This window comes from Arachis hypogaea, chromosome 19 (genome assembly GCF_003086295.3).
Source record: "Arachis hypogaea cultivar Tifrunner chromosome 19, arahy.Tifrunner.gnm2.J5K5, whole genome shotgun sequence".
NCBI lineage: Eukaryota > Viridiplantae > Streptophyta > Magnoliopsida > Fabales > Fabaceae > Arachis > Arachis hypogaea.
Genome location: NC_092054.1, coordinates 928,046 through 999,679, shown reverse-complemented (window position 1 = coordinate 999,679; position 71,634 = coordinate 928,046). Strand labels below are relative to the sequence as shown.

The 71,634-nt window shown below is 32.1% G+C and overlaps 6 protein-coding genes across 12 annotated transcripts in view; 2 read left to right on the top strand and 4 right to left on the bottom strand.

Moving 5' to 3' along the window:
• Positions 1-26,669: 26,669 nt before the first annotated feature.
• On the top strand, positions 26,670-33,709 carry LOC112777128 (uncharacterized). Of its 4 annotated transcripts, none has more exons than XM_025821419.2 (8): positions 26,670-27,582; positions 28,527-29,080; positions 30,422-30,514; positions 30,607-30,694; positions 30,822-30,886; positions 33,082-33,150; positions 33,234-33,283; positions 33,392-33,709. In XM_025821419.2, exons 3-8 carry the CDS (start codon positions 30,437-30,439, stop codon positions 33,519-33,521), a joined length of 480 nt encoding a protein of 159 aa, XP_025677204.1. In that variant the 5' UTR covers positions 26,670-27,582; positions 28,527-29,080; positions 30,422-30,436; the 3' UTR covers positions 33,522-33,709. The 4 variants fall into 4 exon arrangements, with proteins under 4 accessions (XP_025677204.1, XP_025677205.1, XP_025677203.1 ...); XM_072227503.1 differs by having other exon boundaries at positions 27,344-27,582; positions 30,607-30,685; XM_025821420.3 differs by lacking the exon at positions 28,527-29,080 and having other exon boundaries at positions 27,341-27,582; positions 30,607-30,685.
• A 1,062-nt stretch (positions 33,710-34,771) lies between these two features.
• On the bottom strand, positions 34,772-37,222 carry LOC112775847 (triacylglycerol lipase 2-like). Its single transcript, XM_025819743.3, has 9 exons — positions 37,004-37,222; positions 36,790-36,897; positions 36,509-36,649; positions 36,062-36,172; positions 35,826-35,969; positions 35,677-35,717; positions 35,510-35,592; positions 35,310-35,405; positions 34,772-35,091 (listed from the first exon to the last, which is right to left on the bottom strand). The coding sequence occupies exons 1-9, from the start codon at positions 37,181-37,183 to the stop codon at positions 34,772-34,774; spliced, it is 1,224 nt and encodes a 407-aa protein (XP_025675528.1). The 5' UTR covers positions 37,184-37,222.
• Positions 37,223-37,949: 727 nt separating this feature from the next.
• Positions 37,950-42,986, top strand: LOC112776511 (BTB/POZ domain-containing protein At2g04740-like). Its single transcript, XM_025820699.2, has 5 exons — positions 37,950-38,481; positions 38,883-39,642; positions 40,143-40,179; positions 40,256-40,389; positions 42,243-42,986. The coding sequence occupies exons 1-5, from the start codon at positions 38,037-38,039 to the stop codon at positions 42,661-42,663; spliced, it is 1,797 nt and encodes a 598-aa protein (XP_025676484.1). The 5' UTR covers positions 37,950-38,036; the 3' UTR covers positions 42,664-42,986.
• Positions 42,987-45,127: 2,141 nt separating this feature from the next.
• LOC112777549 (uncharacterized) lies at positions 45,128-54,198 on the bottom strand. 3 transcript variants are annotated; one of them, XM_025821956.3, is made up of 6 exons: positions 52,407-54,198; positions 48,892-49,296; positions 48,668-48,800; positions 46,798-47,042; positions 45,936-46,107; positions 45,128-45,534 (listed from the first exon to the last, which is right to left on the bottom strand). In XM_025821956.3, exons 2-6 carry the CDS (start codon positions 49,011-49,013, stop codon positions 45,346-45,348), a joined length of 861 nt encoding a protein of 286 aa, XP_025677741.1. In that variant the 5' UTR covers positions 49,014-49,296; positions 52,407-54,198; the 3' UTR covers positions 45,128-45,345. The 3 variants fall into 3 exon arrangements, with proteins under 3 accessions (XP_025677741.1, XP_025677738.1, XP_025677736.1); XM_025821953.3 differs by having other exon boundaries at positions 48,892-49,177; positions 52,407-54,119; XM_025821951.3 differs by having other exon boundaries at positions 48,892-49,301; positions 52,407-53,336.
• A 459-nt stretch (positions 54,199-54,657) lies between these two features.
• Positions 54,658-61,133, bottom strand: LOC112775677 (threonine--tRNA ligase, chloroplastic/mitochondrial 2-like). 2 transcript variants are annotated; one of them, XM_025819481.3, is made up of 8 exons: positions 60,724-61,133; positions 59,771-59,917; positions 59,495-59,642; positions 57,180-57,433; positions 56,650-57,027; positions 56,016-56,324; positions 55,260-55,460; positions 54,658-55,098 (listed from the first exon to the last, which is right to left on the bottom strand). In XM_025819481.3, the coding sequence occupies exons 1-8, from the start codon at positions 61,054-61,056 to the stop codon at positions 54,817-54,819; spliced, it is 2,052 nt and encodes a 683-aa protein (XP_025675266.1). In that variant the 5' UTR covers positions 61,057-61,133; the 3' UTR covers positions 54,658-54,816. The 2 variants fall into 2 exon arrangements, with proteins under 2 accessions (XP_025675266.1, XP_072083578.1); XM_072227477.1 differs by having other exon boundaries at positions 59,771-59,925; positions 60,724-61,079.
• Positions 61,134-69,576: 8,443 nt separating this feature from the next.
• Positions 69,577-71,634, bottom strand: part of LOC112776169 (GCN5-related N-acetyltransferase 9-like) — a 3,853-nt gene continuing 1,795 nt past the window's right edge. The window contains exons 4-6 of the mRNA XM_025820207.3: positions 70,403-70,535; positions 70,265-70,303; positions 69,577-69,871 (exon numbers count right to left, since the gene is read on the bottom strand). Coding sequence (XP_025675992.1) covers positions 69,791-69,871; positions 70,265-70,303; positions 70,403-70,535 — 253 coding nt within the window. The 3' untranslated portion in view covers positions 69,577-69,790. The remainder of the gene's footprint in view (positions 69,872-70,264; positions 70,304-70,402; positions 70,536-71,634) is intronic.

The following is a 71,634-nucleotide window of genomic DNA, read 5'->3' as shown; positions in this document are numbered from 1 at the left end:
ATTTTTTTTTTCTTTTTTTTCATGTATTTTCTTTTGTTTGTTCTTCTCTTGTTCTTGTTTTTTTTTTTTAGAGAGAGAGAAAAAAAGAAAAAATAATAAAGAAGAAAAAAAAAGAGAAAAAGATGTAGAAAAAGGGAGAGAAGAAAGAAAAAGAAGATATGATGATAATAAAAGAGGATAAAGAGAAGGAAGAAAAACGTAAAGAAAAAATGTGTGTATGAGATTTGACTTAGTTGGACTTAATTAAAAAAAATTGATTTTCTAGTATTTTTTTTCCAATACCGAATTAGTACATATATTCCAAGAGATAACAGATCAACCAAGTAACACCTGTTATGTTAGATAAGAGTTATTTAAACTAATTAATTTAAATATATTTTGATGAGTTTTATAAAAATAAAATTTAATTCTTTTTTAGATGTAATAGGATTTTTAATTAAAAAATCTAAATTTTTATACTAGAACTTAATGAGTTATAGTGAGTTAAAATAATTGTGAAAATATTTTGAGTTTTGATATCTAGAAGTTATGTTGTTTTAATTGTTTTAACATTTTTTTCAAAAATTAAAAATTAAAAATTAAAAATTAAAAATATATAACTAAAATTAAAAATTAATATATTCAAAAATATATAACTAAAGATTTGAAAGATATTTTATTTTTGCTTATTACAATTTGTTACTAAAATAACTAATATATTTTTCACATAGTGATAAATAATTTAAAAGATATTTTAATTTAAACTAACTTTTAGCACCTCATGATCGTACTAAAAGTTAAAGCGTCACTTACCTCTAAATCTTTATATTTTATATTATCTTTATTTAATATTGAGCTTTCGCAAATACGAACCGAAATTTTAAACAAGAAATCGAAATAAAACTTTATTTTAATTCACTTAACCACAGAAGTATAAATATTCACATAGCTATAAGGTTTATATATATAGACATATTCAAAGATTGTCAAATACAAGTCCTACCCCTCTAAAATTCAAAACAACTAACGGCGAGGGAAAAATAAAATCTATGACTAAACTAAATACAGAAAGTAGGAATACATGTATATGTTAAGCTTCATAGTTTGGTCGCGGCCTCGCGCCGAGAATTCCTAAACCTGTCACTGAACAAAAGAAATCTGTAGGAGGGTGAGAACTTCATCCTCGCAGGTTCTCAGTAGGGATAGAGAATGGCATGAGAGTAAAGAATTAAGTTGCAAATAATCGCTTTTCAACTTTAAAAAAAATTACCTTTAGAATTCTTTAAAACTCACTTTAAAGACTTTGATTAGTTCTCAGTAAGTTAAATCATTTAAGAAAATCCCAATCAGCAGTAGCAACCGAAACCCGTAACAAACAGACTAACTAAAGCACATAAAGAGAAACAAACACAACACATACACAATCACAGAAAAATACAACAAACAAACACAACCAAAACAAATGCGCAAACAATATGATGCATGTCTATCCCTAGCGCAAGTAATGAGCTCATTTGTCGATTTCGACCCGCACCCGACGCAATCCGACTCGCAAGTCAGATAAGGCCTTCCAGCGGCATAACCTCTGCAAGTTTTTACTTCTTGCAGGCGCTGATTCTCTAGCTGAAGCATGTTCCCCTTTCTCCTGTAAGCCATTCCATACACACGGGCGTCCCCGCACAATCATTCACATATAAAGCCCACGGCTTAACATTTTTCCATCGGTACCATAACCATTTACTTTCTGTCACCCTCTCGTGACCTTTTAAACATTTTATAATCACACGTGCCATGTTCTCTTTTCTCATTATTTCTTTTTCTTAACAAACAGAATTCATATCATAACTTTGGTTTATTTACTTTTTAATAAAGGCGACTTTTCTAAAAATAAAATCATATATATAAACATAAATAATTCATTATTTATTTTTTTAAAATTTGGAGTCTTACATGATGCATGCCTGGTCCTATGCAGACAATGAGTTCATACGTCACTTGATTACCCGCAACCCGACGTTACCTAGGAACTAGTCCTAGATACGATCTTCTGATTTGTGTCTGTCCATGCATACGTGTCGATGTGGTTAAGAATACCACTAGTCCGTGACAACAGACAATCGTCACAAGGCTTGATACCATAATATACCCACAAAGGGGAAACGGAGTTTTAGCAATCAGTGGATAATAATCGCCTCCAAACAACCTCAAGCACCTTGGGGTTTATAGTTCTTTTTCCGCAGTACATCTCAATAAAATCTATCTCTAAGGGACTTTTCTGTCCTTCTTTTTGAAAATTTGTGTCCGGTCCCTTCTTAAAATATCTCAACCTTGTCAAATATTTTACCATTTTTTCTTGGTATTTTTGTACATTTCCAATTTTACCCTCTTTATACATAACTTTGTTTTTCTAATTTGCTTTAGGCTTTTAGTGACGCTTTTACCACTCATATTTCACCATTTTACCCTCATATATTTTTCTAAAAGACTTTCTTAACCTTCATTAAGTTAATTAATAATTTTTAATTTGACTTTATGCCTAAAATTACTAATATGCCTCTAAGTACTCTACTTTTACCGTTTAACCTGATTTAGCGTCAAAATATTACCGGATTAATCCTAATCTTTTTCTACGAGCAAATTATCCATAATAATTTTAGTTAATGCTAATTCTACTTTTAGGAACCTAAAAGATCATTTTATCCTTTATTAATTTATTTACTTATTCTAGTTACTGTTTTTACCGTTTTATTTTTTTACTAATATTTTTATTTAGGTTCGAAACTTTATTGTAATTATAATTTTGACTCAATTAATTTATGTAATTACTAATTTATCCTTGATAACACTAAGTTCAAAGTTTTACTTATCTTTCAATTAAATTACATTTTTAACCCTCTTTTTATCTAAAAATGACTATAACACCCTTTTTACTTTTACACCTTTTTTTTATAGGATTAAAATAAATTTTATACATTTTTTTAACCTCTATACACGTGACTTACATGATCATTTAGTGGCTGAATTTTCAGGGGTGCAGCTTTTTATTTTTATCCACTTTTAGTGACTTTTATAGCTTAAAACTTAAACCCCAAGTGCTCCAAATAATTTAAGTGGTTTCAAACAATTTCTAGAGACAAATAAACTTTATATATCACTCAAATAATAGTTGAAAAATAGAGAAGCATCACTGAATTTTCAGAATTAAGAATCAAGTACAAAATCACCACAAAGTGATTCATCTGAACACTGAAAACAAGCACAAACACATTCTAACTAATCCTAATCCTTACCTCTTATGTAATTTACTTATTAAACCTTTCGTTTTTTGCCTAAAGTGTCGCAAAACGTCGAAATTCAATCATTTTGAGCTCAAATCTCTCTAACTCTTTAGGCGTGTTCCATGGGTATTTCAAGAGGAGTTTTCTATGTACGGAAGATAGTAAAAATTCATCATGGATACTGTTTTAAAAAAATAAAAAATGAAAGGAGAAAGAAAAAGAGTTTACCTAGCCAAAATTTTGATATAAATGCAAGAATTAGCGAAAACGGACAAGAGTTTGTACTTGTATGGTTTGAGTTCTTGAAGAACACATGAAGAACAATGGAAGAAGAGTTGAAATAGGGTTGGGACATAGAGAACAAGTGCAAGAATTTTCTCTCTTTTTCTCTCAAGAATTCTGTCCAAAGAGTGTAAAAATGTGTAAAGTGTTTTGTGAATTTTGTGGTTAATGCTTCTTTAAATAAAAAATCAAGTCTTGATGAACTTATGATGGTAAAAAAGGCTGAATTTTTCATGGTCAAGGTCTGGGCTTTAATGAATAAAGGACGTGAAAATGAGGAAGCTTGGTCAGCGCTTGCATGTCGAGCTTATCCGCAATTAACCGTAGTTAGTTACTCGAGGTTAAAAACACAGCAAAGAGGGGTGAAAGGATGAGATAGTCTCGGCCCAAAAGCTGAGAAGGAGAGACAAGTTATTTGGGTAGCAAGTAAGAAGTTTTGGGATCTTTAAGAGTCGTTTGTGGAATACTAGTCAGAAATTCGGTTCGAAGTAAATTTTACTGTGTGGTAAAATAATTAATGGTTAAAATTTATTTTTAAAGAAATAAATCATGAATGGATGACTAATATTAATCTTGGGACATAATTACCAAGGTAGAAATTATTTTTATCACTGGTTTCGAAGTTTTCGGTTACAAGATTTTTTTCGGCACATGCAAAACCGTCACTAAAGTGAATTTTCTAAAAAGTCTCGAGTGAAAAAAATAAATCAATAATAAACTAATATTTATTATTTACTAAGTCAAACTTGACTTAGAGGGATTAATTACCTTCATAAAGTCAATTTTGACCTTATTAATGATCTGTTTCTATTTAATTTTTTTATTTTTTTCTTTAATTTTTATTTTTTTACCATTGGACCAGCCTCACTATTTTTTATTGGGTCATAATTTGAAATTTTGAAAAATAAATTTTAAAATAATAAAAAAAGTCTATATACCAAAAATCAAATTCTTACATTAGCCACCGTTAAAAAGGTTTTTTTTTTTTTTTTTTTTCTCTTTGTAACACCTCCAACAGAAAACCCATCAATATCACTAAAACTATTCTCCTGGCATGGAAATCTAAATTTACTCTCAAATTTAGACTGAACTTCACCTCTCATCTTTGATTTTGCAAGCTACTGCAATTGGAATAAGAGTTAGCGTTCCTTAGAGATTAAGGTAATCAATACTCTTTGGAATTTTTTATTTTATTTCTTAAATTAGCTCATTTCCATCTAAGCCTCACTAAAAAGTCCAGTTTGTCATGGTACATAGCCAAGTAGATAATAAACTTTACGAAAATGGAGTCCTACTAACAGCGTATCACTTTTGTTCATTGTTATCAATCTTTTGTGTATACATTAGATATTTCAAATGATTGGGGTGTACATTTGTCTATCTAAAAATTTTTTCTTGTGTGTCCATTTACTTGTTACTTTTATATTATATTTATGTATTTTTTTATTGTATAAATATTTATTATTTTATTAATTAAATTTAGGGTTAAGTACGATTTTAGTTTCTAAGGTATAGATAAATTTTTTTTTCGTTTTTAACTTATTTTTGCATGCAAAATTGTCTCTAAGTTCTAAAACCAAGTTTTAAATCATCTTTTTTACTTAAATATTAAAATTTTTGAACAAATTACTCATAACTAAAAAATTATAAAATAAAAAAAAGAGAAAGGGAGTGTTTCTACTCCTTCGAAGGAGGAAGAGAAGAAGAAGAAGGGGAAAAGAAAGAAGAAGAAGAAGAAACTGTCCACGATCCACTTCTGTCTCTGTCTCCACTGTCACTTCCGTATGATTTTGGTCCCTAAGGTAAGGACGATTTTTAAACCAAGTTAAATCTTAGGGACGATTTTGTATGTAAAAAAAGGTTAAGGACGAAAAAAATTTTCGACTTATACCTTAGAAACCGAAATCGTACTTAACCCTTAAATTTACATATTTATCATTTTTTTTATATTTCTTATATCTGATTTTCTGTGTTCATGTGTCTTAATTTTTGTGTGTTCCCTTTATGCAAATTTATGTATATTTTAGAAGGAAAACATTAAAACAACTAAAAAAGACACACACAAATATAACACATACTTTCAATAGATGATTCTTATGAGTGAGTTTAACATTTGATGTTTTTATGTTTATTTTAGTCAATTTCTATGTTTTCTCGGTGGCTTTTCTATGTTAAGTTTATTAGATTAGATATTCTATTTTGTTGATTAGTAATTTTGTGTTCTTGTTAGAATGAAAACTGTAAAACTTAGAAGTAAAAATAATACTAACTTAAACCGAGGGTACTTTAGAACTTGCAAATGATTCTCCTAATTAGTAAGTTTTTTTTACCATATTATCTGCTTTTTTTTTTGTGACTCTTTCTATGTGCTTTTAAATTTTTGTGTTATATTTTTAACTGTATTTCAATAATATTGAGATTTAGTATTTTTTTCATGTTGTTGAGTTTAAAAAACAAATAATAATATTTTTAATGATAATAAACATGATTTTGGTTAGAATTAATAGTCCAAAAATATTGTGATGAATTACTTAATTTTGCAGGTCTAAATTTTATTGTGCAGTCTAAACAAAGAAAACAAGTAGCCCAATAAAAAAAAAAGTGTATATTCAAGGCTGTTGATTGAGATTAAGTCCAAAATCCAGTCACTTGCTTCTTGAAGAGGAATCCAAAGTGATGAAGGTGAAGTTTTGTGGTTTCTAGTAAAATACAAAGAAGAAAAAAGTTGTCCATGTTTTTAATCTAACATCAAAGAAAAAATGGGAAAGCAAAATCTTAAAGGCGATGTCAAATCAAGATAGAGCCAAAATAAAAGGTTTAAACCAAGCATAATCAAAAGAAAAAGATAAAAGATTTTTCATTAACATACAAGTTAATTACTCCTTAATTTCACCTTCTCTTTACACATGCAATTTGGATAATAAGAAGAGAATGGAGGCTACTTTCTTCTGAATGGTGGATATTGAAATTTGGGGATCAAAACACAAGATTAAGGGTGTGAATTTAGCAAACTTATTGAGAAAACAAAATCAACGAAACTGCGGCTCATCTCTTTTCTGCATAGTTTAACTTTAATCTCAAATTCCTGATTTTTTTGTCTGATTGATGAAAAAAAAGGAAAAACTTCAGCTGATTTAAGATTTAATGAGTTGACTTAGAAAAGCAAGCCTTAGCCTTGGCAACAGAACTCAATACAAAATGGAATACTCAACAAGAGATGACTCACGGAGAGTGAACTAAAATCAAAGTTTCATTGAGAGCTTTTTTACTGTTCTTGCTCAATACTTTGGACAGTATTTCTGAATTAAAGGAATATTTTGCCAAGATGGAGAGCGCTACATATGAAAGTGTTGAATTCAGTTCATCCTATAGTTTCAGAGCTGTTCAACATCATCTCCTTCATAATCTATCATTGAATATTCAGTTTGTATGTTTTATCTTTCTTTGTCGTTTCACTTCAATGGTAAGGCATTTATGTGAGTCATTTAGAAAAATCCATTAAAAAAAAGGCAGCGAGAGGTAACTTGGAGAGAAAAGCCAAAAGTTACTTCAAATCTCTTTTGATTGTATTTTTGTTTTATATCTTGTACCTGAGAGGTATTCATTACTAAGTTGGGTGAACACTTAATGTGTTGTAAGTCTAGAGAGTGAACCAAGTCAAGTCAAGCTTAAAAAGAAGTTTGATTTGTCCCTGATAAGATTAGGCTGAATCTTTGGGTATTGGTGTATGTAAAATTTGAAAATGTAGTGAAAATTTCATCACTGTTGTGGTAGAGATTAGATGTAAATTACATTACACTTGGTAGCTAAACTATTACACTTGGTAGCTAAACTAAGATACTTGACTGTGTCTTCTTCTCCTCTCTGATCTGTTTCTGGTTTTGTTCATTAAGAGACAAAATAAAATTGTCTCTTGCATAATCTATCTTGCAATCAGAGCAGAACTCAAGTTTCATTTTCTAGTTTGAGAATTAGTAAATCAAATTTAAAAGAAGATTATAAATCCAACATCCCCCTCTCTTTTGGCCATCAAGAACCTTCACATGTGAAAGTCACAAATTTAATGGTTAGATTTGTGTCCTTTTTTTTTAAAATATATAAATTTGAGAGTCAGATTTATTTTAAATACACAAATCTAATTTTTAGATTTGTATTTAAAATTAAAAATATTTTAAATATATAAATTGGATCCTCTGATTTATTTTACAATAAAAAAATTATCTCAACACAAGCAGACCCTCCTTAATATAAAAATTCTATTTTATTTATATATGAAATCATCTTTAATATTATAGCCAAAATATTTAGATATTTAATTCTTTTTTTGCCGGAGTTTTTTCTTCTATATATGTTCAACAAATATACAAATATAAAAATTTTGATACACAACACAAAAATTTAAGTGTACAATATAAAAAAAATTATGTATTATATTAATAAATTTTTGTGTTATGTACAAAAAAATTTTATATTACATTCATAAATTTACGTGCTATGTACAAATTTTATATGCTTTGTAAAATTTTCTGTGTCGAAGAAGTGCAAAGACACAAAACCACATAATAAACACCTATATTTTTTTATTAAATTTATACCATTTATCTTATAACATTAAATTTATTTTCCTTCTTGATAAAACACTAGTGTAATTCTTGAGAAATTAAGACACTGATAATTTAGCTTTTAAAAAATAAAAAATAATCACATTAAAGATAACAATGTTTGAAAAAGAGAATATTTTAAAATATTTTGTCAAAAATTATTCATATCTAAAAGTCTATAAATAATTATTATTTAAAAACTAAATAACATAAAATTTCAAGAATTAAATTAATAATTTACTCTCTTTTTCCAAAAAAAAAAAGATATGCTTTAATAAAAATTCTGAATTAGGAAAAATGTGTTAATATTGTGAGTGTGAAGGCCTAAAAGAAAAGTTAAAGTTGTACCATTATCCATTGGTATGCATATTGTAAAGGAACGCCCCCACAGAGGCAGCCCTACATAGTGAAGAGTGTGTGTTGTGAGAGTGAAACAAAAAAACCGTTGGACACTAGATGAGGGAGCATAAGAAAAACCGGTGGATCATAAAACCGTACCCCAATCACATATGTTGTCTTTGTCTCCCATAGGCAAAATATATCAGCTCCCAAGTGTTTGGTACAACTTTACTCCTAATAACCTAAGCGTTGGAGAATGTTATCCTAAAGTCTAACCTATAAAGGGCCTTCTGTTACGTTGCTTTAGCAGTGTACGGGTTTTGGAAGGCCCCTATATTTTGTGACACTGACCCCTACTCTTCAAAAAGTCACGTACGTACCCCTCTTCCCTCCTCACTTTCCAACTTTAATCCCTTGTTTTTCCTTCAACTCTTTTGCTTTTTCATCCCCCCCCCCCCCCTCGCTCTCTGCGTTCCACGAAAATGACAAATCTCTTCTATCAAAATGTATTTTTTAAATTAAATTTATAAAAGATGTTTATTAGGTTATGAGATAAAACGATTAATTACATGCATTGGAGAGAAACACAAAATATGTGGTGTGATGAAGGCGAAGTTACGTTTGACCAGGCAGAAGAGAAGTCGTAAATGTGCAAAGAAAGAAGAAATTGAGGTCGGTGTGTGGTATGTAAGAGGGAAAGAAGTGAATGCAGCTTTAATTTTTACTCTCGCCGAAGAAGCCATGGGACGTCATTTCACACTTATATATGTATGAAGACTACTGCTCTGATCTGCCTCTCTTGTGGCACAGATCAGACCTCGCGTGCACTCACCAGATGGCCTCATATCCCTCACATTTGAGTACACCATCAAATGATCGTATCAACATACATTATCATTATTAATTATTATGCTTCATTTAAATAAATGAAATTCAGAGAGGACGAAAAGATCATAAATATGAGAGCAGTGGATTTGGACTCCTCTCCTTGTCACATCTTAAAGCCAAGTAGTATGCATGTCTCAGCTGCTCAGCATTTTGACTCCATTTTGGACTCCTTCGAGTCCGTCTTTCACCCATTCTCTTCTAATATATAAATCAAAGAAAGTAAAAGAATGAAAAACTAATCATATATTTACTACTCCTTTTTTCTATTTTCCTTCTTATTTTATATTTTTATCAACTTATAAATAAATATTACATAATTTGAAGATGGATACTACCATAAAAATTCTATAATTTTTTTCATGTGACTAAATAAATAAGTCATATTTTTAAATAATATATATTTATAAAAAGATGTTTTTGCTATCTCTATTTAAGTAGTTACCTAATTTGAATAGAAAATACAAAAAAGTTTCATATACTAAAATTAATCATTAAAATCAGCTATCAATGTATTTGTATATAAATATATGTGTATTTGTATTCTAATATGTATTTTATATTAGTAGATGATTTTAGTAGTTAATTTTAGTGTACACATAATATAATCACAAAAAAATGAGGTAAAACTCAAAATAATCAAATTTTATGTTTCAAATAAAATTAAGAATAAAGTCATTTTACAGTTATTAACATAATATTTTTGAGATGATAACCTTAAAAAATTGCTTAAAATAATATTTTTTTAGTTATTATAAAAAAAATTTAAATAAATAAATTAAATTTTTTATTTAAAATGAAATAAGTGATATAATGTAAAAATATAAATAATTTAAAAATTTTAATGCATATATAGAATTTAATTTATTTATTTAAAAAAGAATCCTATATTTTTGTTGCAACAAAACATTAGGTATTTTTCTTTTTTGTTGCAATCGATCAGACGTGTTATAGCTTATTATAGGCAAGATTTTAGAAATCGAATTAGTTATCGTTTTAGCTATTGATTTATTAATTTAGATATTTAACCAGTTTATGATCAATAGTCATGTTTAAGCTTCGATGCAGGTATAAAAGATAATAATTTAAAGTAATTTTATTTAATTTAATATTTTATAATTTTATGTATGTAATATTAATAATTACATATTTATTACCTATCATATTACATAGTTATTTTAACAACAATTAAGAAATACAAAATAAGATCCAAAAATATTTGGGTGACAATAGATAACAGCCAAAATTACTACATTTTGTACTCATGATTAGTAAATCACTTTTAACGGTCATTTATTTTATTTTTAGAAACAATAAAAATAATCATTGATATATTTAGCAACAACTAGATATTAACCGTCTTATATTTTGTCGCTAAAAAATTTTAGCGTAAATTACACAATTGCTAGTAAATATCTTTTTAATGGTCCCAAAAAATATATAATTTCCATTATTATAACATGTAATAATAATAAAAATTATATAATTATCATAAAAATATAAGTTAAATAAAATATATAATAGTCATTATATTATTATCACTAAAAATTTGTCAATAAAAATATTTTTTTTGTAATAGCTAAAATAAATGAGTAATATTATGTGTAATAAGTATATAAGTTTAGATGATACATACATAAATTTTAGATGCAAGTTAAATAAAATAACTTTGAATTATTGTCTTCCTAACATGCAATAAAGTAAATGATGGTTAAGAGTGCAAAATAAAATTATTTTTTGCTTTTTATTGTCTTTTAAATCTTTTTACTATTGATGTGGTAAGAAAATAATAATTCAAAGTTATCTTATTTAACCTAGTATTTTTTATTTTTTATATGTAATATCTAAATTAGCAATTATTCTAGTAGTAATTAAAGAATGCAAAAAAAATAACTTTTGATTTCTTTAGACTTTGTATTTATAATTATAATTGATTACAATGTTAGCTAAAGCCTTTGGTTAAATAAATTGAGTTCTTATACCGAGAGTTAATATTAGGCAATTTTGTTTTTAGAACTATTTTAACTTTTAAATTTTTTAATTGGAAATTCTAAATTATAAACCTAACTCTAAAAATAAGTAATATTTGACCAAGAGTTGGTTCCTCTAATTAATAAGGTGATGAGCATGCATGTTATAAAAGTTCATGATGATGCAATGATATCTTAAGTAGGCAGAAGGGCAGAAGAAGAAGAATGTAAAAATGAAGAGATGAAGGTTAAGTAATAGTAGTAGTAATGTATGTAACTGGGAGATAAAAGCAATTCCAATAGGGCAGAAGAATAGAGATCAGAAGGGATTAGACGAGTCATGTTTCAATTTAAAGGGACTTGTGACTTTGCCTTTCTCTCTTTCCCTTTCATTTGTCTCCATGCTTCGTATTGGAGACAACAAAATTGGGTCCTTCCCGAGGCGGCAGCACCACAACCACACCACCCTCCTGTAATTTTATGCTATGCTATATGGAATTCCATAAGTATCATCATCCACCACCACCTTCATCCCGCCATAATCAAAACACATATTCTTTTTTATGAAGGAAAACCGAGAATAATTAAATTAAATAAGAAAGAGCGACCAAGAAGACAAGCATGCTCATATATATATAAAAAAAAAAAAAGCAAAGAAAGAGAAAACCCTATTATTTCAGCCTCTGTGACACTGTAATGACTGACTAACTAACAGTTTTCCCCATACTTAACAATTTAGAATTTAGACAACTAAAAGAAAAATATAAAAAAAAAAACAGAAAATGGGGAATTCATTAATAATGCTGAGAGATATGGATTTGGCTAGCTAGATCTTGGGGGTTCAGTAATTGGCAGCGCGAGAAGCCGAGAGAGTGTGGCCCCATTGCATGACGTTCACATCAGCAGGGTGGCTATTATTCATGCCGTTTCCTCCACCACCGCCATTCCCCACATTGAACACAGTAAGAGGGTTCTCACTCACAACTGCACCACAACCACCGTGATGATCGCCACCACCTGCATTACTGTAGTTATTATGACGATCACCATCGTCCTTATTATCACCGTCACGCCCACCAGCACTCACACCCTCGCCAACCTGGTGGAACTCAGGCCTCTTGAAGACGGAGGCCGAGACCACAACCGTGCTGGCCGCCACGAGTGTCCCAGCCACAACCCCGCCGAAGATCTGTCCCTGGGAACCGGAGAAGGAAACAGCGAAGCTGGAGCAGGTGGGGGTAGGGCTGGCTGAGGAAGCATCCGTTGAAGCGGAAGCGGAAGCTGGAGAGGCAAGAGGAAGAGGAAGAGGAAGAGGACGAGGTGAAGGAGTGAAAGGGCCAGCGATGTAGCTTCCAGAGAACGACAACAAGGTGAAGGGTCCATGGAGGGTTAATGCAGGAGCATGTGAGTAAGGGTGACGTAAGGTGACGTTCGCAATGGTTCCTGACCCACTCAACACTGACAAGCTTACCTGGCGCCGGCGGGCAAAACTCACCACCGCCTCCACCACGTCGGAGCCGGCGGCAACCTCGATCACCACCGGTTTCATCACGTGGTCGCTTTCCTGAGTGATCACCACGGGTGGCTTCGGCTTATTCTTGGACCCCGGAGGCCTGCCACGTGGCTTCTTCTGGGGCGGGGGCTCGGAGAGGTGATGGTGGTATGAATGGTTGCCGGTGGAGGACGAGGGTGGCAGCCTCCTGGAGACGACGGCAGCAGCGGTGGCAGGGGTGTTGTGGTCGGAGGAGTCGTCGTCGGAGGTGTGGGAAAGTGACATGGTGATGCCATGGTCAGCCATTGTTGTAGAGAGTGGAAGAGAGGATGATGGATGAAAGATAATGAAGGAGAATTTATAGTAGTCAGAGTCAGGAGAAAAGAAAGGAAAGGAGGTGTGAGTGAGTGTGGGTCCGTGGGGTTTCACGAAGGAAAGAAGGTTCAATGCAGAAAGAAATGAAGGTGTGGGGTCAGTACACTTAGACTAGATCTTTTACGCACTAGAAAACAAATTCAAAGGTCTAACTTCTATATGGTCAACAAAGCAGTGCAAAATAATAATATATCACATCAACTTTCTCAAATTATACTATTTCATTTGTGTCAAAAACTCATATTCATCCCATGCACCTTTTTGCCTTCTTTCTCTAACATAAACTACAAACAATTCATTATTTTTCATGCTAAATATTAATCCCTCTTTATTATACTTTTTTTAATTTCTAGAAATAGAGTTAAAAGTAGAATTGAGTTTGGAAACTAAAATTTAATATTTGAATTTAAGGTAAAAAAAAGTTCATTTTAAAAATTTATTTAATATTAACTGAAAAAGTTATTTTTTAATTAAATTTTTAATATGTGTAAATAGTTTAATTAAACTCTTTTGAAAAAATAATTTAAATAATAAATATCTATATTAAAAATAATTTATAAATAAGTTATTTTATATTTAATTTTTTAATTTTAAAAATACTTATTTTTCAATCAGACTATATATATAAACCCTATATCAATAACTTTTTTATTAACTATACATCTATCTATAAAAAAAATTCGATTTTTTTGTCCTTTAATGAGTCCATATATAAATAATAGATATATTTATGTGCATATATTTTAACGGATATTCTAATATTATATCTATATTAAAAAGTATATTCAATAATTAATAAATTTTTTTATTAACTATATATTTTTTTATTAGGTAAATCAAATTTTTTATCTTTTAATAAATAATAGATATATCTATGTGCATATATTTTAACGAAAATTATAATATTATATATATTAAAAAATATATTCTACATGTCAATCTCGTCAATATTAAAGTTTATAAAAAAAGAAAAATCTATTAACTTAAGAAATCGTGAGAATTTAAGTCATATTTCCAAAAGATTCTATGTTAGATTCGACATAAAGTTTAATTATATGTAATAATAGTATTATTGTAACAGCAGCAGGTATAATTTAGGGTTATGCTACGTGTACAACCAAAGTCAATTACCAGTATAAAATACATAATACATGTTAGAATATAAATATACATTGAAAATAAATTAAACCATATATATTTATACATAAATACATTAGTGACATTTTAGTGACTTATTTTAGTATATAAATAACATTTTTCTATAATTTAATAGTAAAAGTGCGATATACATGTTTTATGGATATTTTAATAGGCCAAATTTAACTAATTAATTAGCTATTGGTGAAAGAAAAAATCAACATCTTTTTTTCTTTTTAACTAAATAGTAATTAATATTTATATTTTATTTTTAAAATCACTTTTTCTCTTTTTATAATAATATCTCAATCTATTAATTTTTGTTTATTGAATAAGTATAAGAATCAATTTATTAGTTAATATTAATCAATTTTTTATTATAAAATTATTTTCAATTTTTTTTTAAAATTTAAAATTTAAATTTTTAGATTTAAACCTTAAATTCTAAAGAGAAAAATATTTTTTTTTTTTGCAAAATCATTTAACATTTATATACTTAAATATATGTGTGCGATAGTTTTCTTATTCTATATTTTGTAAAATTTTAAAGTTAATTCGTATTTAAAAAATGAATATATTATTACGTGTATATTAAAATAAATTATTAAAATTAGACACTAATTTAAAATAAATATTTGAATATAAAATATATTGAGAATTAATTGAATAATATATGTATTTATATATAAATATATAATAGCTGACATGAGTAATTAATTTTAGTGTATAAATATTATTTTTTTTTAAAATGACTAAAAACCGTTGCTATTTTAATGTGCTGTAATATCTTTGGTTCGTAAAATTTTATTTTTCGATTATATCCGTGGTTTGTGAAATTACAATTTATAATATGTATGTCTTGCTTTCTGGAGAACCCTTTACTTAGTAATTAATTTATTAAATATTTATTATTAAATAATTATTTTCTAATTCATTGTCATTCTTTAAGCACCCAGAGACGTCGATCTTTTTTTCTTCATTATATTAATTGTGTTAATCATTCTTGGTTGACGTATATAATTGGATATTTGATTTGTTTTATGAGAAATATTAATTAGGTTATCAATATTTTTTTATATTTATTCTATATTCCAGTCAACATTAGTTAATTCTTTACTTTTTCATTAAAAATATTATCTCCTAACATTCTCTTTTTTAAAGTCAAAGATTAAACTTAATAAAATTTTATTTAAAATCTCTTTTACTAAAGTTAATTAATTATGGGCTAAATTACATGCAATCATTGAAAATCAAATTTGTTTCAGTAAAACAAAATAAATAAAAAAATAGGATTTAGTTATTATATGTCTTTAGACACATGTTAAGATTATTATTGGTAGAATTTTTAAAATTTTTATTTTAATAAATATATAACAAATATATTAAAAACTAAACTTTGTATATTTTCTTAGAAAAATTTTTTAATTGATAATAATATTAACATATACGACTATGTTACATATATACTAAAATTAACTACCAAAGTCAGCTATCAGTAATTCAGTATAAAATATATATTAGAATATAAATATACATTAAAAATAAATTAAACTACATATATATTTATATATAAATACATTGATGACTGATTTTAATGACTAATTTTAGTGTATATGAATGATATTTTTGTCAACTTTTTGTTTTAATTTGTACATTTGGTGCTAAAGGTTTATATATTTTGGTTTTTCATTTTGTTTATAAGATCCATTTTAGTTTTCATTGAAATTTTGAAATGAGTATTTTGATATTTGAAATTGCATTTTATTGTCTGTAATTAATCTGGGTTTTACAATTTTGATAATATATCATGTTAAATAACATGGATAATTATATGGTATGTCACTTGTGCTAAAAGTAATATGTAATAGACACATGACATGCAATGTGTGCAAAAAATGCCACATTATACACCAGTACACCAAAAAACGGTAGACGACTAAAATGATTAAAATGAATTTTGTTCATGTTAAAAAATTTATAAAAAAATCAAATTTTAATTAGTTAATATTAATTTTTTTAATTTTATATTTTTTTAAAATAAGATTTAGAATGTATAATTTCGATTTTAAAATTTTAGAAAATTTATTTAAAATTAAAATTTAAAATAAATAAATAATTTTTAAAAGGTTAACTAATATTGATTAAAATATTTGCTCATTAACATTTAACATTACTCTTTCATCTTTACTTGTTCCCTGCAATGTAGTTTACAACTTTATTAACAACAAAATCAAGGTGAGGTTATGTAAAAATATTTCGTTTTTTTTTTTAACGTGTCTTAACTCTTAATGTTAGGAACTCGATAATAAAATTTTAAAATGTTAGATACCTAATTGCAAATTTAATAGAATTGAAAAGAACTCTGAATTGATTTAACCTACGTAACCTACTATCATATCTTTAAATTTGCATACTATATGATATACCAAATTCAAGTGGGTGCATAATAGTGTTCTCCGGAACAAGAGTCGTAGTTAGGAATGATTAGGATAGATGATGGAAGAACTCAACGTGTGGAGTTTGAATATTCAAACGTTATTTAATTTCATTTTGACCTATTTATTAATTTTATATGTTTGATTTTAATAACTTGTGGGTTCGTCAAAACCTATAAATTTTTCCTTTTACAACGGGTGCTATATTCCAATAGTATTAATTTCGTCAAAATTATATTTTTGTGCAAAAAAGTAAATATAAATTTTTTGACTTAAATTAATTATCTCAAAATTAAATATATAAACAATTAAATACGAATAAATCCTGCGAAATATAGTAACTAAACCAGGTATTAATTTTTGCGTGCTTTTGTGGGTAGTACGGTTCATCCTTCATGCATCTTTGATATTAAAAAATTTCAATTAGAAAGTTTTTTTTTTTAAAGTTAACATTAGTCAACTTTTTTTATTTTAAATTTTAAATTTTAAATTTATATTCTAAATTTTAATCTTAACTCTTAAATTTTTAAAAAATAAAGATTAAGAAAATATTTTTATAATAAAAAATTAATGTTGAATAATTGAAAGTTAGTTTCTTATAATTTTTTTTTTATACTTTTGTTGTTAAAAAATGATATTGGTTGATAGTGGGTTTTTTTTTTGTGTGTGACATGTGACAATGAGTTTAATCTTAAAAGCTTTTTATTAAGTAAGGAGTGATGCATATGTTTTTTATTAATTAAATAAATTTTAAATTAAAAATTTATAATTTAGAATTTAAAATTTATGATTCAAAATTTAAAAGTTTAAAATATTTTTTATTTTATTTTTAATAACAGATTAATTTTCAAACAATTATTGGGCTCTTTATTTTTCGAAACACGTTAACATCTAGCGTAATAGAATATATGTGGAATTAATGACAGTTACACCAAATTTCTTTAATCCCCCTCTTAATTTTATTAGCAAAAGACCTGTGCAAATGCAAGGGGCTCAATGTTGATCTTATTTCATAACTTATTAATCTAGAATTTTTATAAGTTGTGATTATAACAAATATAACTTAAATATATACAAAATATATTTCCTATTTTTCTTTTATAATATTATCCATAATAATAATAATAAGATAGTCTTTAATAATAAAGTTCTATCATGCATCTATCCTAAAAAAATTAATTTTGGTCTAAAGACATACTAAGCATATAAAATAATAAATAAATATGTTCCTACGTAAGAAGACGTTTTGAGGTATAACTCGTTTTCATAAAAAAATAAGTGACTTTTTTCTATTCTATGAATGAGGCATACCTAAGTCTTTCGTAAATAAAAGAATTTGTCAGAATACTTACAAAAAAGATTCTAACACTCAAATAAACAAATCATTTTAAAATAATAATAACCCTCTTCTACTAAGTGTTTTTTTTGTATGTTAGTTGTTATCTACCGTTGCGTTTGTGTGGATTGTCCTCTTATAGACTCTCTTTATTTTGTTATACTTATTTAAACTTTATCTGTTGTCGAACTTAAAAGGAATGTGATAGTGTGAATTCATAATTTAGTTAGTAATTTTATTTTATCCTTTGTTATGAACATTCTTTGAGTTATATAACTACCTCGTCGTGCTGTTATACAAATAGACATGTGACTAACGCTTGACTCAGCTAAAGTTAGTTGTGATAAAGTAGGAAAAATTGTATTATTTTCTAGTCATAGCTAACTTAGATAAAATGCCTGCTTGGTTGTTGTTTTTCCTAAATACAAGTTAAGGTAGCATGGATGAGTTCAAACTTAACCAAAAAAAAAAACGAAATAAATTGTTCAACAAGTGCTAAGTATTGTTGAAGCAAACGATCGCATACCTGATAGTTACCATTTACCTGTTCGACGACTGGTAGAGAGTCATAATGCATTATGAGGTTGGAGATATTAAAATCTTTAGTATGACGTAGCCTTGCGAGCAGTGCCTCATATTCGACCTAGTTATTACTTGCCTTAAATGCAAATTGTAATTACTGTTCTATGACAAGTTAATAATTATCTTCTAGTAAAGTGCTTGCCCCACATCTTTCAATGTTTGATGCTCCATCTACATGACTACATGAAGCAACCAGTTTCTTATGTTTGACTCCTGATGAGATGTGAACTCGACGATAAAATCAACAAGTATTTGTGATTTTAATGCTCCTCGAGTTTTATATTGCATGTTAAATTTACAGAGCTTGATTGACCACTTTATAAATCGGCCAACTAGCTCAGGTTTGGATAGAACTTGTCTTAGTGCCTGGTCTATTCGCACTATAACGGTATGGCTTTGGAGGTAGTGCTGTGGTTGTCGGCTTGTGATGACTAATGTTAAAGCCAGCTTTTCAAGCTTTGAATATCTAACCTCAGCATATGCTATAAGACTTTGCTTATGAAATACACTATGTGTTGGGAGTTTTGTAGCACCCTAATATTTTCGAACTAGAATTAAGTTTTATTTGGATTATATTGGTTGTTGATACTCAAATTTTATGAAATTTTTGAAATAAAATATTTATAAAAAATAATTTATAAAAAAAATAGTGGATAAATAGTTTTTATTTTTGAAAGCCATTTGAAAATAAATTATTAGAATCATTAATAGTTGGAAAATAGAAATATGGACCTCGTGATTCTAACATGGAAAATGGACGTACTAAACTATAAAGCTAAAAACAATGACAAACTTTACCCATATCAACTAATCATATAAAAAACAAATAGCATAGCCACAGTTGTAGTCAATAAATATAAAACAAGACACACAGAAAATTCTAATTCTCTCACTTTGCATAACTACGACTAAAAACAATCGCCTATTCTTCATTCTTAATATGAATTTGAACAAGTGCTTAACATTCTGTATCTATGTCCTTGATATCTCGCTCTTAATCATCTTATAGTGCACTGATCTTTTCAACTCAATCGAGTAGCATATTATTTTGCACTGTGTCGTTCCTGAAGATGGTAGGGGGAGAGGGGGTGAGAAACAAAAGTTTTTTAGTAGTTTATCTATATGGTATCATCGTATCCATCCACAAACACTCCAAATTTTAAAATAAAAACAGTGACGATGTAATGTTGTTCAATTATTATTTTCAAAAGTTTTTGTTAATCGGAATGGTGTGACTTTTAAAGGCTTCTTATTTACTTATGTTATGACACATGTGACTCATGACTGAATGTTTATAACATTAAATCATCCAAAATGCAAAATACATGAACTTTGACTTGATTTTTCTTAACATTCTCCTAACTTTTCTTTACATGAAAATAAAATGATCCCTTATTAGACATACACTCTTATGTAATGCATGAAATTGACTTTAACTTGTCTTACACATTCTTTTAACATTACTTTGACTTTGGAGGGTATTGAGCTCAAATTGTGTATAAAATTGATGAGAGTCCTTTTCCTTTACCAAAGGTTCAATAGTCAATTTAGGAAAGGTCTGCCATGTATTATATTGTAAGGACTAGGGCGAATAACCACTAGAAATTGTATATCTGTCGCCTTAGTGTATGGGTGTTCTTCTATGGTTGCTTTTAACTATACATAACCTAGTAAATGGACACTTTCACTAAAAAATCCTACCAGCTCTCCAGATGATGAGTGGAACAAGACATCGATATTGCTTCTTAGGTCTAACAATGCCTTTTTGACTAATTGGTTTTCAACCAGTATTGAGATAACTACTAGATATTCGAGGTTTGAGTTGGAAATTTAAAATTCGTAGGCTTGAAAGTGATGGGTGGCATATCAAGCTAACTTGATTGACAAATGTTAGCTCCTTCCATGACAAAAATCCTTTGGTAAGTGTGTTTCCTTGTCGAGCTAGTGCAACTTTCGACAGCAAAATCACTTGAAATACAATTAATTATACCTCAGGGTTGTGTTGGTGTATCAGAGATAACCCATTTGTTTTTGTCTTTATGTTTTATTCCAACTGAAACTGTGCCTCGTGTTGTTGGGTATGTGCTGTTATGAGGTGCTCAGTGTGTTTGGTTGACAATGTACTTGTTCAGGAGCCTTTGCCGAGCTAACCTTTCAAAGAGGCCCTTAGCTACTACATAGTCATAAGTAGTGTTTTCGTATTTTTTATGAAAGTTGCAATACTTTAATGTGTCCATGTACGTCTGGTCTTGATAAGTGTCTGCTTGCTCAGAGGTCTAATGAGTATTGAATGTCGGATTTCCTTAATAATCTTCTCTCTTTTGTGTTGAACTGTGTGTATGAATCATATCAAGGCGTCAATTTGAATGGCTTTCGATTATTGCAAGAACCCTGAGACTTGTTGCGCTTATCATCCTCCTGGTTGAAAGTGTGCTTCTCATTTCTCCTAGCTTGGGGAACCTCTTTTATCTCCATTTGTTCTTTGGCCTTGTCACGAAATTCTGCTAAAGTCTTTGGTTTGGCAAACAACGAGGGCTTCTTAAAATTTTTCTGGTCGGAGACTGAAGGTTCTCAAGTGAGTTGAGAATGGAATTGAATCAAAGAACCACTTTTATAGATAATGCAGCGGATTAATAAATCAGGATATTATTTGTGATTTTTCTTCCTGATTACGTGTAACAGAAAATACAAAAAACATGAAAGGAGAATAGTGACACATCCTGGTTCAACCGCGAAGTGCAATGTGACCTATGTCCAGTCTCCACTACAACAATGATAGAATTTTTATTGTAATCAAGATATATTACAATCACCAATTCCAAGAGACACACATTCTTGTAAACCACATAAACTATCGCAAGCTTAGTAAATCACCTAGGTTCTAATCCAACCTAGTTAAACGGAACCAAGTATACTCAAACCCAGTATACTTTCCAAATCAAAACAATCAAACAAAAGTTAATGGTTTTTTTATGCACTACTTTCTTTGCTATTTGTATCTCTCAAAAGAAACTTGAATTTAGACAAAAGAGAAGTAAGAACACACTCAAAAACAAGAAAAAACAAGGGTTGTTTCTATGGTCTTCAATATGCACAAAAATGGTTGCCTTCTTCCTTGATAGAATATTCTTTGATAGAGTTTGATTGTTTTCTTTAATGTTGAAATCGTTCCTAATTTGATCAAGCTAGGCGGTGCACTTTTAATGCTCTTAGCCGTTGGTTTGAATGAGAATTCATTCTTTGTTTAGCTTGATAAAAATGCAGTAGCTATTCAATTGCTCATGAGCTTGATTCTTGGAGTGTTTCTTGCTATTTTGATTGTGCAATCTCTTTCCTAACTTAGCTTGATATGATATGCATATTAATGTTGATGATTTGCACATTCCATCTTGCTTGATTGATCATCCTTGATTGATTCTTATGATGCTCATCATAAAGATTAGTTATAATAGGAAATAGTTAATTATATTTGTCATCATAAGATACCAAATCAACTCTTAACTCAACAAAATACCACTTTTGAGAGCATGGAGGTGGATGTTTGGATTAAGATCGGGGATTCCATTGCTATTTTGCTTAATTTTGTCATATAATCTTAGTTACTTTCATGTTGGCCCTGCTTGATAGTGTTCAAGTAGTTGAAGTCATAAACATATATTTTTGAGGCAGTAAAATTGTTAGTAAAAATATTAGCGAACTCCAAAAATGTAGAAATAGAACTTGCAATCAGTGAATAAAACCACAGTAAAACAGCACTATCTAAAAAGTTTAAAAATCAACGATATAAGATAGAGTCAAAGTCAGTGTTCAGTAACATTATAGAACGGAATTCGGTGATATGTAAGTTCAGGTCACTGAGCCCATTATATGACATTAGGTTGTAGGTAGAGTGAAGTTCATGAGCATTTAGAAACTCATGATCTCCTTAGAAAAGAGATTAGAAGGTCCTTTAGCTCCTTTAGTTGGAGTTGCCTCTACAATGTTGGTCTTGAAGGTATGGTCATCATTCACGTTGCCATTAGTGTTAACCTTCATATCATCATTACACTGAGCTAACTGCTCGTCCATCCTCTGGTTTTTAGCTTGTAGTGCAACAACCATAGTCAATAACTCCTTGGGCATCAACATGAGGGGATTATTCATCAACCATGGTTAGATTCCTACAAAAAGACAAAAAAGAATATGGAAACAAAAAATAATGGGGTGAGTATAATAACTCGGCTCATGGTGGACTCCAAATATTTTTGTGTAAGAAGACTGGTCGAGGTATAATTCGTCCCGATGAAGGGAGAAGTAACTTCATCCTACTTTTTGAATGAGATATACGTTGGTTTTTTGTGAACAAAAAGGCACATCAAAATATCTGTAAAAAGGATTTCGACACTTAAGTCAACAAAATGTCTTAAATAATAATAATCCTTTTCTCTAAAGTATAGTTTTTTTATGTTGTTATCTTCCTTTGCCCTTGGGTGGATGGTCCTCTTTTAGACTCTCTTTAGTCCATTATACTTGACTTATTTAAACTTTATCTGTTGCGGAACTTAAAGGAAATGTGGTAGCTTGAGTATAATATAGTTGGCAATTTAATCTATCCTTTGTTGCGAACATTCTCCGATTTATATCTACCTCGTGCCAAGTTATACAGATGATATCAAGTTAGATGTGTTATAGAATAATATTTTTTGTTCATAAAAATATAATTGAATTGCTCGATCTTAATCTTAAAATTAGCTCCATTTTCTCTCGTCGTAGTTAAAATCATTTCCGTGACTTGCTCTTCCATGGAAAGAATTTAAACAATGCTCAAATCTAGTTTCTTTAGTCTACCCATTTGGCAAAAAAAAAAAAATATATTGCTAAATTTATATTCACGCTCTATTTTTGTTTTTTAAAATAGATATCGAATTATTTCATATTAATTGATAATAATTTTACAATATTTTAATTAAAGCCGTCACAATGGGTCGAGTCTATCGGACGGGATCATTTAACAACCTTAAATGAGTAGATTTTTTGTTCTAAAGTTAGGCCTATAAAAGTAAAATGTTAAATAGGTTTAACCCAATTAACTCATGATTAAATGGGCTAGCTTGCAAAATAAACTAGCTGACCCGTTTAGCTCGTTTAATTTTTTCTTATTATTTTTTTTTATATATCTTAAGTTCTAACAAAAAATATTTCAAGTTTCAACCCAATAATTAAAAGGGCAAAATTTTTTTTTTTGTGAAGTTAATATTTTAATCTAAAACATGATTAATTTAAATTGAAAATGACCTATTTAGACAAAAAACACAAGTTGATCTATTTAGCCAGTTGGGATTTCCTTAAATGAGCCAGGACACCATTTTGGAGGCTTGTATATAACTATATCTTTCATACATAATTGCCATCTTATTTAAACTTGTGAGTTTAAATGTGCGAGTTTAAACAGCCAAGTCAGCCTATTTGACACCTCAAATTCTAAATCATCATGCTTCACTATTATATTGCTACCAACACTTGAGTAAAATTGTTTGAAATATATTGCACACTAAATATAATAGCTAACTGATTAATATTAATTAGAATTAGACATATGTATATTTATAATTTCAAAAATGCTACATTGTATAGGTTTATCACGTCAAGAAGATAAATCACATGGACATTAATTCTGGCGGTATTGAAATCCAAAAAAAAAATTGTTGATAACATTGAAAGCTTACTAAGGCAGATGTTTAGGCATGTTCATAAAAGAAATAAAGATGAGGATGGGCCAAACAAAAATGCAAAGATATAAGTTGTTTGAGGAGGAGCCAAAACATGATTTATATCTTGGTTGTAAAAACTTTTCGACATTATCATTCATAATTAAACATTATAAGGTGAATTTCTTATATTTGATAAATTTTAAGCAATGTTTGAGATTGGGTTATGCTATCGTTATGTCAATAACTTTCTATATATACTCCTCTCATACTTTTTTTATTTTTTATTTTTTATTTAAAAAAACCAAAAAATTATTGATATTAAAATAAATTCAAAGTCAAGTGCTAAAATGCATGCAAAGTTCTTCACAAGGATATAAGTCAAGCGAGAAAAGATGCTTTATTATCGACGACAACAATAATAATAACGATGACAACAATAACAATTGAGGCTGATCAAAACTGAGGCTGATCAAAACTCTTGGTAATAGGAAAAGGGAATGAAATTAAAAAAAAAAAACCATCATTTTTGCAAAAGGAAATAAAAGAGGAGATTATACAAAAAAAAAACTCTTGCAAAAGAAAAATAGTTGGTTTTAGAGAAAAAAGATACATTTACAAAAGAAAAGGAGTAGAATTTAAAGAGTAAGGTACATATGCCTATAATTGACTTAATCTCAAGGATCTATCTCTATACAAGATAAATGTCTTCCTTTTAAGCCTACTGCTATGACTCATAAGAATATTGAAGAAGTATTTTAATTTATAATGGAGCAAGACTTGAAAAGGAAGACCACAAACACAATTGTGGATGATGTTGAAGAGTGTGATAACTTGCAAAAAAATCCAACTAAAATGGAAAAAGTGTAAAAAATAGCTACAATGTCAATTGATAAATTTCTTGTTAACAATAAGTCTAATGAAAAAAAAAAATAATTCGATGAGAACAAATGAGATAATATTGAGTAGTAATAAGAGGAGGATTATATTAATCTAAGTGTCGCTAAGGATATAGATAAAACAACCAAATGTTAATTTTTGAAATCTCTTAATACTATTTAGTTTTTGCTTGTTAATTATTTTATCGCTTCTGTTGTTTACTTCTTTACATATGTTAATCATTTGAACTATTACTATTACTATTATCTTTTTCTCTTTTGTTGTATTTTGGTAGTTTGAGGTCTTTATTCTTTTATTATTCTTTAGTTCTATCACTAAGTTTAGGGAGCGGGTTCATGCATTCACGGTCACAAATTATTTTTATTCTAATTTATGATATAATAACTTTAGCCACTTCAAAGAGATGCATATGTGTGTTACATTTTTTTAGGTGATTATTCAGCGGTGAAACTACCCAATTAATCAATTAAAAAGGAGGTGCACTAATTTTTTGGACATAAACTAATTTGTTGAAATTTTGACAAAAATTATATATAAGGATTTGAAGTTTAGTTAGAGATCATGAGACCAAAATTGATCAAAATTAAAAATATTATTATTACGGCTTCGCCAAATTCACACAGCAGTCAAGAAAAGAAAATTATTCTTCTGAACATTTAAAACAAAACCAATCCTGTAAGTTATAGTTCAAGAAAAAAGATTAAGAAAAAAAACCGTTCTTTACCACATAATTTTAGCCATACTGTAATCATGCAAACAATAAAAAACAGACTCCACTTTGTTGTAGCAGCGAAGATAAATATCAAAATTACCAAGATCTCTTTTAGCTCGAAATAACGTAGTAGGCAAAGTCTCTTGAAAAACAAGCCACACACAAATTTTTTTTTTTTCAGAATTTTTAATCTCCACATTCACGATCAATTATTGTTATAAAAAATCATTTGTGCAACCCATTCATATTCATTCTTAGCGGTATAAAAGTTAGAATATCTCCAAATCCAATCAGTTTGTGGTCCACATTGAACAATAAAATTGTATCTGTCGAGTTCAATCTACACATTATCCAAAATAGAAGAATAATACTTCTCTAAACATCACCTCCTATCCTTCCAAACATCTTGTACCTTGAAATCTAAATTACTAATATAAATATAAGGAACATTCATTCGCAAAGGGCCCTCTAATTTTTATTTGTTAAACTAAAAATATTAATCCAACGGTTTAATACATCAAAAATACTCTTTTTTAAGTTATCTGCTAGCTTTTTTGATCAAGTATAAAATGGGTTATGCACAACTCTCAAAGTGAAGTATCAGATAAATATTTAGCTATCATCATTTGAACTTAAAACTTCTCTTTGCTATATAAAAGATGCCAAACTAATTTTTTTCAAGAGAACAATGTTAACACAGCGGAACATTTCTAATATCAATGTTCATTGTTTAATGGTGGCTAGGTTATGAATTATGATAAGAAATTAAGAAATGTGGGTAAATAATTTAGGCTCGTTAATTTTTTTTTGAGACTTATTATGATTGATTAATTAAAAATTTAAATTAAAAATAATTGATTTCTACACAATAATATTTTCATGGGTTAGTACAACAAGTTTTGTAGATTTTTTTTAATTTTAATCTTATAATTTTATAAATTAAAAAAAAACCAAATTCTACTTATTTAACAAAATAAGGTGGTCCGAATTGAATCTAAAAAAATGACAAAACTCTTCGATGTGCAAAATTTATGCGAAAATTGTTCTAAATAAAAATTTAAAAAAATTAACGTAAAAATAGAAATATAAAACAAAATTCTATCAAAATTAGTCTAGAAATCCACGTAAAAATTTCCATCCTGTTTTCATTAATTTTCAAAATTTGTAAATTTGCCTAACTACCTTAAATAATTTTTTTTTATTATAGATGTTTTAGTCATTTCATATATAAATCTTTATTCTAATTTTCATTTATCTCTTTTCTTATCTCTAAAGCTACATTTAAAAGAAAAATCAAAATTAAATTAAATTATGTCTTAATATTTATATTAAACAAATATTTTTTAAAATATTATTAAAATTTCAAATTTTATGTTGGAGAATAAAATTCTGGTGAAGAAACCTAGATCTAGTATCAGTCCGTTCCCTCTGTCTGCAGCTACCCGCTCCACTCACCGCCGCGTCCATTCTCTTCTCCACCGCGTCCATTCTCCTCTGCCGCTGCTCCGTGCTCTCCTCTTTGCCATTGCTCCGTTCTCGCGTCCGCTCGAAAGAAGCCGCCGGTCGTACCTCCTCCTCCTCTTCCACTTCAGGTTGGATACTTTCTCCCTCTCTGTAATCTATTACACTTCGGGTTTATTCTTCTTGGGTTAAATTTTTTACACTTGGTATCTCAATTCTCAAATGTGAAAGTGAAACTTAGTGGAAGTTACAGGGTCTAAAAATACACTACTTTGATTTACATGTGAAGTGAAAAATGTTTGTATTAGTGATCTTCAGGATTCCTGAGACTTGTAGCATATTTATTTCTTCTGTTGTTAGGTTTGTGTTGCATTCTTCTTCCATGCCTTCTTTTTTCTGCCCCCTCCCCCTATCTTTTTTCCTCTCTTTTTTAAATTTTTTCTGAAGAAAATGGGATAAGAAAAAAAAAATCATGTACGGATATATTTGAAATGGGTTGAATCAAGTGCAAATGACAACTTGCACATTTAAGTAAAAAATAAATGGAGTAAGCAACTTGCTTGTCTTAGCCATGTCTTAGGTTGCCCAATGTTTTCTCCTGAATATAAACATTAAGGAATAAGAATGGTGGTAGTCATTGCCTCACTAGATTAATGCTATGCCTAATATTCTGTTACTGTTTAGCCCTTTTCCTTTTAAATCTGTGCTCCTAGTAAATATTATTTTGAAATTATTTGGGTGGCTAAGGCTTCTTAGTCGGTAATGGCTTGTTTATGATATATGTTAACATATTTATGTATTCTGTTGTTTTAAAAGAGAATTTGGAGTTGTTTGTTGGAAGTTGTACTTTGGTAATGAGACAATGTTTGAAGGTGAAGACTTTGTTTTATGGACATTTTTAGAAATTTAATTTGTGTTAAAACTATTGAGAAATACTATGATGTGTTATTTTATCTTTTTGGACATGATATTGAATTTCAATTGATTTGTATTTTGTAATATTGGTCAAGATATATTTGTATGTTGTTCACTGTTTTATGATTTTTTTATCAATTTTTTTTAAAAAATTTCATAGAAATGATCCATTATAGAGATGGGGAATGGGGCCTGCTGGGATTGCGGGGAAGCAGGGAATGGGGATGGGGGTAAATATTCCCCCACAATGGGGATTGGGAACGGGGACAGGGACGGGGAGCAGATCAGGGTTTGGGGACAGGTTGCAGGGAGGCATCCCCGGCTCCGCCCCGCCCCGTTGACATCCCTACTCTAAGATGAACCGAGGCACGAGTCTCCAAGAGTAGCTGGACCCACTTCAAACTGTAATCACATTAAATCACAGACACCCTAAGAGAGTAGAGGGAGAAAGAAAGAACTAAAATAAAAGAATGGAAAGGGAGGGAAACAGAGGAAGAAGGTGAGGATGACGGCTGTGAGAGAGCTGCTGCACCACTGCGGCCACACTGTTTGGTCTTTGCCACTGCGGTTTGCCCTCTCTGTTCTGCTTCTGCCTTGTTGCTGCAGAGCCGGATTCCACACCTCTACAGCTGTCCCTACAGCTGCACTGCTGGTCAACACCACTGCAGCCACCTTCATTTTCTGCACCACACACAAAAAATTAGTCAAATTGAGGTACGGGTTTCTTTTAAACTAAAGCATTTTTATTTACAATTGCAAGTTTAATAAAAGAGTATGTACGGGTTGATGATTGTTTTATGGATTGTTTACCTTTAATGAGAGTTTGATTGATCTAATTTTTATGATTGACGATGGTCATGAATGGTTTATGATTACTCAAGTTTATGAATATAGAAAGCCTAATTATGGTTGATTGTGGTGGTGGTTGAGGATTGATGGTTATGTTAGTTTAATTGGAGTTTAATGTGGTGTTGAGATCATGATTGGTGCTAAATTTCTAGGTTGGAAATCCAAAAGGAATTTGTTTATGGTTCATGATTATAATAATGAAAGTTGATTTGAAAATCTTTTTAACGTATTAGAGGTTGAGAAATTGTCGAGGAATGGTTGGTTTTAATGGAACCTTAAAGGAAATATGTCCAAGTTTTAGGGGAGGTTATGTCAAATTTTTTCTAATATTTAAATGAAAGTAAGTAGGGATTATGTGTGATGGACTTGGTTATCTCATGATTTTGGTGATGATTAATTGATGATAGAATGATTATAATGATGCTGGTTGAGGCCCATTGCCCCTTGGTAGGTGGATTAGTTGTTTCTAAATCCTTGAGTTTTAAGGTGAGTGAATTCTGAGATTAGGAGATAAGTTGACGAATGGGTAAAGAATAAAGTTAGGTAATTTGTAGTTATGGAATAAATAGGAAATTGGTTCAATCTTGGATAAGTGGGTTTTGGGCATAGTTTGGAAATTAAGTTAAGTATATAGGTTTGAGGGTCACAATAGTTAGTAAGATTAATTAGAAAATGTCCTTTTATATAACATCATCATAAACATGTAAATTAACAAATTCCAATAGAATTGTCCATTTATATAATATTATTGTTAATTGTTAATTCTTTACCTTGGTATAATTTGTGAGATTAAAGTTTTATTTATGTAGTAAATATTGTTGCCTTTGTAGGTAATATCATTTTCTTCTAGTTAAATTGTTGATTTTAAGTTACTGATTTTTGAGTTAGTGTTGTCATGTTTTTAGGATGGTATTTTTTAACTTAATAATGTTAATTTTGGCAGATGCTAATTTTTTAGTTAAAATTATTAGGGCTATTTTAGTTAAATAGCATAAAATGCCCAAGAATATTCCATTTTACCAAACACAGGAATGTTAATTCCAAGGAACCGTGTACCTACCAACATGGTCAAATAAAATTCAGTCAGAGGAATTTTATGCTATTCTTAACCTTGTACCTACCAACATGGTCAAATAAAATTCAGCCCACCTTCCAAACACACCAATATAGATTTTTGGATTCATGTTTTTTCTTTGGCTTGAACAGTGAAGTGGACTGAAAATGGATGAGGCAGAGGCAAATACAGCAGTGCAAGCACTGCCTGAAATGATGTCAGCGAATGTGGAAGCCTTGCTTGAGGTAATGACAAACTTCTACCATTTTATTGTTTGCTACACATAAACTCTTTCAGTTAGCATGAATCTGAATGTGAAGTATTGAATGTTTTGAAGGCCGCGAGGTATGATGACATGGATGATGTTGTGATCTTAGCATCTAATGGTGTTCCTCTTGATTCCAAGGATGAACAGGGTAGGACAGGTATATATATGGTTATACAAAATTAGTAACTCTGGCATGGATAACCAAATTTAAGAAAACGAAGTGGTTATGATGCACTTTACCTTCCATTTGTAGTTAACTTTGCTCCTTTAATATATGAATACAGCTCTTCATATGGCTGCTGCTAATGGGCATATTGAAATTGTGGAGTACTTAATTGGTCAAGGTGTGGTGAGTGGCTTTTTCATAAATATTCTTTTTATTGCTGTCTTTTTTATCATCTCAATTAAGTCATTGTTCAATTACCACTGTATGGAAAGTTGTTTTCTGTCCTATAGCAAATCACTCAATTGGCCGTCACCACTTTTTATCTTTGCACTTTCCAATTTAGTGGTGTCAAATCATGTTCAGTGATGTTCTGCTGTAGTAGCAGCAGAAGAGTAGAAGATGTAGTATAGAATGATGGAAGGGAGTGGAAGAAAGAGTGGAAGAGAGACTGGATAATAAACAGAGCAGGTGGAAGATTTCTAGGTGATACCTTCCCAGTCTTTGTATTCATTGAAGAACTAAGTACTGAAAGGAAAGAAACAAGGTAGCATTTGAGAGACTACCACTCTCCTAAGGTCATGCCCAACCTAGATCCTTTTCTGCCCTATTGATTTCCTTTGTCCCACCTTGTATACACTCAGTCGTCTCTCCTATATCAGAATTCATCCCTCACTCGTGCCCTCCCCACTAACTTTTTCAGCTGTCCTATTTGTTACCTCAGCTTGCTTCACCATTCTTCACATACCTTGACATGAGAGTATTCATGAACTCAAATCCCTTTAAGGCATTTCATCAAACACTACCTCTCAATCCCCAGTTCACCAAACTTAGCAAACATATCCCTGTACTTAAACCTCAACAGAAAACTTTACAAGCATAACCTATGATCATTGAGTTCCAGAAAAAACAAGTTCTTTGACGAAATTTCGTCAGATATATTGTTTGCTTCTCTCATTTCAGCCATATGAAGCGTAGAATGCAGCAAGCTTTGTTTTGAAGTAGGTGTTGTGGATTGCAGATGATGACATAACAGTGGAGTTGTTTGGCCATGAGAGCCGAGAGGGACCTGGAGTTGGCGAGGGGGTGAAGCAAGGTTCCAAAATGGAGAGAAGGGGGAGGAAAAGTATGGGATGTGCGAGAAGGAGGGTGTTATGGGAAATGGGTGAACGTGTTCAAAACAGTGGTGTTGCATGGTGGTGGCTTTAGTTTGAGCGTGAGTTCATGAAACATGAAGGTACAGGAGAAGGACCACAATACGTAATGGAATGGATAATGGTACATTTTATGGCTGTCAGGCGAAGGAAATTATCAAATTAAGGTCATATTGTTCAATGAAAGGAGAGGAGAAAGATAGGGGGGAGATAAGCCATGAGGGTTGGATTTGAGAAAGAGAATGAAGTGGCAGTTGCATGGTGGTGGACTGGTGGTTGTGGTAATATGGTACTTGGTTGGTTGGAGAAGAAGAATAAATAGTCGATGATGATGAAGGATAAAAAAGGGTATTTTTGGAAGAAAAAGGTTGAATTTTGACTGGAGGACAATAATAAGATGTTTGATATAAAAATAAGGTGGTTCAAACATTAGGGATAAAATTAGGGCTTAATCTAATCATTAGGGACTTAAACAAAACGTTATCCAAAAAACTATATAACATTTCATTATTTGAGGATTTTGCAGATTCTGAGTTTCAATCTTGTTAATATTATTACGTTTATTGTAGTAATTTTAGATTTTAAGAACGATGTTATCAGACACTAATTGTGTGACTTTTGTTCATTACAATTAATTTTTTTCCCTTGTTTACAAGTAATAGTGTTATCACTTTCAGAAAGCAGTTCGAACAATTTTTTACTTTGTTTTACCAAATAATATATATGAGAATTTTTGTGTCCACTCCCTGCAAATAAAAACACCAATGTTTGTAACTGTTGTGTTTAATTAGAGTGTTTCCAGTGGATCAATCTATAGCTTGTACATTTTGGTATGCTTCGGTCTAGGAAAAATCAGACATGATTTACTTGATATTTATTTCATCTTTTACCCTATTTGACTGTACTTGTTGATGAATGCATGTAATTCATCCTAATCCCACATATAAAGTAGCACTAGGAAAGACTTAAAGAATCCGTTTTAAATGTTGGGAATGTCATTCATGGGATGTGCTACATCAATTAACTAGATAAAGTATCCACACTGCTTTGAAAGGAATGAGAATTAGATTGCAAACTATGAGAGTTTAAGAATCAATTCGTCTAAAGTAAGGGGTAAATGAAATGTGGAAATTGACTCTCGAATCCTTTTATATTTCTCTCATGTTTCCCTCTCCACCTATGCTCTTGCACAAGATGGGGGTTTAAAAATGGGTGTTTGAACGACAGGATCTTAATGTTGCAAACGAGGAAAAGAATACACCTCTTCACTGGGCTTGTCTCAATGGACATGTTGAGGTAATACTGTTTTGTAATAAGAGCATCCCTCCTTATTTCACATATGATGGTTTCTTTCTTATAACAGGCAAGTGTTGTTTCAGGTTGTGAAAAAGTTAATCATGGCTGGAGCTAATGTTGGTGTTTTGAACAGGTTTGTCACGTTACTTGAGTTTGAAGCGTTTCAAAATGTATGTATGTATCTATGCGGTGCTTTACTTTTTCTCATGCATCCCTTTTTCATAATGCATCATGTTTTCAGTCATGAGAGGACTCCAATGGATGAAGCTGTTACTAGAGGCAAACTAGAAGTGATGGATGCAATTAATGAAGCAGTCGCACTAGTTGAACTTCGTTGCGCAATGGTTTCTACACAAGAACCTTCAAGTTAATGTAATGCAAAGCTTTTTGTAAAGGTTGCAGATGTTTTCCTTTAGACTAGAATGGAGCATAATTTAGAGGGAAATATATTCCATCTTCAGATATAATTATATAATACTATTTGTGTTCTCTATTTCTAAATTATATACTTTTGTCCCTATCAAATGTTAAAATATAACATTTTTAATTTATTTTAAAACGGCATCATTTTTTCTATATACTTTTTATTAGTAGTTACGCATACCTTCCTAAATAGTTTGATTACTCTCCTAAAAGGAAATAAAGATCATAATCATAAAAAAAATATATTGTAATTAATAATTTTTTTTTAATTTATAAATATAATTAAGAGGAATGTTAGAAGATTATCAGAATTTATTATTTTTTATCATTGTTAGCTATCAATATTTAAAAGTATGGGATAAAGTATATTGATGGATTACTAAACTAGAGAAACTAGACTAAAAGAATTGAGTTGATGGTTAAGTGATGGACAAAAATAATAAATTCTGATAGCTCTCTAAGATTTCTCTATAATTAAATAGTCATTTCTAACTATAAAAGATTTGGACACGATAAATTTATCCACAAAACAAGAGAATTAAAGTTGTACCCATGAAAAATTGGCTCAATATGACAACTGTTCAAACTCTACAAAATTATCCAAAAATTTCAAATTACCCTTCTTCTACGGCTTACTCATCACTACCAGCATCATCATCACATTACTGACAAATTTATGTTATTTTCTATGTTCATTCTGATAAGATTTGTTTTTTCTCACTACTAATATATTTACTATATGTGTCTTGATTTGAAAGACATGATTTTATTTTATTTGGTCGTTTTAGCCTTAGAACCAATTTAATGGCTGTAAGTTTACGTAGGAATGACAGAATTTTCAGGAATCAAGAATCAGGTATTGTAGGAGTAGTTAACAGGTCGATGGGTATTGTCAAAGATGATTAAAAATTAGTTTATTTTATCTGTTTAATACTTTTCTCTTGAGATGTTGATACTCCACCTTGTTATGTTGAGCTTTTTATTTCAAAAACAAAAAACCAGTTTAATGGTCTTTCCACAAGCTAGCCTTATGACTCTTTTACTGTATATATTTCTATTTTATACTTTTTATACGTATTTTCTTTTCCGTAGTTGTGGTTGTCAAAAGTAGTTAACTAGTTTTGCATTGTTGAATGAGTATTTTGCTTTATTGAAACCTTGAAATGAAACCTACTTTTACAAGATTTGATGTACAATATCAATTAGCAGCGAAGAAAGACATAAGGGGATCATAAACAAGTTTGTGAGCATTGACAGCCATAACAAAATCACCATGAGCATAGTCTTTGATAAACACCTGCACGAGCTTATTCCTGTCATGATCTTTGAGCTCCGACAGCAAAATTTGGACATCCGTTACATCAGCTAACATGTCTGTCCCTCCATAACCAAAGAAAAGTGGGAATTCTTTTGGAATGCTAGCCATATCATAAGGAGGAGGATTAGGTTGTCCATAGTGTTGTATATTTTCTTCTCGATGTCCATAGTTATACTTTGTAATTTTCCCTGTTCTTATATCTATTCAAATTGAAGCCATATATGAAGAAACATTAGTTCATCAATTTAGAATTTTATAAAAATATAAATAAAATGCTTCAAATCAAACAATATCTTGTTATTTAAATTTTATAAAATAAAATTATCAATAAGATAAGACTTTCAACATAGAATACCTAATAAAAAATACCCTTCAATAACAAAATTCTCAAATATTATTATCTACTTGAAATACTTACTTTGTGATAGATGTATCAAATTCTTCGTTGATGATGCTTGTGGTTCATAAGTAGCAATTAATTCCAGTCTTGAACCATTTATGCAGCAATTGGGACCTAAAATTTTGATTAATAAACTTCAAAATAACGCCTTATTTTAGTGGAATCAACATATATATGAATAAAGTGTCTGAAATTCATCATTCCAATGATACAAGTACCTGTAAAAAGATCTAACATATTTGAACAGTCCCTCGGTTTTAGTGCTTTGCAAATTTTCTTCAAAAGTTTGGATGCAATTGCCCTATTCATTAGAAGAGCATATTAGTAGTGAAAAGTTTTGAAAAAGATAAGAAGTGAAAACTCAACATAAGGTTCTTTTTATTACTCGTTGGGAACGATTTTGCAAATGCCTAACCAGTAAGCTTTCTGTAAAAAATATCAAGAAAAGAGAATAATTTTGTTATTTTGTATTTGTTGACATTTTCATTGCTCAAGTAGAGTATATTTAATTTGTGTGATTTATGTGTATCTTACATCTGCCATGAAAAGGTCACCAGCAATCTTTGATGGTGGTGAAGTAATATGATTCAAATGAGCAATTGGACTAAGTAATGCCGCTGATCTCAACATATTCAATAGTTGATTTTCGGAGAATGCACCTAAACCTATTAAAGTACCCTGAAATTCCATGTTATGGTTATTCATACACACACATATGTATAGTAGGATGATTTAAATAAGATAACAAAAAAGTAAAAACCAGAACTCACCAAGGAATGACCCACGTAGTGCATTTTTTGACCGGTATGTTTGAATACATATCCAACTGAAGCAGGAAGATCGTAACTCAGTAACTGATCCCATGACCAATCCCAATATGCCTATTAATAACACAATAAATTAGCTCAAATCTAGTAGTTAAAATTTACACAAGCTGTAAGAGTGTTCGTGTGCCAAATGAAGTCGCTTTGATTTTCTCCAAATTCGATACTAAATTATGTCTGGATTTATCTTCAAGTCTATACTTATTTTAAATCTGACAGAAGTTTCATAATCTGACAAAGTGAACGACCTTCCCAAACAAGCAAGTTCCATTATCTTCCTCCAGTCTTGTTTGGTGTCGAATTTCAAAATCAAATGTAAATTTATATCTTATATGAAACATGAAGAGGACTAGTTAAGTGTATTTATTCAATATAAAAAAAATAAAAATTAACCGTTTCATCAGGAGCAAGTGATGTATGGCCTTTGCTATATCTTGACCCACGAGAATTGGCAATCCACACATCATAGCCGTTGTCCGCTAAGATATATCCCAATGATTCTTTTGGATTGTTGTACAACCATATTATACCATCCTGGAAAAAATATAATTAAAACAAAATAAATATAATTGTCTATAATTAATGAATGTTAAATAAGATAAGTCTGACTTATTTTTTTTGTCTTTATAACATTACCCAACTTCTCATATCTCTATTGCAGTAACACAACTTACCACAAAGAGTCCATGTTGCAAGAAAACTGGTGGCTTGTTTGCTGCCTTACCGGATCGCGCCTTCGGCATCCTCTGCAGACTAAGGATGTAACCATCTTCTGTCGTAACCTGATCGAGTTCAACAAAAAAAAAAAAAAGAAATTTCCTTCAAAAAATAAATACCTCCAATGGTATACATGGGAATAAACTTAATACAGTAAGTAATAATATGCACCTTGTGTTCTTCACAAGTGTAACCGTTTTTCTCTACCATTATTTTGCAAATACCGGTATCTGCTGCAGCAATAGACGACGATGCTGGCAATTCATTATTTTCTTGCAGTGGTTTTCTCCCATGCACTGGTGTAATGCGAATCAATAATACCAGAAGCAAACTAGTAACAATATTGGCCATTGATAATGTGTTATTATGTTCCAATGCGTCTTCAAAAAACTTTTGACGTGCAAAGACGAAGATTGAGAATATATATATGCTTTTCACCTTACTAGTTTTAACATTTTCTTTCTCGGGGTGGAGTTATAAAGTGTTCTTAAAGCTGTGATCAATGGCTAATTTTTTATTTGCCATTGTGCTAATGCATTACTGGTGCCGAACTTTTAGAAATGTTGACCAGCAAATAAAAGGACAAGTGGTAAAAGTTGGTCACTGGAGTTTGATAACGTCAATGCAGTTCATTCTCCTGTTATATCTCAGGTCAATACTTAGCAATTATTCTTTTTTATCTTTTTTATAGATATAAAATTATCCCCATCAATATTTGTCATAATCTTGACTATATATAGTTCATTGTACTTGTTTATGAAATAACATGAAAAAGAGTTGAATTGTGTTACACTTTATTCCCTTGGCATCTTCATCGATAGTAATAGTGAAATACCATCCTTCCAAGCTTTGTTACTCTTACTTCTTGAAGCAATATTTTAGCAATCTTTTTGGATGTACCATTATCTACATTTGAAGCCATATTATTTTAATTTAACACAAACCTTAAACTTAGACAGATAAAAATAAAGAATTAATCTCTAAATTATGGACTCTAAAGAATATAAATATTTATAGAAAACGATAATATAATATAAATATATAATTATAATTATTAATAATACTAGTAGTTTAGGCTTTGGCCCTAACAAGTAAAATTTTGCATAAATAAACGTGGATGGGTGGCATTTAGTTTAGTTAGAGAGTTCGAGTCTGAGTCCCTCTGAGAAGTAAAACCCTCTCTGAACAGAATCCTGAGGCAGTAATGGCGTTCATCGAGGACGGCATCGACCTGGACGCGTCGGACTTCGCGGCGTCAGTTCCGCTGAAGAAGGTCCCAAACGGGGACGTGTTCGAGGCGTCGAGGGCGGGGGACGTGGAGCGGCTGCGCTACCTGCTGGAGTCTGGTGTCAATGTGAACGCCCGCGACCAGTGGGACTCCGTTGCTCTCTACTACGCCTGCCTTGCCGGCCACCTCGACGCTGCCCGCATGCTTCTCGAGAGCGGCGCCATCTGCTCCGAGCACACCTTCGACGGCGACCGCTGCCACTACGCCGCCCTTAATCTCAAAGTCCGCAAACTCCTCAAGGCCTTTGAGGCCCGCCCCCCTCCCTTGGCCCCCTTGCAGGCCGCCCTCCGTGACACCTTCCTTTCCTCCCCCGCTAACCGCTCCTTCTATGACCTCTCAGACACCGACTTTCATCTTCCGGGTATGATATCCCCTTGCCCTTTCTTTTTTAATTTCCTCTGTGCCACAGAATTTTGAACCTAAAGAAAATAGTTTTGTTTTTAGCTGCTCAAAGTGTTAGGTCAGAAGAATTGTGAGCTACTTATGAAATTGAATGGCAATCATATTGGACTAATTTAAATTACTTAGACCACCAATTACGAGCTTGGAATTTTAAGATATGACAATATCATCAACTGCATACAATAATGATTCTTGAGCCACTCTAATAGTACTGTATTTCTCTTTTCCGTGCTTGTTTTCTAATGTGGAATAGGTATGTCATAGTTGATGCTTTAATGTTGCAAAGAGCAAACGATTATAATTGTGTTTTTCCCAAATAATGATATTGTGTGGGACTCAATAGTGATCTTACTGGAGTAGGTATTTCATCCACCCAGGGATCCAGCCGTGGCTATTTTCCTCCAGATGTAGTTTTTATTGTACATGGAAGGCCTATTGAAGCTCACAGAGTCATATTAAGCGCAAGGTCACCATTTTTTAAGAAAAAGTTTGAGACTGATTGGAAAGATCGCAGTGAAGTGAGATTGCCACGGGAAAAATTGTCATATCCTGCGCTCTACAGCCTTATACACTTCTTTTATTCGGACAGATTAGAGATTGCCGTGGATGACATGGAAGATCTTGTGAGAATCTGTAAAGTATGCAACCTCGAATCACTGCAGAAAATTCTCGAGAAAGAAGTCATTCATCAAAAGTATGCGGAATATAAAGCGTTGAAGGATGTAGATAATTCACAGAAACGATACATTTTGCAAGGTCTGTCCCTTCCTGTAGAAGACAGGCTTCCTGCAGCCTTGCACCTAATCCTTCAAACTGCCCTTTCAAATTCAACCCTTGGAAACGGTCAAGATGATGCAGTTGATAAATTGATTGCTGGGATAGGTGCTATGAAAATGGGTAGATCTATTGATGATCTTGCTGATGTATGTGTAAGAGTTGATGGGAAAAATTTCCGTTGCCATCAAGTGGTTCTTGCATCAAGGTCTGAATATTTTAAGACAAGATTGTTGCGTATGAAGGACTTCCATGAAGGGGAAGATGAGTTATATTTGGATTTACTTCCTTGCATTGAAGAGCATGATTTGAGTACAGATGCATTTGAGAAAATGATTGAATATATGTAAGTCTCCTTTCTACACAGTAACATCTGGAACTTTGAAATAGTGGAGGGACAGTAGTTGATAACTTTTCTTTGTTTGCTTATTATCATCTATATGTTATCTTGTAAATCATGATTTTTCCTGATTCATATTAACCTAATATGTAATCTTTCTGATATGCAATCATTTGCCTGGTTTCACCTTGTATCTTCCATACCAAGTTAGAATATGTAATCTCTATTGAATGAACACAATCAATTGTTTTCTAGTTGCAATATTTATTCAAACATCATGCTTGTTTTAAGTAGTTTCTGGTTGAGTGATTCTAATTTGTGAAGATTGATTGTTTTGAGTTCATTCATTATTATTATTTTCTTGCAGGCCATTTTTTGTGTATTTTTTTTTAAATAAATGTTTCTAGAATTTTCCTTGTAGGGGTGCCTTCATAGCATGATGACATTTCTGTTTTTGCTGCAAATTTGATTATTGTAAATCTTATTCTGCTGTCTTATTGTTTCAGGTACACTGATGGCTTGCAGGATATAAACCCAGATCAGGTATGTATAATGTTTATATAGATTTCTGTTGGTTTCTTCTTGTATAGTCTTTACACTGACAGTGTGTATTGAACAGGCTGAGGAAATGTTTGACGTTGCTTCTAGATACTTATTATTTCCTCTTAAGCGTGCGGTGGCTGATGTGTTGTTGCCACACTTGGAGATGGTGTCACCCGAAGAACTGTGCCATTGGTTAATATTAGCAGACCTGTATGTTGCATTTCTGTCATGCTTGCTTTGTTTTACATTAGTGGCTGCAACTATTGTTCCTTGTTTGATATTACACTTTGGTGGAGGGAAGGGATCTGTCAAACATTTCTATATTGTTTTCTCAATATGTTTTCTATAGCTAATAGAGAGCAACTCCTTGCTCTCAGAGGAATCCCTTTATACAAACCAAGAGAATTTTCTATTGGATAAAGTATGCTTTTTGTCCTTAGCGTTTTTGAAATTCTTTAAAAATACTACTAATGTTTAATTTGATTCAATTTCACTCTCAACATTTGAAATAAATTTCAATTTTATCTTTACTGCTAGTTATTTTATTGTCAATAGTTAGTCAGCATTTTTTTCCAATTTGCCCTTAATCGTTATCTTAGTGAAATTAACACAGCAGACATAGTACTGAATGAAAAGAAAGTGAATCAGGATGATTTCTCTCCTGCTATAGTTTTATCGGATTGGAAAAGTGCCGAAATCACAAGGAAAAAGTAGAAGTGTTGACTGAGAGTTGGAGAGCCAGCCTCTTCTAATTCTGATCTGATTCCTTACTCTAATGCCTACCTCCCCTTCCCCCATTCGGTTACTATTAATACCCCTCTTCTTCATTCTTCCCTCACTAACTGTACCAGGTGGCAGGTTAGTTACAAAACCCACCCCAGCCCATCGTTCACTCAATTACATTTTGGTCCCTAATTTCTAATTAGCTTGATACGTAATATACCGTAATCTTCAAATGATCCTGCCATGCTTCTTACCTCCAATGCTCAAATGTCTCCATCACATTTTTATTAATTCTGATATCAGAATGCTTCTCCCCCTTATTCTGTTAACATATTGATAGAAATAACACTTAACTATACAGAGAATAGTTCCTTGGTTTCAGACTTAGCCCTCTATAGATTGCACAAACAATGAAAATGCAATGAAGAGATATTTCACAGCTTCCTCCCCTTATATTAATCCCCAGTTTAACTGGATTTTCCTTTAATAGGATTCATAGCTTATACATTCCTGCCTACCTGCGTTGTTGTAACAGTGGTTGACTTGTAGACAGCTATCCTTTCTTCCATAAAAATATTAACCATTTGGCCCTATAATGCTTGTTTCAATATTTTTCACTAGTATGCTTTTTTAATTCTGTTCAAAACATTTTAGGCTCAAATTATGAAAGTAGTCTTTGCTTAGCAAGCTTTATCATAATAAGTACTTTGCTAAGCTATTTTTCTGAAAATATGGTGGAATTTGAACTAATATATTGTGGTGCTTGTTCCTCAGATTTCATTATTTCCTGCCATTTCTTGAGCTGGAATTACAAACTTGAATTGTAAATATGATTGAGTGTAAATAAGAATTACCCAAGTGATATTAATTCCTTTGTGCAGAATCTATCTTGGTTAGTACTAGGCAGTGTTTTATGTCATATATTCTGTACTATGCTTTTTGTTGTAACATGGACTATTAGGTGGTGGCAACTGGTAAGATGTAAAAAACTAAGGATATCTAGATATGAATGAAACCTTAAATGTGTTGTATGGAAATTATGTTCACTTAACTATTTGGACGAATCACACTATCAGAAGAACTGAATGTCATGATACAAATGGTGTAATTGGCCTTAAAATTGTTACAGGATGAAATTACTCTTTGGTTAAAAGCATTTGTTATAAAATTAAATTGTCTGTCTTGGAAGTGTTGTGCGCCTTCTGTGGTAACTTATGTATTTGTAATTTATGATGTCATAATTGATATTTGTTCTTGTGATTTCACATCTAATAATCATGTAGCGTGCTAGATTATGTTTTTGATTTAGTTATAATACTACTGAGAATTTCCTTGTCCAGGTATGGTGTTTTCAAGTTTCGGGAATATTGTCTGGACACCATTGCTTGTAACTTTGAAACATTTGCTGATACCAAAGAGTTCAGGGCAATGCTGTTGACTTTCCCTCCACCATCTGGAGACTCCTCTCTTCGTACTACTGTCCCAAGCATGCCTGGATCTGATCTAAAATCGGATCAAGGAAACCTTCTCGATGATTTGCGCGAGAAATGGCTTGAAATTGAAGCTGCTGAGCTCGACGAGAGAGATGAGAGTGCGTTGCAATTTGATAAGCGGCTCGAGATGCTTATGCTTGTTGCTGAGCAAGAAAAATCCGATAATTCAGAAGCTGATGCTGATGGTATGGATGACCTCAAAACGTTGGGTTTGTCTCCAGACAGCACATTAATTTCAGGTGATGCAGAAAGAACTGTGATAAGTTAATTGGAATAAGATGTATAGCTTTTCTTTGTCAAAGATAGTAAGTTAGGTGGCTCGGAGTTCTTAAGTTGGGTTTTTGTAACTTCTGTTGCTCGAGCATTCATTTATTCATACGGCTCTTTCATAATCACTAGGTAATCTTAGACATCTTCAATTCTTATAGTTATACGAGTGAGTGCGTGCACTTGTACTTTTCCTTAAGCAAGATTTGCACCTAAGCGTAATAAATAGAGTTCCGAGTTCAGGGGGTGAAATTATTGTGCTATAAAGTAACTTCATGTGATCTACAAATCAATTCAATATCGACTTTATTATGTTTCCAAACACACCCTTATGTATGGCTCAAAGGAAATTAAGTTGGTATTCTTTTTCAAAAACAGAAAACATGAGAAATATTGAAATTAGAAGAGGCTGATCTCACGTATGATATATAATAAGTTAATAAAAACAAATGTTTAATTGTTTATTTGTTACCAAAGTAAGTTGTTAATGCTATGCATATAGACATAGTGTCTTTATTTCTGGTCACTGTCTAGCCGGGATGAGGACCACTCGACCCCGACCTCAGTTTACCCTCATCAGGTGACCTTAGATGCTACTCTACATACTCTCCATGATTCACCGTTCAGGCCTAGCATCGGTATCAATGGCCACTGCCACTGAAGTTGACGGTTGCTGTGATACCAGACTGCTGTTGTCTTTGTCACCTGTGGCTGATACTGTCCGGAAGCATCCCTGCAGCTTCCTTCCACGTGACATCTGTTCGCCCTGTCTTCACAGGACACGGCTCCCTCATCTTCTCTGATCGAGCCAGAGGGAGCTTCTCCTCTTTGTGCTCCTGTTTCGCTTTCAGAGGCTGCGTCTCCTTCAGGTCAGGTTGCTGGAACCTTCATGGCGGATCCACCCTGCTCCATCCTCACCAGGGTTGCAGCAGAATACGCCGTCCTTTTCAGTAAATTATCAAAAATGCTATTTGTATTTGTATTCCAACATGTATTTTTTACTGGTGGCTGATTTTGGTGTACACGTAGTATAGTTGGTAAATTATATATGTTAGATTACTATTAGTACTTCAAATATCTCGTCTGTTTTTTTCTATTTTGTTTTTGTTCTTTTCTCGAATTGTGCTTGTTAAGGGCAATTTCTCTAACAAATCTTATAAATTGTTGGACAAATGGGGAAGTTAACAATAAGGGCCAAGGGGACTTTGGTGATCACTCTGTCGTTGCCATTACAACACCATCATTGTCTTCTGATTTTGCTGCAGATGAGGGGTCTGTACTCGCAGCAAGTGGTTCGGTTGAAACAAGTTTTGCAACGGTTGATGACGAAACTGAGTCAGGTAGAGATACCTTTGTTTCACGCAATCCTTTACTTGAACTGCAGACGCTCCCAAAAATAAATTAGGAAATTGGATTTTGACAGTGAAGACTAATCTATTCTGTGAATGCTAGCCTGATAAGGTTTTCGGTGATAATAATTTGAAAATTTTGACTGTTCTATTTACATGCTGCCTTATAGAAAAAACAGCACATCAGGATCTCTAAAGATTAAACATTACAGCAATTTAACTAACGAAAGGATCACTACAATAACATCATTGTTACCTTGAAATAAGGAAAATCAAAGAATAGCATTTTCAGGTTCTTTGTTGTGCCAGACTCCACCACAATGGCATATGCTCCACAATGACATCTTGGGTTGTCACCTTTAGCTGTCCGATTCCTCCCTCCACTGGATGCGCTGCCAATGCTTTGATCAATTCTAACACTTCTCCCTCGCAGGCGACATGGAGTTGACCAGCTTCCAAGGGTTGCCATGTTCTAATATGACCGCACAGAGGAGGCCAGGGACACTTAACGTTTGACGAAACAAGTTAACACGACATGTAGGACAGTTTCGGGGACTAATGAAGTAATTAAATTTAGTTAGAGAGTAAAATGCCTCATCCGAAATTATTTGAAAACTAAAACAAGTAAATACTCTTGACAAAATTAAAACAATTTGGCCAATTCCATTATGTAGAACTCTTTATTGGAATTCTATTAAATACTTTGCCTACTATATAGAGGAAAGGGTTGCTCATGGAACTAACATGTGTTGAAGGGAGCTCCATGCTAAACAATTTTTATAGTTTTCAACTACACCAAATTAGTACACGTTTTTTTTCCATAGTATTTCCCAACCCAACAAGTCGAAAACTAATCTATTAATAATCGAAATTCCATTTAAGAATTTGTCATTGGCAAATAAATTATTGTATGCACTCAAGCCTCCCGCCACTTGATTAAGTGAACTAGTGAGCTAACTACTAAACCAATCCAAATTAGTTGAGGGCATTACTTTTTAACTCGTTTCATATGGTTTGAACATGTAGAAGATCAATAGAACATCCAATTAGGAGGATAGATGAGATGAAAGGTAATCAGAAGGCGAAAAATAAAAAAAGACCTAAAAAGACCATACATGAAGTAACAAAAGGAAATTTACATGAAAATTATAGACATGATACAGGATAGAGTTCATCATATATGTTATAGTTCAATGACATCGTCTGGTCATGTAGTGGGATAGTTGTTATTGTTGTTGATGTTGTTGTTGTTGTAGTAGTGTAATTGCATAGTCATTGGAAAAAATTGTTTGCTCAAGAGATACACAAACCTTTCTTCCAACCTACATTAACACCTAACTTCTATGCTTACCTACCCTTGCTTTTTGTAGAGCCAACAGCAGTTGTTCTATACTTAGTTCAACAAAGTCTACATTTGGAAGATTAAGAAATTGATGATATTCGTCTTCTATAAAGTCAATTTTATTCAAAGTTGCTTTATAGTTCATAGCAGCTGATCTTGGGTGACCTTTTGCAACTGATACCTGCAAAACAAGACAAATCATCATGTCAGTATGTCACCTTAGTAGGATGCACAAATTCACATGTTTAGATTAGGTAGTATTGTATCTTGGAAAAAGATTTTCCTCCGATCAACATTTGGGCCTTAATGTGCTCAAATTTTCAGGAGAAGACATACAATATCAGATTATTGAATCCAACTATCTAAATTAATCCAAAATTTCATCCCAATTGGAAAGAAATCAATTCCAAGAACAATTCATGTCTTGTATTAGCAACCCAAAACAAAATCCTATTTTTTTTTGTTGCTGCTGTTGTTGATGTAAAATAATAACCACCCAAAGAAAAAGTACACTCAGGGATTCGTAGAATCATAATTATGCAGCTCAACAAATCATTTCATCTAAAATTGGAGGGAACTTACGCAATGCCTTTCTCCAAGCTCGAACAGCCAAAATCTCCACTCTGTCATAGGCATTCCTTCCACTTTAGCTGTAATATTAGTCCAGCATGTGTGAGTAAACTCCACTTTATGCAACTCTTCAGTCAGTCCACTCCCTATGGCTTTAACGTATGCTTCTTTTAGGCTCCAATACCTGGAAAATGTCATGATACATCGATAAAGAGTTCTTAATATTAAGCAGATAAAATATATTGTGAGATCTGTGATTGTCTCAAAACAAATATAAAATATATAATTTCAAAGACTATCTTTAATCTACGTCTACATTATACAGAGATGAAGATCTTAAGGATCGATCAAGTCATTCATGGAATTTTCATCAAGAGGGTGGAGATAACAGTTCTTTGAAATAAACCTAGGCAAGCATACCAACAGGTTTATCAAAGCATCGCAGTAGTTGAGGAAACAGTGTGCTCATATTCTTGAAATATGATAGGAAGCACTCTATGTTTTGTATATTGCAATCGGGTTTTCCCCAAACAAATGACAACATTGAATTTTTATGGCATTTCAAACGTGTTAAATTTTGAAAATGCAGAATTGAGGTTTTTTATTTTGGCAACAGAAGGAAAAAAAACTATGTAAAGATAGAACAGAAGGAAAATAGCACTAAAGAGAGAGCAAAATCTCTTTCAAGGTAACGAAAAAAATCCAAAAATAAATAAATAAATAGATGCAGAAAATTTTCAATACTTAAGAAAAAGTTGTTCACTCTCTAGAAACTGGAAGTCCGGAACAGCAGCAACAACAAAATCCAAACCGCATGAACATTTTGTAACTAAACTATTTCCTCAACAAATATACAAATAGATCACGAGAATACCTGTAAAATTCAATTAATACATCATAAGATGTGCCAGCATTAACTATATTGTCCCATTCCAAACTGGAAAAGTATGACGCGAAGAAATGTATGAATTCTGTAATTGTTTCTCCCTGTGGTATATCATAGGAGACAATGTCTAACCCCACAAGGTATACAGATTCGGATGCTATGGCCACATAGTCACCATGATGAGATACATTGAAATTAAAATTAGGTAATCCGAGACCAAGTTTATCATAATCCTGAAGCAAAACCATTTAAACTGTAAAGAATAAATAGAGCTACATGGAAGCAAATAGAAAAGGTGGCAGAAGAACACAATATGAGGAGTGATAGTATCACAATATAAAGAGTGATAGTATGAGTGTAAGATATATGCCAACATCTTAATACAAGCATCTCCATTTATTCAAAATGGATAGAAAAAATATACCTATGATGAAGAATAGAGAATCTGCAAAGCTTTACGTGATTTAAGGAAGCAAAACAAATCAACACTTAGGAGACAAGCACTTCTGGAAACTAGTTTAATTCTTGTTATTCACAATCATAATGTTAAATACAAGTAACAAGTTATACAACGTTGTTTCAATCACTCAGAATTTGTCTTGAATTAACCATGTAATATGCATGAATTTTGAATGCAACTGTCAATGAAGAAATTTGATACACCCATGAATGTGCGCAGAGAAGATACAACTATCGAAAATCCTAGAAACTTTGATCCCAATTTCCATATCGTGCAAACAAGGTATTGAGATGATCGGTTTTAGAACAATATCATATGGTGTGATAGAAAAGGCAAAAGTACTAATCCTTATTTAAAATAATGTTGGGCCCCAAACAATAATCATAAAGCTCATCTGCGAGATACAAGCTCCTCACTTTTGGCATAACTCAGAAGGTTCAGGGTCATTTTCATGATAAAAACTCGAGATAGGCATTATAAACTTGCGAGTGATGCTCCTTAGTGGGTTTAAATGTGCATAGTTTTATGAAAAGGTAAGAGAAGTACTATTATGCCAAGCTAATATATCAAGGCTTAGGTTATTCCTCGTCCTTCCCAAGGTTGGTCCTAAAGAGTTGGTAGCAATATATAGAATCACATATCCCTCATGTTCTAAAAGAAATGGAAAATAACAGCAAAATAAAGATCAATGAAATGGAAATAGAAACAAAGTTTGACTTTCATCAAATTGAAGAAACAATCCTGCTACGCGTACACCCTTTGTACCAGACACCGATTTGACACACTATAAAAATACGTAGGATCCATTAAATATTATTCGTTATTGATCAAATTCAAAATCAAAAATCAATTTCAGTTAGAAACTTTCAACATCACAATTTTTATAAGAGCCAACAGTGTCGTGGAAGAAAAAAAACGTTTAACCTCCATGACAATATCAATTAATGTCTCAATTGTTAGAGAATAAAACAGAAGATAAATCACAAGAATTTCTAATAGCAAGATTGAAAAGGGGAATATTATGAAAAATCACAGTAGGTTGGTGAAGTAAATTATGGATGAATGACAATGCTACATGATTAAATTTTCAATGGTGTGATTGAAAGAGTGAAAATGAGGAAAAGAAAGCATGGAATGAGTGTGATTGGCTTGAAAATGAGCAATTCTTCATTGTTAATTAAAAAAGATAATCTGCAACTAAGTAGCAAAGGTTGTCTACAAAATAGGGGGAATGGGTTGGTTTCTAAAAGTAAGGAAGCCAAAGGGGGAAAAAAACCCGTACACGCACCATGTATTATTTTAATTATTGAAGAATAGTTGAAACACATATTAATAATAAATATGGTATACTAATATAGGTGTGTGGTGTGTTTGGTGTATGAATAGTAATAGTCATACCACATATGGCTTGCCCTCGGGTGTTCGCTTTATGGAAATTTCACTAAGTGGGATTCGCAGAACATCAGATACAAGAGCATACTGAAGCATTCTGCTGACAAGTGCTCGTTTCCTATCTTCCATTTTCACAAACCTGGTACCCACCAGTACACACCATTAAGTGTTTAACAAAAGCCAATCAATTTGTGCAGCAACCAACTACAAAAGCACTTGAATGTATGTACCTGGTAACAGAGGAGTGCTCGTGGGAAGGAAGGAAAGAGAGGGGAAAGGATAAGTCAGGGGGTTGTGGGTCCCACTTTGAGATGTCCACCACCCATCTCCTTACGCCTTCCTCCATTCTCATTCCTAATGGTTTCCTTTTTCTTGCTAACCAAAGAGGCAATTCTGTTAATATTTCCCAATTGAATGGAAGAGAGGTCTCTAGCCACGGAGGTTTGAGCAGCTAGTTGCTCAACAGGGCAGCAACTCAAGGCAACTTGTTAAGAGCACTTTGCGCTCATCTCACTTCTGTTTTTTCCAACCTCATTAGTAAGGTCAACACATCATAGGATACAGGAAAATGACCTTTCCTTAAAGTTCCCAACAGAACAAACTTCAGACTCTAGAATATTAGTTTCGAACCTCACCTGTGCTAGAAAATCAAAGTTCCAAATATCATAAGCATTCATCATAATAGGAGTCCATAATATCATTCCAAGTCATATTACAGCTTCAATAATCAACTTTCAAAGTTCCAGTTTCAGAAAGTATCTATATAACTATAATCTTGAAATTAAATCGTTATACCCAAGAACAAAATCCTAAGGACCCTTGTCCCACCCTGATAACCATAGATAACACATAATATGATAATAAAATAACGAAATGACTTCAAATCTTGAAATAATGAACCAACTGAAACACAGAAATATTCAGTATTGAAAACTATCTCATCAAATACATGTATGCTAAGCATTTAAGCAAACAATAAGAAAAATAAGACACCACAATTTAGTCAAACTGATGATATACTATCACTCGAACATTGGCCTCTTGAGGAAGATCTCAAACCAGCATGTGACCAATTATTCCCAATAAAACTTATGTTTTATAAGGAGAATCATCAATGAACAAAATAGACAACTTTGGGCATTGCTCACTCTAGAATAGTTCTTGTGTAGTTTCTTTCGGCAGTTTGCCTAGTTAACTAAAAAAAAGCATCTTTTAATTTTACTAGAAAATATTTATCAATACTAAAACAATAAAATGTGTGTTTTATAACGATTATTAGAAATTAAATAGAGAGGGTTAAATTAAAGAAATAAACGAAAAGAAAATGAAAACATTTGCTGGTTTTATGGGATTTTTTTCAAATATTTTGTTCTCACATAATTCACCAATGTCTTAGCTTCACTTTTAAAAGATGCATATTATCACTCATTTAGTCAAAACATTTTTCGGTTCTATTATCAATAACGATTTCATAAACAATAAAAATATATAATATACCTTCCTGATCCGCGAACGTGAGAGAATGAGAGAGAGAAGAGCAATGAACAACTTCCTAAGAAGCAGCAAAGGCCAAAGAGAATGAGAAGGGAAGAGTTAAGGCATAACCGCATAAGGGTTCAAAGTGTGAATTAGTTAGGCAGTAAGAGAGTGCCTTATAACTTAAGGTGCTGAATGAATTGGCTGAAATTGCCTTAATAAATATTGCAAGTTCTGTAAATTATTGCCTCACAAAAAATCAAACCTGATTTTGGTTAACCAAAAATTTGGTTTAGGTTAGTAAACCAAACTGGTTTTATATATTAAAATCGGTTATAAAACTAATAAATCGGTTTAAAAAATAAAAACTGGTTTTAAAAAAATAACCGTTTCCTTTCTATTTAAAACCAGTTTTTTTTAATTATTATTTAAAAACCAGTTTTATACAAAATCAATTTTAACGTATAAATTAAATTTTAGCACTTTGAAAAATCAATTTTAACTTATAAAATACTACTTTATTGATGGATTAGAATATCATAATGAGACACAAGGTTATTTACAATAGGAAAAAGGAGGAAATTATACATATTGTAGTTATGATTTATGAACAGATGCAGAACCTACTATATAGGATAAACAGAACATACTGTTAGATTTTAATTACAAACAGCAGTTTCTTATTCATCAAACTTGCTAAAAACTGATACCAGAATAAAAACACTTCAAGACATATGAAACTGACATAAATATATTGAAATAAGAATTGAACTCAAGATGATAACTGGTTTGAAACAGCTAGCTCCAACTTCAAAGTTTTTTTTTTCTGATAGAACTGAATGCGGAAGCAGATGAGTAAAAAGAGAGAAAAAAGAAAGTTAAAGGGAATTATAACCTTTTAGGATTGAGAAACAGAAGGTAGCAAGAGGTATAATGAAGAATAAGCTAATAGTGGAAACCAAAGCATACATGATAAATAGAAAATGGAGTTAGTTATGGCTGCAATAGTATATTGTCATTGTGTCTTACTATTTCGACTTACATCTACCCATTCAACTTTCTATTATAAAAGAAAGTCACACATATCATATAACTACTGACAAATAAATATCATTCATATCACTGTTCCTTAATAAAATAAAATATGAGTGCATTAACACCAAATTGACGTATTTGTAACACAAATTTAATCAAAAGTCTCAAGACTAATCATCATTGTAACTGTTCCCATTACAATAAATATGCAATATGATCATATGAGCAAAATAAAACATACCTAAACTAGAACAAATTGAGAAGGAAAAAGAAAAAAAAAGATCCCAATAGTCATATCATGTCAGTAGATGAGAATACAGGGAAGTAGTATTATCCCATATTCCCTTGAAAATAAAGTAGCCTCCCATGTTCTAAGCAAACTCAAAAATCTCATTCAAATTTACAAATGGCCCAATCAAGCAATCCAGATGCTACACAGATACATCAGATCAAATCAAACAAACCAATTCCCATTCTCCGTGGCTTTTGATTATCATAGATTATAAGTAGAATATGTACTGGCCATATCATCATGTCATAATTCTCAAGCTTTTGCTAACCAGAATTTCAATGTTTAGTGTTGAAACCAATGCACATGAACACACGCACCAAATAGTGGTTTAAATTTTTGTCTTGGAATTTCTGAACAAGCAAAGATACGGAAATCCAAAACCAGTGATCTTATAAAGTAAATCAAACTCAGCTGATTGGAACTATTAGATTCCGCTGAGAGATTCCAGAAGCCATTAATCAAACATGTAATGCTCAAAAGAGCACAACAATATGAAGTAACTAAATGAAGCCATCCCTTTCTTGAGCTACCACAACTTGAAGGGATTCTCCTAATCAAATTTATGAACTAACAAATATCTGCTGCTAAAATTCACAGCTTTAGCATAGATGAAATACAAATCAAACAATATGATCATATTAGCGTATGATCATATGATACTTCTACCCATTTATAGCATCCACATCAACAGATCAATGCTTCAAAAAACAAGAACAAAGCTACAAAATCCATAATCCCTAAACACTAAATTAAAACATGACCTACGCTCTAAGCACCACAAAGCTTCAACCCATTAGCAGGGACCAAATGTACAGGTAACTTAGACCTCAATCATTCACAGAACAGAATCAATCGTTCGAAAATAAAAAGAGAGCAGAAACAAAATAACAGTGACCAACGACGAATTGAGGTTGAGAGGGAGGAACCAAGGAGGAGGGCTACCTGAACTGACGCGACGGCAGAACTAGAACAGCAGCAAGCATGGAAGGCCGAGGTGGAGAGGGCAGTGAAGATATGGAGAGTAGACGCATGGAGCAGAGGGAAGACTCCAGCGAGTCACCCACGAACTCCGGCAAGAACAGAAGAGAGCGGAGAAACTGAGAGACTACCGGAGCGAGCTTAGGAGTGTTTGCTGAGAGTGACAACGGTTTGAAATTCGATGAAATTTGGTTTAATTTAACTACTTCTGCAATAAGAATACATTTTAAAAATATAATAATAATTTTTTTGATATATTTAATATATTAAAAATATAAAAAATTAATTTTTATAAAATATTTTTTTTATAATATATTTATAAAAGTTGATAATAAATAAATAAATAATTATTTAATATTTAATATTTTTATATTATTTAATATGTTTATACGATTTTTTTTTTGTTATTTTTATGTATCATATATTTGCCTCGCCGCTTAAAATTTCTGGATCCATTCGGAGTGACAATGAGCCAATGAAAGGGGAAAAGGCAAGTGCAAGAACGAGGGTGGAGGTGTTACGACTACGGGAGGCAAAAGAGCAGCCATCACCACGAAGCCAGAGGAACCTTAAAGGCAGACGAAGAACCAATAGTGACAGGGCTCAAATCCATCAACGGTGATGGGAGGTAGAGAAAGAGGAAGAATAGTGAGAATGGCAGAGGAAGCAGTAATGACACCGATGAAGGCAGAGCAAATGGTGTGAGTGAAAGGGAGTTGGGTTAGGTGGGATAAGGTGAGGTAACAGTGGCTACAGGTGGGGTTGGGAAGAGGTGAGGTGACAGTGGCTGATTCCTGATAAGGCGGTGGTGGCTGCAAGTGAAGTGGGGTGATAGTTTCTAGAACCCATTTTTAACAAGTTTGTTTTATTTTTTTGGAATAAATTTATTTGTCTTCTGAACATTCATAGTGTTAGGGATAAATAGCAATTGAGCCAGTAAGTTAAAATGGCAGAGTTAGTTAGCTATTATTGAAAACAGTTAATGATTGTTAGTAGTTATTATAAAAACTACTGGAAAGTTTTCAAATGATCCAGTCACCTTTACTGGAACTCTGAAGTGCTATGTACGGTAAAGTAACAGGTCAAAATTTTGTCTTGTACCAAATTGTGTAATATCCATCATGTCTTTGGAAAAAATCGAAAAGTGACCATAGGGGCCAGGGCAGGTAGCTGGCATGAGCTGCAACAAAAATTGAAGCCAGCTAATGTAAAATATGGCTCCATGGGCCTTTTTTTGAAATTTTTTTGGTCGGGGATGCAGTGGACCTTAGAAGAGCGCGGAGTGGGACAAGGTTAAATCATTTTGGTTAACAAAGAGGAAACGTTGTCGTTTCCAAAATCCCCAATGACCAAGGTTAGGGTGAGCAGGCACGGGTGGAGTCTTGGAGGCTTCCCTAATCCGTCGTCGTGTTGCTTTTCTGTGGTTGCAGCTCACTCCATCACGCCAAGAACAGCAGATTTGTATGTAAAGGTAGGGATTCACAAGTACCGTTTCATCGTCGTAGTGCGGGGTCTTCATCTTCCGAAGGTCAAGAGCCCATTTCCTGCGGTGTATTTTCGGACAGTAGTTGTAGAAGAAACAATCTCCGGTCGTTGGGGCGGTGGGAGTTAATGTCGTGTTGCCTCTGTCGTGAGTCCAATCGGTCATCAAGAGTCGCCGTTAGTAGGGTCGAGGTCAGGTGAGTGTGCTTGTGTCATGTTTATTTATAGAAATTTGTTCCGTGAGCTGAGTTAGCAGCTGTGGCTCCATAAATTTACATCGCACCGCATCTGCCCTCAATATTAATATACCCGTTACTTTTCAGCTCACCGTTTGAATAGGTTTAGGGAAGACCTTACACCGTTCTACTGTGCTTCTACCACAAAATAATTTCAATAAATCTACATCCTCTATATTTTTAACTATATATCTCAATGGCACTATACCATGCCACTTCAGAATTCCAGTAAAGGTGATTGGATCATTTGAAAACTTTCCAAACTACTATATAAGACTAAGAGTCAATGTAACAATTAGCTAATGAAATTATTTTCTCTAATTCACACACTATGAAAAGAGTTTTCTAGATCTTTCTCTCTTTCTCTCTCCGCTGCTGTTTCTCATTCTCTTCTCTGAAGAGTTCTGATACCTCACACAGTTAAAAAAATAAAATGTTTACTCTCTTCTTTGCATAAATAAGAAAAATACCAAAGCATAAAAAATAAAACACAGAACTTGTACCCAAATATCAATTCTCGAGCTAAATCGATTTATTGCGTCTGCAGCTATTCCAGAATCTATCACGTTATTAGTTGAGCCCATGCTAACTTGATGTTGTAAAATATACAATTACAAAGCATGATGTTTCGGATGGTAGTAGGCCCACGACCTTGCTTAATTTGAAATATCAAAATGATGAATTGAGGATGGGTTTTCTGTTGTCAAATTTATTCTGCTAATCAAATCATCAACTGACATGGTTCCAAGCTCCCCACCGAATCTAGATCTAACTGTAACTGATTTTGTTTCAACTTCCTTTGCGCCAACAACAGCCATCAATGGAATTTTCTGCTTCTCTGCATTTCTTATGAGCTTTGCCAGGCGTTCTCCATGGCACACTTGAGCACGGATGCCTTTCTTTTTCAGGTTATTGATCACATCATTGCAATACTCAAGCTGCGTGAAAAACAGAAAATGCATATATCTACCATGAATCATATATCTTCCCTTTCATTTTTTTTTTTTTCGTTTTCTTCCATGTGGGAATATTTCCCCATAACCCATTTACCATGCATGCATAAAGAAAACATATATATACCAAAGTTGAGTTACGTTACCTGGGCATCAGTAACAGGTAACACCCGAACTTGTATTGGAGAAAGCCACAATGGAAAATCACCAGCATAATGCTCTATGAGAACACCAAAGAATCTTTCCAAGGATCCAAGCACTGCTCTATGGATCAATATAGGTCTCTTGCTTTCACCATCCGAGTCAACATAGGTGATGTCGAAACGCTGTGGTAAATTAAAATCAACCTGTTGAAATTTAAGTGAAGTCAAACAATTGGGGAAATAGTTTAATGCAAAGAGTAATATAAAAAACTATCCAGCGAATACTTTCTGAGAAAAGATGAAGCTTAAGCATACAATTGTTAATGAATGAATCTCACACCTGTCAATCTGTCATTAATTTCAAGTAACTGGATAGAGGCACAAGAATGGTTTTATGTCTCAATTTGAGCATAAAATTAAAACATTGACAATAAACAAACCCGCCAGTTATACTAAGTGTTGAAATTAGTGTTGTGGCATGGATTGATAAGGGTAAAAATAAGCTCTTCCCAATAGGGCCATGCCAAAGGAATGAGTATAATTTACAAATGAGTTGTTTTATATTTGAGGAATGTTAGATGACCATCAGAATTTTATTGTTTTTGGCCATCAGATAGCCATCAATACTTAAAAGTATGTTGTTGGATTACTAGACTAAAGAAATCAAGTTGATGGCTAAGTGATGGCCGAAAATAATAAATTTTGATGGCCAACTATTATTTCTCTTTATATTTAAACAATTATCAAGTTAGGAATTGCCTGTATGGTTGAACATTGCCACTTCCTACCAAGAGCATCCTCAATCTTGAGATCAATCTTTGGCCCATAAAAGGCACCTCCCCCTTCATCAATTTGATATGTCCAACCTTTATCATCCAAAGCATCTTTCAAAGCAGAGATAGCTTTCTCCCATATATTATCATTCCCAACAGCTTTTTCAGGCCTTGTAGACAAATTTACTTCATACTTGTCAAAACCAAATTTCAGCAGTATTTCTTCAGTGAGATCTAAGACACCCCTTATCTCATCTTTAATCTGATCCTCCAAACAAAAGATGTGTGCATCATCCTGTAAAAATGACATCGAGATAGCACAGCCAATCTATCAGCATACAATGTACAACAAGGCTATCCTATATTTAACATTAACAACATCACATGCCACAATTTTTCCCCCCTGTGAAAAAAAAAAAAAAATCTAAAATGGGTGCTTTCCGCATGAGGCTTTCAGAAATATGGGCCAGGAACATCAGATGTCCACAACCTTTAACACTAAATCAAAACTCTCAGTAAGTAAAAGCCAGAGATTTGTCTTCCACTCTTTTAGAAAAACAGGATCAGTTATAGTATTTAATAGTTCAGAAGACAATGAGCTATGTATAATGATGGCAAACCTGAGTGAAACCTCTGACCCGGAAAAGCCCATGTAAACTTCCAGATAACTCATATCTATAAACGGTTCCCAATTCTGCCATCCTAATAGGAAAATCTCGATAGGAATTCAGCTTCCTTTTGTATACCAAAATATGATTAGGACAGTTCATTGGTCGAAGCTGATAGATCTCATCTTCAATGCTCATCTGATCATACATACTCTCCTTGTAGAAGTCCAAATGACCACTAATCTTCCAGAGTTCAGCTTTTGCCACATGTGGTGTGTACAGAAGATCATAATCACGATCCATGTGAATTTTTTTCCACAAATCTTCAATTATGTCCCTCACAATGGCGCCTTTTGGGTGCCAGAAAACTAAACCCCCACCAGCATCATCCTGCATAAATAAATTTTAGTCACACAGGCAAGATTTCATCATGAATCAATAGGTTACTTACCCACAAAATTATGAATAATAAGATATCCTAACAAATCTGCTTCATCATGGAAGCAAATAAGAAAGGAAACCATAATGCAAAGAACATGCACCTGAATTGAAAACAAATCAAGATCTTTCCCTAGTCGCCTATGATCACGACGCTTAGCTTCCTCCTTGAAGTGAAGGTAAGCTTTCAATTGTTCTTCATTCTCCCATGCAGTACCATATATCCGTTGCAACATAGGTTTCCTTACATCTCCTCTCCAGTAAGCACCAGCAACAGATTCAAGTTCAACCGCTTTCTTGTTGATTTTACCAGTAGAATCAACATGAGGTCCGGCACAAAGATCCCACCATTCCTCACCTTTATGGAAGAAAGGATAAAGTTACTCCTCAGGCAATATTCTTCTTCAATGCAATGTCAAAAACTGCAAGGCAATCCTTCTAAGCACACGCTTTTACACTTGCAAATTCACAGTACCAATATCAGACATCCTACATTATCCATTTATATTGAAGGATTTTCATTGATCAAGCTAAAGATGCAAAATAGTGCAGATTCAAAACATTCAAGCTTAGTGGCTACATATAAAAGCCTCCAACCCACAAAAGATGAAAGTTTAAGGGAATGGCAGGGAAATGGAGGGCATATAGTATAAAATTTACACTACAAGTCTTCCCTTCCCCACCCTTTTCTTCAAAAATTCAGCTTACAAACAATCCCTTAAGAGACAACAAAGAAATAGAGCTCCTCTGCTCCACTGAAGGTGACAAACAAAAAACCAGAAATAATCTTTTACCAATTTAAAGGATCCGAGAACAAGAAATATAACATGTCAAAGTAAGAGTTCACAAGCAAAATGCAGCATTGTGGTCTGATAGAGAATTAAGGTATTATGCTAAACTTATGTGGCTGAAGAATGTACAAAAGGGGAGGATAAGTAATCATCAGATAGATGCAAAAGATATAGCTAAGACCAAAAGGGATAGATAATGTAGCGGTGTATACCAATCCCTTTTAATATCAGTTAAAGGAAAACCAGTAGCTGCATGTCAAGGGGATGCCAAATAGGCAATTCTGCCAAACAAAATCAATTGTGGAAAAGGAATCATTAAAATTCCTAGAATTTCTTTCTAACCAAATACACCAAAGCACTACAAAAGCCTAACATTGCCACAGAAACTTTGCATCTTTACATGAACCAAAACCTCCAAGCTTAATGAGTAGAAAATTATGCAAGTCCATGTCCATGGGACAAACCCAACATTCTCCAAATATTGGGTGCAGATTAAGAGTCTTAACGGTACACTTACACATATTAGCAGACAAAAGCAATGAGGGACCTGCACTTCTAGAGCATCATTAGAATTAACCCAATTAAGAACAACATTCCAAGAAAAAGCTTTGAACATAGGGAGATTTAAACTGGCAAATGAGTTTGTTCAAGAGAAATCTTATGTGGATGACAATGTCTTTGACCGCAATACTATAACCTCTTCAACTGTGGGATAGACAAGGCCACATACATATACTCTCTCAAAACCTCACAAGGTGGGACCCTAGTTTAAAAGGTCATATTTTTGAAATATAAAATCCATATGAAAATGCAGCAACATAGAAAACCCATAAGCGGTTAACCTATTAGCATTGAGGAATAATAATTTATTACAAACTATAATATCCAACCGACTCAATCAACAAAGAGTTAGGAACTGAAATGTAAAGGAAAGTTAAAGGTTTTGACTTTGTAAAGAAAAAAATGGGATGGATACCAATATTGACGAGCCCTTTCAGGAAGTTTGACTTGTAAACCAAAGGAAACACATAAAGCGAGAATATTAGAGAAAGGAGAATTTAGAGAGTTCAGAGCATTTGGAGAGAGTGAAACTCTGAATCTGAAAAGCTGTTTTTATTACTGAATCACAGTGGTACGACTTATTATATACGGAGAGATTGTAGCTTGTGGTGTAAGCTAGGCAGAATAGCCTTTTCATATATTAGTTATGACAGCTGTAACTAACCGTAGTTGTCATATCATAGCTGAAAGAGGACTCTAACTAACTCTTCTAGACTCTTCTAGATTATGCTAGCTTACTATATTAGAGAAAACGGGTCTGCCACAATTTGGTTGTTATGTGGGATATAAAACATGTAGCAGTTTAGAATTCTATATTTGGGCTTAGGTTGTAGCAGTTTAGAATGACTAATATAAATACACACATACAATTTGACTAACAATCATGAAGCTGGTGTATCTATACAGCAATCCTTTATTAGACTAGAGTCTCACCAGAATAACTATACTAAAACATACTTGTCTATATGAAACATACATGCACCTAATCCACACTTCAGTATACTCTCTTTCTCTCTCTGTCTAAGAATACGTACAGAAGACACTGGGGAAAAGAGCTGGAAGCCTACCAATATGATAAATCGTGATGGGTTCTTCTTTAATGCTTTCCAAAATCTCTATCTTGTAAGGTTCATTCAGAGCCATTATTCTCCTGAGAGCTTCATCTCTTGAAACTTCTTCTCTTACAAGGGGTAAATTTCTTCCAATTATTCGATCCTACAGTCAATTAAGAAAACATTAATTATATTCTGTGGATACACAGCCTAATGGATGGTTTGAGAAGAATGTGACCATAACAAGTAAATAAATCCCAAATATAAAACTAATAGATTGACTCAACTTACCATCTCCTTCTTGATTTTCTTCAAATCATTATCAGTCAAAGACTCGATATCGAAATCATAATAAAACCCATTTTCTATCCAAGGCCCAATTGTGACTTTTGCATCAGGAAATAGTTTTTGAACAGCCATTGCCATCACATGTGCACACTGTATATCTGCAGCTTGTTAGTCAAACAGCTGAATCTAGACATAAAAAAACATTCAGTAACCTGTACAACAACTAAGAGTCACACCACAGAATTAACTTTCACTATTTATGAAAGAACTAAAGTACCTGTTTCTCATGAAATTCTACATACTCATGGTCAGTTTTCTTTATTATAAAGCATCAAAATTTTATTTATAATTATGAACAACAGAAATCTGAATTTCAAATTGAACTCGCTAATGCTAATAACATCTACGAATGTTGCTTGACTTGCTTTCACCTCTTACACTAAAAATGAATACGTAAGGAAACAAATAATAAGTGAACAATGAAAATCACAGATAAAAGATCGATGCAATACATTTTGGTATCCACAGCACAAGGTATCGCCAAAAATACTCATATATATCTTTCATTCTTACCTTACCATCATGTCCCTTCAGGGCCAACCAAATGTTCTTAGTGCACTACTAACGAATACCTCACTACCTCAAGTCCAAAATTAGTGATCAAAATTAATTATGCTCAGCAATTAAGGAATTGATAAAGAAACATCTTCATTTTAGGTAAATTGATCGATTGTAGTTATCATAAGTATTTATTTATTCATGGTTAGATAAAAGTCATACAAAGTAGTAATTTTTGAGGGTGTGAACTAAAAGCACGTGTAAAACTGTCCTAAACTAATATATAAGAAATTAGTGTAATTATAAGTTTTTTTTTTTTGGTGACTGTGTAATTATAAGTTTGCAGTCAACAAAAACTTTTCATTTCAATCTTATGCGAAACGAAGAAGTCACATTACCGTGTGGCGAATCCTGAGAAGCGTCTCAGAAGATTCGTTAGTTGGAAGAACAATTTTGTCCTCGCTCCCCCTCTGGTTCTGGTTCTGGTGGATGGAGGAATCGGTGGCAATGGCGAGAGTGATAAATGAGGGGCATTTTTGTCTTTTGGCGCGGTAGAGGTTAAGGATGGAGCTGGAAGTGGTTGGAGAGAATAAGGTACCGTGAAGTGAAGCGAAGCGCGGCGTTGAGTGTGGTTTATGGAAATGGAAAGGGAAAGGCGTAGAGGATGGAAGAGGGGAAATGGCAAAGGGAGCAGCCATTTTGGGTGAACGAACCAAAAAAGACCTAAGCATATCTTAATATCTCTATGTGTAGTGTGACTAACTGTGAATCTGTTATGTTTTATGCGTCGTGTCTCGTGTGAAAGACTGAAAGGAAAGACTGGAAGAGGAAATATATGGGTGTGCATGGGCCGGGTGAAATTGTGTTTGATGTGATTTAGATCCAGTCCGAAATATATACCGGACTTATTTATTAAATTCGAACTTGGTCTAGATGAAACTTATACATTTTCAGGCTACGATTATATCGGGTAAAAATCGGTTAAAAATTGGACCATTAATATTATATTATCTTGATACTTTCTTATAAACTAACATGTGAAAATATCCAAATTTTCAAGGCTCTAACTATTATTTGACAAGGTAAAATTAGAAAAATATATTAAGAATTAATTCTTCTCTAAAATTAAAGCAAAATCATAATCAATACTAATATTGTATAATAACACTAAATATTTAAATCAATATAAATTACACACATTATGTATTAATCTAAAATTTTATGTATTTTAAACATAAAACATTAACTTATAGTCTTATAATAACAATAACACAAAATATTAAGGTTTACAATACTTAAATTTCACATAAGAATAACCATCATCCATCACTAATAACACAAAATATTAATTGTGTATAATGACCAGATCACTTGATCGACTTCGGGCAATCCAAATCATGACTCGAACCCGACCTAAAATAATGACCAGGTCTATTTTTTGAGACTTTTATCCAATCCTAAACATGATAGAATTACACAAAATTAGTCCCTAAAATATTTGAGACGCCATATCTTCGAGTCGGATCGAGGCATACACACCCCTAAAGAAATTAGAAATGGGTGATGGCTGATGTCTCCCGTATTGATAAGGGTGGAGGAGTTTACATTTTGCTGCGTGGATTGACGGTTAAGGCACTAATCCAATCTCCCTCGCTTCATTCCATTTCGGGGGGAAATGACATAAAAGTAAATACGTAATTAATCCTTAACGCATAATAAACTTGCGAGTTTGGCTCATAAACTTCTAAAATTTGGTTATAAATTTATGATTTGATTTAAATTAGAATATCTTTTTAATTATTAATTTTATATAAAGATAATTATAAATAAATTTTAATTTTAATTTTAAAAATTAGCAAAATGTTAGAATTTTTTGTTATATATAGAATAATTCTTTACATAACATTATGTGATTGATTTACATTTAATTTAAGATAAAAATTTAGATGCAGCACGTGAAGTTAATAATTAAAAGTAGTTAAATAATTTAATAGATTTAACTAAATTATTATTTAATTATTTTTAATTATCAATTTCACGTAAAATTAACTATATTATTTACTTTAATCTAATATATAATTATAGCTTAACTTATTTAAATTGAAATTAAAATTTTAACAAAAATATTTTTTAATTATTATATATTTTATCTGGTAAAGATTTAACTCAAATTCTTAACTAAAAATATAACTTGATCAAAATTAAAAAAAATGAATAAAGAGATACAATAAAAAAAGAGCGTCGAAGATAAACAGATGAACAAAAAGGAAAAGATAAAAATAAAAGAATGTGTAGAAGAACACATTGAATCACTTATCTCTCCTGCATCACAGCAAAGAACACAAAAAATTCCAAATAAAAGTAAAAGACAAAATCGATCTAATACATCACTTGTCTTTTTTAGTTTTTTATACACGAAGCTTTTTTGTTTAAGATAAATACCACATCTTTACTTCTCAATCACCATTTAATTTAATTTCAAATTTCTAACTCAAAATTGAAAACTAAATTCAATCAAAATTTAAAAAAATGAAAAAAGAGAGACAAAAAGAATACAAAGAAAAGCAAGAAAAAAAAGAGAGAAATAGAAAAACATATAAAAATAAAATAGAAAAAATAGTCAGTTTGGTCTCTAAAGTTACATTCGAATCTCAATTTAGTCTTTAAAATTTTAATTACCTCAATTTAATTTCTAAATTTTTTAAATTTTAATAACGTTAATCTCTGTAGTGGTTTCTGTCACAATGCCACGCTGGACTCCACTAAAATGACGTCGTTTTGGTTTGGCGCTCAAACAGCCCAAAACGACGTCGTATCATGTCTTGAGATAGCAAACGTTTTAGTTAAACAAGCGCTGCACCATATTCTCTCTATAATAGGACTGATCTTCTTTCTCTTCTTTTCAATAGCATTGTTGCGAGTTTGACTTATCAGATTCATTGAAGTTGCGATTCTCTTTTCTCCAACCACTTCGCATTGCACTGGCAACCTTCTCTTCACCTACGTTGACTACATTTGAGGTCAGAAAAATAGCGAAGAAAAAAACTTCTATACCCATGATGATACTTTGCTTTTTTACTTCACTTTTGGTTCCTCCTCTTTTTCTTTTTTATGCATTCTAGCTAAATGTATTTTGCTTTGCATGTTAGTATATGTTAATTTTTGTGCTTGTTCTCTGTTAGGGTTTATGTTTTCAGTGATTACCATTTAATTTTTTGACTTATTAATTAGATGTTCGATCATTCCCTATTTCTGTACCATTAATTTGATTTTAAGTATTTTAGAGAAGTTTTTTTTGAGTTAGGGTTTCAACATTGGTGTATTTGCTGATAATCAATGAATTAAGAAATAAAAAGATGGAATTACATTGTCATATGTGATATATTACATTTGATTCTTTCTCTGTTTTATTTAGAAGAGAGGTGCAATTTTATCAAAGTCTTAATCTCTATATGTAGCCAAATTAATTAAATCAACTGCTTGTTGTATCTTATAACATGAAGTAATTAATCCAAAAGATTTAATTATTGATCGTATATAGAGTAGTTGATCTAATTTTCTAAATGAACTCTTTTTGGTCTGTTTTTGTCTCATAACAATAATGCAGTTTATGTTTTAGCAAGTCTAACCACTCTGGAAACCATTCTTCTCTACTTAGAGTGGTTCTCCAACCTCTATCAGAGCGTTGGTTGTTGGAACTCCCAATGAATTTACTGTTGCTACCTATCATGAACTTCATAAAAAGGTTTCCAAAAAAAGAGTGTAAATCGAAGAAGAAGCTAACGAGTTTCAAATGAAATTGGGAATTAAAGATTTAAATAGTTGCTAGGGACTAAATTGATGCAAAAATTTTAAATGCCATGTAATATATTCATTAGATGTCTAGTGTGGCATTCTGTTATACACATCATCTCTTTAGTAATGACTCTGTGATAGATATTATCGCAGGAACTAACGTGATTAAAATTTAAAAAGTTTACGAACTAAATTGAGGTAATTGGAATTTCAAAAACTAAATTGAGACTCGAGTATAACTTTAGAAATCAAACTAAATATTTTCTCAAAAGAATATTTTGTATCACTTGTCCCTTTTGCATAACAGCATAGAATATAGAGGATTCTAAATAAAATCGAGGAAGATAAAATCGACCTAATGCATCATTTGTCTCTCTCGTACATAAAGCATTTTCAGTCAAGTAAATACCACCTTCTACTTCCCAATTTTCATTTAATTTAATTTAAGGTTTTCTACATATAATTGGTCTCCAAACTATTTGCGAGTGAATTGGTACACAAGGATTGGGTACATCTTCCAAAACAAAAAAGTATGTGTTTTGAGAGTTATTTGAAACGTTGATTTGGACTTGAACGCTGAGATTTAGATCTCTTGTAAGATAGCGTCCGACTTGTTTGGTACTGAGAAGTTGCCGTCCAAGTTCTTCGTAAGGATGTGGGGGGTGGTATCTGCAAGAGACTCCAATGTTTAAATTTGCAAGGACTTTAGACAGGATTTAGTAGAATAGAACGTGTGTATACTTGAGAGGTGTCAGTGTATTTATAGTAGAGTCATTAACCACCTTTTGTTGGAGTAGTTCTACCTTTATTGATGGATAGTCATTCTCTTTGTCTTGGGAATTTGTTAGGATCTATCTTTCAGTGGAGATAGAGATGATTGGAGAGATTCACGGAGGCAATTACTTGTTTAGACAAGCAGAGTTGAGCCCTTTCCACGACGTCCGACCTCTTCAAAGAAGTCGGATATGCAGTAGAGGCCTCCTATTAGGGTTGGACCTTTTGTCCTTATTGAGCCTGACTTTATTTGTTAGATTAGGATATGAACAATATGCAACACACAATTTATATAAAAAAAAGTAGCGGTGAAGCTGGATCTGTTTTGTCTTAGACTCAACATTAAATATTTATTGGATCAATTTTAAAAATTATTGTTCGATTCTAGATCCAATAAAATCGTACTACTTTTGGACCACATTAAAACCTGCTCTATATCAAGTGAAAATCAAGTTTAAAAATTTGAAAAAAAAAACATCTCAGTATTTTTGCGGAAAAAAAAACATTAAACTGGATTCGGCATCCAACAAACAATCTTACATACATTGACCATCAATCCATCCTAGTAAAAAATATGTCATGGTCTGAGTCCATTCATAATTGGCGCTCAAGAGACAAGTTCTTTAACAAACCAATCAACCAAATTACAAAAAAACGGATAGAGTTTCTTTAATTTTAGAACTCTTGTCAAAATGAATATTATCTTCATGTATCAATAATAGACATCCATATCTAACAAAATAATAGCATATCCCAATTATATCCAAAAACTAAACTGTTATATCAAAAATAATATTTTCGATAAAGATGTTATTAAATTCTTTGACAGGCTAATGTTCGACAAATTCGACTTCAATCATTGCTAAGTGTCAAAATATTTCGATCAACTTTCAAATACATGTTAGAATTGGCTTTGGATTGGAGCCAATTACATACTCTGTTAGGTACTCTCTATTAATCAATTGATACAAATATGAAAGTCGAAATGACAGACCCGACGGAGGTCAACTATGTCGAAGAAGAGGTCAGCAGTTCAGTAGAAAAAATAACAAGTTGTGAACTTTGAAGTGGAGAATAACTACATTAGATTCATTGAGGATAGTCAATCGATGAAGGAGAGAATGTTGATCGACCAGGACTCATTGAGAGAGAGTGAGACAATCGAAGAAAGTTAATATGTGAAGATAAGTTGGTGGCAGTTACATACAACACTCAAAGAGCGGGAACGGTTATTCATGGATTAATGTACATGGAAGTTATATTTCAATCAGATTGGTTGAAGAGTCTTATAGATAGGAGAAGGCTTGAAGGAATAAGGGTTGGAATCTTTTCAGAGAAAACTCTCATACTCACTCACATCGCCAGCAACTTACTGAATCAGTCAAGAGTCTTTTTCTTTGAATGGTTCCTTCCATGTCTTTACTTTTCATTTAAATTTCCTGCCACTTTTTTTTCCATGCAATTTATCTTCATTGCAATGCCATTTTGATTCCTTTAAATTCAGCAACTTTTATCTTTTCCAGCCTTTACCTTTTTAATTTGCCCTTTACTTGTCTAAACACTTTTCCTTTCTGTAATTTAATTTTTTTTTTATTCAAATCTTTTATATTTTATTGTTTATTTCAAATTTCTGCAAAGCTTAATTCATTCTTCTTCGTCATTATCAAAGGTATGGATTTTGATGTAAATAAAATTGGTACTCACAAAGAGGAGTAAATTTCACTCCCAGATCATTAAATATCGAACCACCAAATCGACAAAACACAAACATATCAAAAGTCGCATCATATATGTTAAGTTGATAACTAAAACATATAGTTGAATCTATAGTCTTGTATAATTAAATCATAATTATTATCCAAAGAATTTAACATCCAAAATAACATAACTCACACGAGTATCCTGTCTATGATATATGGAGCATTGACATAATCTAGATTTTAGCATCAAAATTTCATCACATACAAACATAGCCCTTGTATAGAAGAAAGGTTCACCAAAATTACTAAGACCTACTATGGGGCAGATATAATAGAATCTGAATTGACACTTGTATCTAAAAAAATGAAAATATGATAGGAGAATTTTGCAACGCAACGAACAAACATTATATTTATAACCCATACAAGACGATAGAAATTTTACTTTAAAAGTTATATTTTTTTTCTAGAGATAAGAAATTCATATTAAGTAAATATGTAAATAAATAGATAAGTAATTAAATGAATAAAGTGAAATGAGAGTTCTCATTCTAGAAGTCAAATCAAATCGAATGCTACACACTTGGGCGGCTTCACCTCTAAGGATAGTCTTTTCCTCTAATGTGTCCGTACGGTATAACAGATCCAACGTGTGGCCTACACGTTAGATTAGCAACACCCCTGCTAATTGAGGTCTGAAACAAATGCATCTAGATTAACGTTATAACTACCGTTAACTACGATATTTTAGTCAGAGTCTCTCATAACAATCCAAAATAATTCATGTATAACAAATATCTAATTCTTGAATATATTACTAAATATCATAATAAATCAAATATATATATGTATGCATACTAAAAGTCAAATTAAAGTATAATAAAGTCAATTAAAAAAAATATGTATGTTTTATAAAATATATGAATATCGTCTCATGTGTATTTTTATAAAATTATAAGTTTCTCAAAAATCAATATTCATTTCAATAATTCAAATTTCACATCAATCAAATATTTTCAAGTGCTAAAAATCATAAATTAATTTAAATATTGATAGTAATACATTTAAAAATAATAATAGACATAATATCCATTCGCAACTTGGTTTTAAAGAACCGGAAGTAACTCTGAGCGTGTCACTGAATTACTAAATAATGTTCAATAACTTTACAACTCTAGAAATATGATGATGATAATAATAATAATAATATTTGTGAGCTAGTATTGGATGAACTGTGTACTTAGAATTGTGAGCCTTCTCAAAAATCGTTTTCTTTAAGTTGTGGCTATCCAACACACATAAAAGGTTACCACAACCAAAACACTTTACTCAACAGAAAAGTCTGAGTTCTTCCCATTGCAAATATCTTCTGTAAATTTTCTTAACTTTGGATCATTACTTTGTGCAACATTGATCTGTTCTATGAGAAAAGATTGAGTCCAAACATGTGCTAGGAGAGTTCCTGATTCTCCAAGGTCAAATTGGATTCCACTAGCCTCAAGTTGGTGGACTTCTTCAACAATTAGTCTCCTTACAAGAGTGATATGTGCTTTGCTACCCATAGACTTCATACTAAGGAGATCCACCACAATATTTGTCTTGCCGTGATGATATAAAATAGAACAATCATAATCCTTTAGCAACTCCATTCATCTCTATTGTCTTAGATTCAAATTCTTTTGTTGGAATATACTTTAAACTTTTGTGACTCGTATAGATCTCACAGGTCTCACCATAAAGGTAATGCCTCCAAATTTTTAAGGAAAAAATGATAGCTACAATTTCCAAGTCATGAGTTGGATAATTCTACTTGTGCTTCTTGAGTTGTCCGAGGCATAAGTAATATCTTAACCATGCTGCATCAATACACATCCAAGTCATATCCGAGATGCATCACAAAAAACTAAAATTTTCAGACCCGGAAGGTAAATTAAGAACAGTTGTTGAGGTTAAACAAGTCTTAAGCGTCTGAAAACTTTTCTCATAAATTTATTATCATTGAAACGTTACATTCTTTTGGATTAACTTAGTTAATTGCGTATAAATCCTCGAAAAATTCTTGATGAATCGCTAATAGTAGCAAGCAAATCCTAGAAAGCTACGGATTTCTATTACCATAGTAGACCTTGACCACTTCTAAATGGCTTCAAACTTCTGAGTCCACCATCATTCCATCTCTTTATACGCAATGCTCCAAAAATGTCATGTGATCGAGCCAAAACTCACATTTAGAGAACTTGGAATAAAGCTTATGGTCCCTTAAGGTTTGCAACACAATCCTCAAATAATATCCATGCTTTATAGCACTTTTCGAATATACCAAGATGTCATCAATAAAGACGATAGCAAAACAATTTAAGAAAGGTTTAAAGACCTGGTTCATTAAATTCATGAAAGCTGTTAGTGCATTCGTCAAGATAAAGGACATTACTAAAAACTCATAATGCTCGTAGTGACTAGCGAATACCAAAGATAATTTTTGGAATGTCTTCTTCTTTTATCTTTAATTAATGGTACCTTAAACCCAGGTCAATCTTAGAAAAACATGTAATTCTTTGAAATTGATCAAACTAATCATTAAGACTTGGCAGTAGATATTTTATTGAGCTGACAATAGTCCACACATAAACACATAATCACATCATTCTAGATATTTTATTGAGCTGACAATAGTCCACACATAATTACATCATTCCATCCTTATTCCATCATTTTTCTTTATAAATAGACATATGTTATATACATTTATATTATTTTATTATATCTAATTCAACCAAAATTAAACTTAGAAATTTCTAATTTTTTGGACTTCACTAGTTTTACCAGTTCAATAATCAATCTACTTTATATTTTATTTGGATTTAATTTTTGCACCATCACCTAATATTACTAGCATTTTCAAGCTGTTTGGAGCTTACACATTTGTATATTTATGTGGAGTTAATACTCAAATTAGTCTTTAAAATTATATTCATAGCTCAATTTCGTCCCCAAAATTTCAATTTATTTAATTTGATCCCCTAATTTAATATTTGTGACTCAATTGTATCGGTGTTACTGAGACATTATCCATAGAAAGGCTTGAAAACCCTCCTCCATCTCACTAAATAACGATTAATGGGAAAGGTCATATAAGGAGGAGTGAATATCTGGCATCCGCTATTAAAATTTAACAAGATGATCTGAAATGTAACATTTATTTATGTTTAATCATAGTAGCCGACAAACCAACCATCTCTTCATTCTTGAGCTCTGATACTTGCCACTCCAAAGTTACCTGTAAAAAAAAAAAACATTTAAAAAAGAATGGAAAAAGATAATAAAGAAACTTTCTAATGTACACTGTACAGGAACATACATGCATGCACGAAGTTATCAATTAATCATAACAGCAATTATAACGTTTGGTCCTTCTCTTCTCACTTTAATGAAATTCTTTTGTCAAAAAGAAAAAGAAAAAAATTTCCCTACTTATTATTTGTTCCCCCTATTCAACCAATGTCTCCCTCCTCCACTTTTCCATTCATGTTATTGAATAGGGATATAATTCAGAAACGATAATTAATGTGCATAAATGTTCTAAATGGCCAATTAGTTGTTAACAAATGAAATTTCAATACTGAACAATTATTTGATAGCTGAGGGAGTTGTAAGTAATAAATATGCTCACCTCACGGAAGATATTGCTATATGAAGTCTGCACAAAACCCTACAAAGCAATTAAGAGCTTAGTCAATCTAAATAGAACTTATAACAACCATTTGAATCTGAAAAAGAAAACGAAAAATGGAGAAAGCAGCATACACACCAATTTTTTGAATAGGTTAAGGGATGCTTCATTTGATTCTCCAATTTTGACACGAAAGACATTGATTCCTAAGCTCTCGATAGAAAAGGCCATCATAATCAGAACAGACTCCTTTCCTAGTCCTTTTCCACGGCTATGCTAGCAAAGACCAAGAGAACGATGAGCTTTAATACTGGCTGTCTCAGACGAAATCAAAACCAAAACCTTGCTGTTAAATTCAGGACCAGAAATGGCTTTTATTGTTAAAACTTCCATGATCATCATATAAACAAAAAGTTGATGTAAAGATGTTAGAGGATATAACTAAGAAATAATACAGTTTCTAAAATTTTATTCTGGTCTGATGGGTTATTATACTATACACCAACAGGACAAAGGTTATCGAAATGCAACCGAGAGAAAATGCTTGTATATTGACAATAGACCAGAACCATTCCAGAGTAGACTACAGCTATTTCAGAACAGAAACAAATTCGCCAATTAGTTTTAGGGATGCAAATTTAAAAGAGGAAAGCAGATTCACACTAATAGAAATTCATAAACTAAATGATGTAATCTACCTAACTCAAAGAAACCCATTTTAACTTGTTTTCACCTATATTCTCCTATGCCTACCGCTTTTAACTTTTTTCTGGGTATCTTTTTCTCTTTTTGATAAAAGAATATCACAGAGTAAAGAATGTTATAAGAAGGAAGGTTAGGATGTCGTCCTTACAGGGGGGGAAAAAAAAGAAAAAAGAAATGGTGTCAGAAGATAAGTGAAGCATAGCTTTCCAATCTCTCAATATTCTGAATTTCTGATATTGTAAGAACTCTAAAAAGATCATAAGCATTACACCAAACGAGGCCAAACATCTACATTGTGGTTCAACCAAATACACCATATAGTGGCATATACTGGATATTGCCAAAAAGATTCTGCCTTCACTATTCCCAAAGCAGCAAAAGTAATCAACAAAACCTGATCTAAGATTTACAACTAAACATACCAAATATATCAAGTTAACACAACCTTTGTTCAGGGTTAGATGACAAAGGAGCAATTTCAAGGAGACCCAATAAAGTGACTCTCAAAGGATTCTCTAACATTTAGGTTATCAGTAAAGGTAAAAATTCCAAGAAAAGGAAGAACCATATACAGTATAAAAGTTCTAGATAGGAGAGTTATGCAAGAATAATAGACGATATAGATGAGGAAGGTTAGTATAAAAGACAGCACCTACATGATGATC

Excerpts from the sequence above, each read along its gene's own strand:
- LOC112777128 (XM_025821419.2), top strand. The coding sequence starts at position 30,437 with ATGGATGAGGCAGAGGCAAATACAGCAGTGCAAGCACTGCCTGAAATG. Across the intron at positions 30,887-33,081 it reads ACTTAATTGGTCAAGGTGTG|GATCTTAATGTTGCAAACGA; the intron begins GTGAGTGGCTTT and ends TTTGAACGACAG. Across the intron at positions 33,284-33,391 it reads AATGTTGGTGTTTTGAACAG|TCATGAGAGGACTCCAATGG; the intron begins GTTTGTCACGTT and ends TCATGTTTTCAG.
- LOC112775847 (XM_025819743.3), bottom strand. The coding sequence starts at position 37,183 with ATGGCCAATATTGTTACTAGTTTGCTTCTGGTATTATTGATTCGCATT. Across the intron at positions 36,173-36,508 it reads CACTTGCTCCTGATGAAACG|GCATATTGGGATTGGTCATG; the intron begins GTTAATTTTTAT and ends TGTTATTAATAG. Across the intron at positions 35,593-35,676 it reads TGCAAAATCGTTCCCAACGA|GGCAATTGCATCCAAACTTT; the intron begins GTAATAAAAAGA and ends TCTAATGAATAG.
- LOC112776511 (XM_025820699.2), top strand. The coding sequence starts at position 38,037 with ATGGCGTTCATCGAGGACGGCATCGACCTGGACGCGTCGGACTTCGCG. Across the intron at positions 38,482-38,882 it reads CACCGACTTTCATCTTCCGG|GTATTTCATCCACCCAGGGA; the intron begins GTATGATATCCC and ends TTACTGGAGTAG. Across the intron at positions 39,643-40,142 it reads GAGAAAATGATTGAATATAT|GTACACTGATGGCTTGCAGG; the intron begins GTAAGTCTCCTT and ends TTATTGTTTCAG.
- LOC112777549 (XM_025821956.3), bottom strand. The coding sequence starts at position 49,013 with ATGAGAATGGAGGAAGGCGTAAGGAGATGGGTGGTGGACATCTCAAAG. Across the intron at positions 46,108-46,797 it reads GTATTAATTGAATTTTACAG|GTATTGGAGCCTAAAAGAAG; the intron begins GTATTCTCGTGA and ends GACATTTTCCAG. Across the intron at positions 45,535-45,935 it reads AGCTTGGAGAAAGGCATTGC|GTATCAGTTGCAAAAGGTCA; the intron begins GTAAGTTCCCTC and ends CTTGTTTTGCAG.
- LOC112775677 (XM_025819481.3), bottom strand. The coding sequence starts at position 61,056 with ATGCTTAGGTCTTTTTTGGTTCGTTCACCCAAAATGGCTGCTCCCTTT. Across the intron at positions 59,643-59,770 it reads AGAAAATCAAGAAGGAGATG|GATCGAATAATTGGAAGAAA; the intron begins GTAAGTTGAGTC and ends AATTGACTGTAG. Across the intron at positions 57,028-57,179 it reads TTGATTTGTTTTCAATTCAG|GATGATGCTGGTGGGGGTTT; the intron begins GTGCATGTTCTT and ends TTATTTATGCAG.